Source organism: Malania oleifera, chromosome 12, assembly GCF_029873635.1.
Source record: "Malania oleifera isolate guangnan ecotype guangnan chromosome 12, ASM2987363v1, whole genome shotgun sequence".
In the NCBI taxonomy this organism is placed as follows: domain Eukaryota; kingdom Viridiplantae; phylum Streptophyta; class Magnoliopsida; order Santalales; family Ximeniaceae; genus Malania; species Malania oleifera.
This window is the reverse complement of record NC_080428.1, coordinates 54,480,955-54,553,043: the sequence shown is the minus strand read 5'-3', so window position 1 is coordinate 54,553,043 and position 72,089 is coordinate 54,480,955. Positions and strand designations below refer to the sequence as shown.

The window sequence follows — 72,089 nt, the reverse complement described above, 5'->3', positions numbered from 1 at the left end:
GGTTTTAAAATACCCCTATGGTTTCAAATCCCAAATTTCCAATGGTAAAAACGTTCAGAAATTCAAGTACTATAATCTAAAAATATCATGTTTAAAGTCGGTTAACCAAACCCTAGGCCCGAAACCCCAGAAAAGTCGTAACTGTTTATCCAAAAATTGTTTTAACATTTCATTCTGTTAGAACTCATAAACATAACTGATATAATATAATCCCCTTACCTATTTCCTGAAAAACGACCTGAGATGCTAAAAAATCGAACCCTAACATTTTCCCAAGATCAAGAATCCACTCCACTAGACTTGTAGATATTCGCTCCCTAATCCTCGTGGTAACTCCGATTGTCGAAACGGGCAACGATCGGCGAAATATCGAAGAGAGAGAGAGAGTGTGGGCCCAAGTTAGAGTGAGAGTGAAAGAGAGAGAGAGAGAGAGGATAGAGAGAGAGAGAGAGAGAGAGAGAGAGAGAGAGAGAGAGAGAGAGATTTCCATTTCTTAATGAAGAAGCAATTGAAAAATCTATTTATAGATCCTTGACCCCGGTCAGCTTCGTTGACGAAATGGCGCCCGTCGACGAACTACAGAAGGCCATTTGTCGACGAAAGAAGGGCTTTGTCTATGTAGACACCCCATTTTTACCCAGACTCAATATATTTATTATCATTATTATTATTATTTTATTAGTATTTTTATTATTTTATTTATTCTTATTATTATTATTATTATTATTAGTATTATTATTATTACTTTTATCTTTATTTTTACTTCTATTTATATTATTTATTATTATTATTATTATTATTTATTATTTTCATTATTATTAATATTATTTTTAACTTTTATTATTATTAGTATTTTGATCTTTATTATTACTATTATTATTATTATTTATTTCTGTTATTATTATTATTATTATTATTATTATTATTTGTTTTTGTTATTATTATTATTCTTATTATTTTATTATCATTATTATTATTATTATTTTATTATTATTAGTATTTTTATTTATTCTTATTAATTTTCATTAGTCTTATTATTATTATTATTATTATTTTATTTATTATTATTATTATTATTATTATTATTAATTTTCATTAGTATTATTATTATTATTATTATTTATTATTTTTATCATTAATATTATTTATTTATTATTATTATTAGTATTTTTATCTTTATTATTATTATTATTAGTATTATTACTATTTTGTTATTATCATTATTATTTTACTCCTTATTATTATTACTTATTTATTATTATTTTTATTATTTATGGGTAGCTAGGGTTTTGGGGAGCCTATTTATAGGCTCTTCTCACAGCACACAAAGGGGGCGCTGCACACAGCACAGCCGGAGAAGCCAAAAAGAAAAAAAAACAACCAGCCGCTGCTCTTTTCCTTCATCCTCACCATAGCAGACCACCTTTTACAGCCAGCCGAGGCCCGAGCAAATCTTTGCAACATAACTCCCCTGCTCACAGCCCATCAATCCTCACCTTGCTGCAACTCCGCAGATCACACCGGCCTCTCAGGTGCTGCCGCGACCACCGCCGCCCACAAAGGACTCAGCGGCGGCCGTAGGAGCAACTACCCAGCAGCTCCGTCGCTCACTCCCGTCATCTCCGGCTGCAGGAGCAACCACCTAGTAGCCCCGTCACTCACTCCCGTCACCGTCACCGTCGCTCGCTCCCGTCGCCGTCGGCATCTCCCGGCTGTACCCCCCCCCCTCTGTAAGTCCCTGCACTCAAACACGATGCACACACACACACACACGCTGGAACACACAGTGAGTTTCCTACCTTCAAACACACATACACACACACACGGAACCCCTACCCAGATTCTTGCACACAGCAGGCACTGCACACATAAGATATATATATATATATATATATATATATATATATATATATATATATATTTACTATTTATTTCATGCATTTTTTTTTATTTATATGTTATCATTATTATTATGTGTATTTATTTTGCATATTATTTATTATTATGTTGCATATTTGTTTTATATATATTTTTACTTTTTTTTGTGTTGTAATGTTATTTATGTGTTTTAATGTTGTAATACTTTTAGTAATAGGTCTGTATTTTATTATGTTTTATTGTTAATATTTGAAATGCAATTATTGTCTTGAATATTTATTTATAGTTTTTGTTGTGTTAATATTATAATATTTTAAGTGCAATGTATTTAGTTGGTTTGTACATTTATTCATGATTTCTTTGTTGATTTTGTAACATTTAATATGTAATAGTCATTCTATTTGCTTGTATTATATTTAGGGTTTTTATCATTATTGTTAATTTCAATATGTAATATGTTAGTGTTGCAATGTATTTAGTTGGTTTGTACATTTATTCATGATTTCTTTGTTGATTTTGTAACATTTAATATGTAATAGTCATTCTATTTACTTGTATTATATTTAGGGTTTTTATCATTATTGTTAATTTCAATATGTAATATGTTAGTGTTTTAGGGTTTATTTTGTTGTCATTATAATATTCAATGTGTAATATATTCATCTTATTCGCTTATATGCTTATTTTCGGTTCTTTGTTTTTATTGTAATATTTAATGGGTAATATGTTCACCTTATTTGCTTGTATAATTATTTTGGGTTTTTATTTATTTATTGATATTGTGACATTTAATGGGTAATATATTTATCTTATTTGATTGTGTAATTATTTAGGGTATTCTTGATCATTATTTTATTATTGCTCCCATCTTTATCATTTTATATTATTGCTTACTAATGTTAAAGCTTATTTGTTCCCATATTTATCCTTGCATATCTACATATTGATTTTAGAATTGATTGTTTCCATAATTTCATTATTTTGTTGTCATACTCATAATTGTGTAATTACATACTAATTTTAGAATTGATTTGTTTCCATATTGTATAGTTTACATTTTAATTGTAGGATTGATTTTTTTCTTTAATTATTTCCATGTTGTATATGTTATTATTAATTGTATGTTACTATTAAGACAAGTATTGTATTATTAAGATATACCTTTTTATTATTAATATTATTATTGCTACAACTATTATCTTTATCATTATATACATATACATACATATATTTTTAGAATTGTGTCATTATTGTATATCCCACTGCGTGTTATTATTATTATTATCTTTTTTGTGTAGGTATATATATGTTAAAGTAGGCGTTATTATTATTGTTAGTGTATGTATATATATATTATTTGAGATACGTGTTATTATTACCATAAATCAGGGTACAAGTTATTTATTATTATTATAATAATTATTATTATCATACATATATATATACATATGCTAAGGTACGTGTTATTATTACTATTACGTTATGTACATATATTTAAGTTAGGTATTATTATCATTATCATGATGTGCGTTCTTCATAATTGCCGTATTTATTTTCTTTAAGTAATTTATATTATATTTTTTATTTCTATATCATTATACTTATTTTTTTATAAGATATTTTCTCGATATTCCAATCCCTATGATTTTAATGCTGGGGGGGGGGGGGTATGAGCCTTCGGGCTTCACGTACCTTAAAGCTCTGAGGGAATATATATATATATATATATATATATATATATATATTTATTTATTTATTTATTTTTCATAGGTATTTATAAATTCATTAAAAGGAGTAATTTATAGACTTATTAGATTAACTTAGGGATAATTTCAAATTAATTAGGTACCGTTCGTAAGAACGGGCGCGTAGGGGGTGCTCGTACCTTCCCCTCGTGTAACCGAACTCCCGACCCCAACTCTGGTAATGTAGACCAATTCTTCCCCTAACGGGGTAGTAATCATGTGTTCTAACCGCACTAAAGGTTAGTGGCGACTCCGACATTCCATGTTTTTCCATGAAAATATAAAAATGATTTTAATTCCGCCGCTCCCGGGACGTCGCGACAGTCTACGAACCGTAAAACTAATATTTTTGGATGTTTGGGATCTCTTCATCGATGATGCTCTGAATTTCGGCGATGAACCACATAAGGGCCTTCGTTAACGAGAACATGGACTTCGTCGACAAAGCTTGTTGTTCCCCTTTTTCCTTTTCTTATTTAATTTCGTTATTTTCCTAGTTTGGGTCTCTACAATATGGATTTTCTCAAAAATAATCCTTGCATAAAAATATATAAGATAAGTGCTCAAGTATTTTAAACTCAAATAAAATTTCTCTCCAAAAATTTTTTTCCAAACAGTGCTGGAGAATCTAGGGTTTATGGCTCAAAAATATTTTTATAAATACACACAAAGGAGCCCTTGGATCTTGCAATGGAAGTGCAAGATTCACAAGAATTGAAACTATTTCTCTACCAAAAAAAATTTGTCAAAGAATAATGTGAGAGGAACTTGAAGAATACTCTTAAAATATGATATGAAAATAAATAAGATATGAGAGTAAAAGATATTTGATTTATAAAACAAATTGTTAGCTTTGGTGCAGTCCTAAGAGTGGGGGGTGAATTGGTATTTAAAAATTTTATCCCCTAGGTCAATTCACTAATCAACAGTATTACACAAGCCTAAGGTCAATCTAGTGTATGTAAAATAAATCAATGCAAATATACAATGGAATTTAAACTGTAATAGAAATTTAATCAAGCATGCGTAATAAAGCAATAAAGGAGACGACACTCAAAAATGTTATCGAGGTTCGGCCAAATTGCCTACGTCCCTACCTTCGCTAACAAGCACAAGGATTATCACTATAGGCTTACTTAATGGGTGGAAGGGCACCAAAACAATTCAGGTTAATTAGCACAGGGCTGACCTCAACCTTTACAACTAGGTCAATTAACACAGGGTTGACCTCAACCTACACAATCCTTACCGGGCTGGATTACCGCCCCCTTAGGCCACGCCTAGAAATACAACAATATTCTCCCAAATAAAGTACAAAAATTGTGCTTTCACGTAAAGCAAATATGTATCCAAATACACACATTCACATACACATCAATAACGTGGATATAGTGTAAGCTTTGTGATGCTAGTTTTGTGCAATCAACACCCAATCACAATATAATCAGTATGATGCTCAACGGTGTTCAACACAAGCAATATCTTGGAATCTAACCAAGGTATTTCAATAGCACATCAATATTCTAAGTATACGAATAAGACAATCAAACTAGTTTAAGAAAGTTTCCTTTAAATTAATATGCACAAAACTAGTTTGAAAATGTTTGCTTATTTAAAAGAATTTTGCACACTAAAAATCAAGCTATTGGACACTTGCAACAAAGATGCAAATATCCTAAGCTTACTTGGTTTATCCCCACAAAAGATTTATAATGAGCAAATCTGTAGGATAAACCTAAGCTAAAACTCCCCAAAAGAAATACAACAATCAATCACTCAAATGGGAGTTTCTAGCAAGCTATAGCAATCTTAAGCACTCTAGAAATGTTCACACAATCTCAGTATATCAAAGGAATAAAGATTTGAGAGTATTTGGCCAAAAGATGTATTTTCAAAAGAGAGGATATTTTGGCTAATCTATGTGCTAATCTATTGCTAATCTTGCAAATGAAGTCATATTTATAGCTAGGGGTAAAAATATAATCTTTTGGGATATGATGAGAATAATTAAAAAAGTCTCAAATGATTAAAATGCAATTAGCTCAAAATAACTATGTTTACCCATGGTTAAACTAATTTTAATTGGGCAAGGTTCGGGTGGCTAAACCTTGGTTCGGTCGCCCGACCAGACACATGCTAAAAAGGTCTTCAATGTAGTTTGGTCACTCGTATTATCCTTCAACAGCCCGAATCAGAGTCAGTAGCAAAACTTCGTAACTTCGGGTGCCCGGTCAAATGTTCGGTGGCCCGAATCCATGTGTTCGGTCGCCCAGGGTTCTTTTTAAACTAAAATGTTCGGTCGCCCGAGTTGCTGAACTCTCCCTTTCGAGGCGTTCGGGCGCCTGAGAAAGATAAGCACATTTTAATTCGATCGCTTGAGAGCCTGGTCAACATGTTGACTTGCCAACAGTTCGGGTGCTCGAGGTGATTTGTTCACCTAGGGTTCAGTCGCCCGAGCTATCTCATACTTTCCCTATTTTGTCCAATTTTATTTTAATTATTTCACCTAATAATGTAAGTGATTATGGGGACTTTGCGCACAATATGTAGGAACCTAGGATCTTTTCAAGTACGCCCAAAAATCTGACATCGGTCGACCGAAGGGTGCCCTAAAGTCATTCGGTCCCTACGGTCAAACTACGGTCTTTTTGAGCTTACCATATATCCAATATGCATGATGTGTAGGTAAGATAAATACAAACCACAGCCTAGGTTACTATTACAGACCCATATTACAAGACATATTGAATTTACAATTACAAATTAAAAGGTCTTTAGGGTCTTCTGGTTGCTTCAAGTGTCATTCCTTGAGATGCTCATCTAAGCTTGCACAAATACTTGAAAACCATTAAATACCTAAGTATTTGTCATTATCAAAATTGAGTGTGACCTATAAGGTCAATACAAATGCCCAAAAGACTATTTAAAATAAAACTCTCTCGAAAGATTTAACAAAAGAAATAATAAAGAGAGTAAAAATTAAGTATAAAATTTGAGAGAGTTTTTGGGCTAATCAATCTGACTAATTATAATAATGAGGGGTTATACATAGACTTTGGCCCAAAATATGACCATTGGGGACATGTTGGTCATTTTTAAAATTGTTTAATTAAGTTTTAAGCATGTTTAAGTAATAAAAAAATGGCTTGACCCGAGAGGTTTGGTCAATCAAGGCACGGACCGATTGACCAAACATGGAAGTTCAGTTGACTAAGGGGAACCGACGGTCGACTAAGCACTCGTAAGGAATTCAAATTTTAAATGGTTTAGTTGACTGAGGAAATGGACGGTCAACCAACGCAAGGAGAACCGGAACCCTTCATGGGTTTAGTCAACCAAGGCACACAGCCGGTTGGCCATTTGGATGGTTGGGTCGACCAAGGACATTTTGAACTGAAGGTGTTGGTTGGCCAAGGGATGAAATCGGGCAGAAGTGCAAGGACAATCAACTGTGGGCTTTTAGAACAAGATCGGCCGGTCAGCCGAGCGTCGGTCGACCAAGGTCAAATTACCTTGCGATGGTTGGTCGACCGAGGCAAGTGAAATTTCTATTTTGCCCCTGATTTTGACATTAACAAAATTTTCCTTTAAATGTATGAGTATGATTTTTAAGTGTGGCGATTTTTAAGAAAAATTTTAGGTCCTAAGGTGTTGAGTTTTTGAGTCCGATCCCTGTTTTGATGCTGACAAATAGCATGTTTCTTATGTGTGTATTTAGCATGTGAACATGTCCATTAATTTAACACACACATAAGGAAATGACGATGGAAGCTTGCAGGACTTAAAGACTATATGATCAACCGCATTCCATGAAGTCAGAAGAGCAAAAAGAGGAAGACATTTGTTTTTAATTTGTAATTGCATTTAATTTTATATCTTTGGCTTGTAATAATACATGCATATGTATGATGTGTTTGAATGCTCAGAATGACCGTAGATAGACCCTAGGGACTAGCACATCTAGCCAAAAACCTTTTTCTAAAAAGACTAAAATCATACAAAGTTTTTGGAATAGCGTTAGGGTCAAAATCAGGGCTAAAACAATGTTTATGAAAACTTCGGTCGACTGACACCAGATTTTTTTGGTGTCTTCAAAAGGACCTAAAAATGACCCTAGGACACTCACCTATACACTTATATATGTTAGCCATTTGAATAGGGTGTTTATTGTCTGAAACAGTACCAAAATCCATAAAGTGTGCACACTCGATCGACCGACTATTCACGTTTAAAAGTCCCCAGTTGATCAAACTCGGACCAGGTCAACAGTTTAACCACAATCCGGTCGATCGAGCTTATGTAGTTCATTTGACCCCGGTCGACTGAACCTCCTAGGGAGTCAACTTTTTGACTACCTGGTCAACTGAGCCCACAATGTACTCCAACGCTTTAGTTGATCGAGGGTCCTCAGGAGATGCCCTAATTACCTGGTCGACCAAACTTCTCAGTTCAAAATGTCTCGATCGACCGAACCGTGCTAAATTGGAAAATCGCCTTCTGACTTAGATGTTTGGTCGACCGAATCTTTAATTCATTTCTTGCCCGGTCGACCGAACCTCAAGAACTTTGGTCGATCGAACTTGTCCTGGTCTACCGGTGCTCTCGGGTTGTAATATTTTTAAGTATTTAAAAAGTCATTAAAACTTAATTAAACTTTTCCAAAATACCGAGTGTGTCCCTAACGGTCATATTTTTCACAAACTCTATAAATACCCCATCATTACTCCAAATTAGTAACTTTGATTAACTCTAAGTTTCTCTCTAATCCTCTGTTAATCAAAGTTCCCCAACTCATTTTTATAGCAAAAATTTCTTTTTGGGGAAAAATATTTTATACAAAACTCTCCAACTCTCTTCCACTCTTTCATTTCAAAATTACTCTTGAAGAGAGTATATTTATTTTTGGGCTTTTATTTTTACATGCTATACTCTCACATGCTATTTATTTTCGGAAATCATTTTTGAGAATATAGCTTTGGCTTCTCCTGATTATTCCTTTGATAAATATTTTTAGGGGAAAATTGTTTGTTGCACAAATATTTTTCTTGGGCTTAACTCCTAGATTTTCCAAGTAGTTTTCATTTGAATAAATCTTCGTTGGAGAACATAGTACACATTTTTTCATATAAATTCTATTTGTGCAAAAATCATTGAAAGAGCAAAACCCTAGGTTCTCCTATGTTATAGTTGAAATATCTTTTTGGAGAAAACTTTTTATTAGGGTTTAAATATGATTAAGTACCTTTACTCCCCTGAGCATTATTTCATATCATTGGAGTGCATATTTTTATTGAGCTTATTGTGTATATTTCTGCTTGTATTTTTCATAAGCACTTTCATGTACAAAAATGGTTTTAATGTAACGGTTGGGTTCAGCCCATTAATTGAACTGGGGAGTCTCAGCCCCGTAAGTGAGATCGGTTCGGTTCAACCCAGAATTGAACTGGAGAGTCTCAGCCCCGTAAGTGAGACTAGTTCGGCTCAGCCTAGTAATTGAGTTGGGGTTTTCCTCGCCCCATAAGGAGAGGATGTAAAAGGTTTTTGCTCCATCCGGTTAAAAGAACAGCTATAGTGGAATCCTTGGGAGGTATGCTCAAGGCGGGGATGTAGGCTGGTTTGGCCAAACCTCGATAACAAATCTGGTGTCTTTCTCTCTATCTTATTTAAATTCCTACACTTTATTTTCAGCATGTGTATAAATGTTTATTTTATGTCAAAATTATTCTCATGCATACATTTAATTTAAATAAGATACTGCACATGTGTATGTTTGTTTTTATTGTTAAAATCGCTTTACATACACGTATATATGTTGAATAAGATATGAATTGTGATGAATCGGTGAAACATTTAAATTAGCCAAAAAAATTTTTAAAACCCAATTCACCCCCCCTCTTGGGATCACACCAATTCCAACATAAGGTCAATCTATGGTTGTACCGAGCTTATCATCCACATTAGATATGCAGTGCATTATTACAGACCAAAATATAAACTAAATGCAATACAATAAAATTAAATGTCTTCTTCTTGATCTTTTGCTCATCTGGAATGCCCCAGGATGAATGCACTTTGAGTTTCTTCTGACTTCCATTTTCCTTTGATCTTATGTGTGACCTGAGTTATATACCTGTTCACGCACTTAAAACACATGAAGATACTGGTGGTTTGTTAGCATCAAAATACAGATCGGACTCAAAGAGTCAACAATATATATAGCTAGCATGGGGGAAACAAAACATTATCAAGCTTAGCTACGATGGGGGACATGGATATTAAACATTATCAAGCTTAGCTACGATGGGGGACATGGATATTAAATAACTAGAAATTCCTAGGCAAGTCTGGGAGACATGAATAATAAATACACCAACATACTAAACACATTAATGACTCTCACAACTTACTAAAAACTCATGCAAGCTAAGTTGTCTTACAATATTACAAATTAAATGTAAAGATATAAGCCAAAAGAAAGTCAAATCCATGTGGGGGCCACATGGGTCTTGAGTTGAATTTTACTTTAGTACTTCACTTGGGGTCTTCTCGTACCTAAAGTCTTTAATTAAGTAGTCTTCAAATAACTTCACGTGTACCTGAAAAAGAGTTATGAATAGTAGTGGATATCTGGAGGTCGTCCATGTGTCACCATGTCTGCAAAGAAAATGGGTAAGGCCTACTAATCCCCATCAGCCTACATGTATAAAATTATCCTCTTGGAAGTCTTGGTCAATGCTTAAGTGGAATCAATGTCCAAGTAGAAGTAAAGACCTTTGTGCTCAATGGTATCCCACTTGTTGTCTTGGAATGCAGTGGTTCATTAATTTGTTGGTTGTGGCTTTCTTTGGAAAATGGTGGGTCATCTTTGGAGAAGTAAAAACACATGGGTCATATTTGGAGAAGTAAAAACACTTACTTTTTGGGAAGCTATTGTTGCAAGATAGGAAACTTCGTGTATCCTTGGGACAACCAAGAAAAGAGTGAGGGAAAGAAGAAAATAGTTTGTTGAAATTTCAAGATTGAAGGTGCTTGAGCAGTTAGCTTGATCTTGACAATCAGATGGAAATTTCTTGTTCGATTAAGAGGATATTTTGACAAGTTGTTCGTGACTCATTCTTCTTAATTCTGGTTTGTTTGATTATTGCTTGGAGCTTTGTAGCTTTGGTTTTGTGGCTTGGATGACAACACCTATTTTGGGTGCGACCTCTCCATTTCTCATTCAAGTTTGATTCCACCTTGATGGTGATAGATCAATTTTATTTTTTTGTGCCAAGAATTTATGATTCTTGATGATTGTTTTTGAAGTATGCTCCTATTTTTAACTAGGGAAGACCTATTGTAACCTACTATTTTGAAATAGCGGAAGATTGGAAATGAACTTCGTTTCTGTGGTTTTTCCATTCACACTGAAGGATTTTCCATATAAATCTTGATGTTCTCTTTGTGATTGTGTTACTGGTTTTGTGTGTTTGGTTGCTATGCATTTCTATTTTTGGATAATTAATTATTATACTTAGTGTTGATTAGACTAGAGGAAGGTTTATTTTTTTGAGCCATTATGCTTTGGACATCACCTCCATAACTCCCTCTTCCCCAACAATTCGATCAAACCAAACGAGTCGTAAATGTTGTGCCAATGAGTTGTTTGGGGGTTAGTCCTAACTAATAATTTCTCAAATTGATGGCTGCATGTCCCAATTGTTTCCTTTGGACAAGAAGCAAAATTGACATAGGTTATGATCAGGGCCGCTTCTTCACAATATGGGGCCCTACGAGAAGTGATTTAATCAGGGGCCCTTAATATTTTGTTTAATTTTTATTTTTATTTAAAATTAATTTTTCTAACTTTTTGAGATGCAAAATCACTAATTAAAGTTTTATATTCAAGATTTTCAAGTATTTCTTTTTCTATTGATAACATAACCAATTCATTTAATATTTCTTGTGCAATAGTTGATCGTAAATAATGTTCTGTAAGTTTAAGTTTTGAAAAACTTCTTTCTGCAGAAGCTACTGTCAGAGGTATCGTTAATAAAATTCTATAAGCAATAAATGCATTTGAAAAACAATCTATCTGTTTTTTATAAAATTCAATATTTCAATTGGTTTACTCGTTTCTTCCAAATTTTCTTTTAAAATTCTCAATTCTGAAAATAAATCAAAACCATTAATATCTGAATGTGTTCCATATTTTAAAATATTCTCAAGTGTCAAACATTTTTATTTCAAATTATTCTCATCTAATGATTTTAATATGTTTAAATTATATAAAAAACCACAAATATGCTCATATGTTTGAAATTGTTCAAGTCTACTCTCAAGTGAAATGATAGCTTGATCTATTATGTTTAAGAAAAAATTAATCCTAAAAGATTTTTCAACTGAGTGTGTTGTATCATCATTAGCATTCCCATCAAATTGTTTTTTCCTACTAAATACACATTTTTTATGAAATACAGGTTTAATATTCATTTCAAGTGCAATCTTTTTTGTTAAAATCATCGAAGATACAAATTCATTCTCCCCATAATTTTTCAGAAAAACAATAAGACCTTTTAATTGATTATTGGTGACATCAATACACATCTTTTGATTATAAATTTTTACTAACACAATTAATAGCAAATAGTATGTCATACCAAATAATCGTTCCTAATAAGAATTCAAAATTTTCCATTTCATAAGTTGCTATACAATAAGATTCACTACTTGTTTTTGGATCATGGCTAGTTTTTTTCTAATTGAAGTAAAACATCTCTAATTTGAGAAACTTGAAACCTTATTGCTTTAACACTTTCTATTCGAATTTCCCAACGTGTTTGTGATAATGATTTACAGTAAAATTTGGTACATATTCGGTTAAAATTTTCCATCATTTTGTAGAAAAAGAAAATAATGTATGTATTTGTTATACTACTCCAAAAAAAGTTGTAGCTTTAGAACAACAATTAGCCATAATACAAAGTACTAGATTAAAACTATGACAACCACACGGAGTGTAAAATGCTTTAGGATTTATATGTAAGTCTCTTTTGTACACCTTGTTGTTTTCCTTTCATATTAGATCCATTATCATATCCTTGCCCTCTTATATTCTCAATACCAAGTTCAAATTTTTGTATGACATTTATAAATTCATTAAAAAGTCATTCTCTTGACGTATCATCTACTTTTAGAAATTTTATAAAAGGCTCTTTTATTTTAATTGGACTTGTAGAAAGATTCAAATATCATATTTTTAAAGATATTTGTTCTTGATGACTTACATCCGGAGTGCAATCGAGTATGATTGAATAATATTTTGTTTCATTGATTTGCTTCATAATTTTCTTTTTAATATTAAGAGTTAATAAATTTATCAATTCATTTTGCATATTATGACCAAGATAATGATTATGAATTTCACCATCTTGAAAACGTCGAAAATGTTCTTTCATTATTGGATCAAATTCTGCTATCATTTCAATCAAACTTAAAAAAATCTCATTATTCTCTTGATAAATTCGTTCATTTTTCCCACAAAATGCCAAATTATTTTTAGCAAGAGTTTTCACAACAGAAATAATATTCAATAATACTTTTTTTTAATGTTCTTTTTCTTTGTTAATTTGTTCTTCCATATTTTTATCAATTATTGTATTTTTTAACAATCTTAACTCTAAATCAGCCCATTTACTCATATTTAAAATATATTCTTCACTAATTTCATGACTTTTAAGCTTAGTTTCAAGATTTTTCTAATCTTTACACCCTTCATTAGTTAGTTGTTGGTTATTTAATTTTTGGCGCCAAATAACTTACAACAAAAACAAAATACTCTATCTAAATCTTTAGAATATATAAGCCATTTTCTATTATGTTTCTCTCCATTTGATAATTTTCGAATATAATATATATCTGAAAAATATCTTGAATTTTCATTTTTTGAAAAATTAAATCATTATCCCTAATAAGACCTTTTGTAAGAACCCGAACCGCGAGAAATGGAATTCTGCGAACTTCGTCGACGAAGCCATCATTCGTCGACGAAGGTAGAAGATTTTTTGTCGATGAAATTCAGAGTTTCGTCGATGAGAAAAAGCCGAGAGGTCTGGGAATTTGGAAATATCAGACTTCGTCGACGAGGCCACCGATTCGTCGACGAAGGTTCCATTTCGTCGACGAAAGTGGGCCAGGTCAAAGGGCTATAAAAGGAAATTTCTATTACTTTTTCATTAAGCAAACTTAATATCTCTCTCTCTCTCTCTCTAAACTCTCCCTACTCTCTCCTTCTTTCTAGAATTCTTCACCGATCGTTGACGAAATCGAAAAACGGAAGTTACCACAAGGATCGTGGAAGAATTCTCTACAACTTCTATGGATCAGAATCTCGTTTCAGAGGTTTTCGAGTTTTGGCGAAAAATTGAGGTAAGACTCGATTTTTAATTCTGATCCTGTAGTTTTGTAGGTATCAGTCTTGTGAGTATTTTCTGTACTGTGATTTGTAGGTTTTGGAACTCAGTTCGCTGTTTAGGAGCCTTGGAGTTCGGGAATTACTTTTAGGGTTAAGGTAAGGGGAAATTGTGTTACATTGGTTATTTTTGAAATCAAACTCGGTGGAACTGTGGTCTACGGTCCTGTGTGTGTTTTGGCTACTTATTTGGAGGGATCTAACGGGGAAAACTATGGGTTGTTCATTATTGCAGTTTTGGGAAAAAGGGGGCGACGGGCTGAATCCCGGGTTTTGTTGAAAACCGAGTATATGTGTGCTTTATACTGTGATATTGGGATGGCCGTGCCTTGACTTTGTTTAAATTGTATTTGTTTGGAAAACCATGATTTAGATTACCAAATGAGTGTGGTTTGTTTGGTTATATGAGCATGCATGTGTGTGTGATTGCGGAATGGTTGATGGGATCGTAGTTCCAAAATGAGTCCAGGTACTGAGAGTGACTGGCTCTATATCCGAGGGTGTGTGTTTATCGTCTGCCACGTAGGCAAGAGTGACCGGCTTTATATCCGAGGGCGTGAGCCTGTTCCGGCAGATCAGGCCGAAGTGTGTGGATCCACCAATTAGCGCCGGTACGATGTCATGGGACTCGAGGACTAGCCATGTGCTAGTGGCGCCGTGCTTCGCGGGTTGGCTATGGGCTAACGCCGGAATGCCAAACTGGCTTCGGGCCGATGGGTGTGAGACATCGTGTTACTGATCATGTGTGTGTATTGTGATGGGGCTGCGTATAAATGGCCGTCATATATGTGCGTCAACGCACTGTGTAAATTAGTACTCTATTTGCATTTAACTGCGTGTATATTACATCATGATAACACTCAAATGCCACACACCGATATAACCTGTGTTCTTCCTTACTGAGAGGTGTCTCACCCCTGCTATACGTATATTTTTACAGGTCCTTCGAGTAATCGGAACTAGCGTCCTAGTGTAGGGAGCGTAGTGGCCGGTGTACTGTGTTAGCGCTTGGATAAGTGTTAGGACTGTAGTTTTGTTGGGTTGTTATTTTGTATTGTATTTGGGCACCTAGTTCGTACGTTTGGATAGAGCTGTGTTTGGCTCGTGTATAGATTTTGGTATGGTACTGCATATGTTTATATAGAATGACTTTTTTTGCTACATATATGTTTGTGATTGGATGTGTTTAGGGTGCCTGGGAACCCCACGGGGTTAGACCCTCATCCAGTGAACTGTATCTGTGATGATTTGCATGATACAGGGACAGGTTAGGTTACATTCTCACCTCTAGGTCCCATTTTGGGGTTCGGGGCGTGACGCCTTTTTCAACTAATAAATTTCGTAATTTGGTATCTATATTTGCCCAATATTTTGGATCATAAATATCATCATCAATATTATCATCATTATTTATTTTTCCTTCTTCTATATTTTTAAAATGTCTTTCAAAAGAAATATCATTAGTTAGTATTTCTTGTGTATCAATGTTATCTTTATTATTATTATTATTATTATTATTATTATTATTATTATTATTATTTTCTATCATCATATTAGATTCTAATTCCATCTCTGGAATTGATTTTTCGTTTCTTGGAGGATTTTCATCTTACTCATTTATATTTTGTTTAGAATTAGAAATAAATTTATCAAGAGCTCCCTTTTGAGATGACACTAATTCTTCTATTTTCTTTTTCTTTCTTCGTTTTTCATATTCGGATTCATATTTTCTTGTTGACATAATTAAATTTCAAAATTAACACTAACTAAAAATTGACAAATTATGTAAACAAATACAAATAATTTTAATAACTCTATAAAAATAATAGATTGAAACAATATAACCTGATTATTATTATTATTGCAAATCGATGGGCGAGCGAGACTTTAGAGATATCGGATTCTTGCTGGATACAACGCTCTAACCTCAAAGCTTCCAAAATCTTAAAAAAAAAAAAATAAAAAAAAAAATCAGAGTGAAAATAATAGAAAAATAATGCACAAACACTGAAATAAAAAATTAGGGTTGATGAAAATTAGAGAGAGTCGGAGGCCCGAAGATGATGAACACAAGAGTCGGAGCAAAAATCATAGAGAGATCAAGAGATGAGAGTGAGAGAGAGTGTGAGAGATGGAGAGATTTTTTGAGAGTGGCAGAGAGAAAGAGATGAGAGTAATAGAGAGTTAGAGACATAATAGATGTAGTCAATTTCAACTTTCAAGAGTTGTGTTAAAAAGTCACAAGACATTGAGATTTGAAAAAAAAAAAGAATTAAATTGCATTTACTTTACATTTTAAAAATACAATTTCATTTACTTGTTAATTGAGAAATCAATGTATAGGAAGAGAACATCATAAATAATGTCGACATTATTACATTAAAAAAAAAAAAATTTGGGGGCCCCAAATATGCAAACATCTCAACAACCTTATGGTTAGGCCGGCCCTCGTTTTTATTTGAGAATTTATGAGCCAGGAAATCAATCTCTTATTTCTATTCCTATAAATGCAACAGTCATAGTATAGATTTGATAACTTAATTATAAAATAATTAAAAATGTTCTCTTCATAAATCAAATGACAATAAATTACTACACAATATAGATCACGAAATCTTGATTTTAATTCCCCCGACAGTATGGGAGCCCGCTCGCATTTAGTTTTTCCTTTATTTATATAATTGCTTTATTTTTATTTATTTGTTGGGTGGAGGAGAGGATTCGCGACCCAATTTGCAGTGAAAGATAACCGACCCAATAGGAAGATCTATAAATGAGAGAATTAATCCCAATGTACCCACGCTACTTCGCTTATAAATATACTTATTCTCGCTCTGGCTAGCTTCCACATTACAGCTAGCCCCTGTTCTCATTTCCTCGTTTCAATTTTCAACCTCTCTAGCTCCTTCTCCATCTACCCGTCGTCCTAGCTTAGTTGACGGCGTGCGGCTGAAATGAAATCCTCCACTCATTATGCGCAGTACTCTTCTCTTCCTCCTCCTCTGCTTCTTCTGCTTCTTCCTTTCTTTCTTCCTGCTGCATTAATGCCAATGCTAGCAGTCTCCATTTCCAGCGCTGAAGCTCATCCTGCAGCTGCGGCTAATAATTATACCAACAATACGAAGAAGGCCAGCTTAGTTATGAACACAACTGCTGCTGCTGCTGCTGCTGCCGCCTCGTCAGTTTCTGCAATTCTGGTGTTTGGAGACTCCACGGTAGACCCAGGAAACAATAACTACGTGGAAACTCTTTTCAAGAGCAACTTCCCTCCTTATGGCAGAGATTTCGACTCCCACATTCCCACCGGCCGGTTCACCAATGGTCGCCTTGCCACCGACTTTGTCGGTACGAGCACTTCCTTTCGTTTTCGTTTTTATATACATACACATACCCACATACATGCGCATGCATATATTGGAGTAGGGTAGCATGATTAGATTTGAATTTGGATAAGAGATATTTATCAAATTAATCCAAATTTAAATCCAAGATCTAAAAACTATACTTCCAAATGCAGTATAAGTATATTCAAATGAAATACATCATCATTTTAGAGGAACTATTCTTTACAGTAGATTTGAAACTCGCTGATGACAAAATTTATTGAGATGCATGACTTGTTTGTTATGGTGATTAATTTGATCCAGAAGTTCAAGCCATTGGATTTTCATTTTAATCTTTTATCACCGATACATTTTTTTAGAATTTGTGAGGTAAAAAATCATAAAACAACTCCATTTCATTATTTTATTTTATCTTTTAAATTTTTAAACAGCATAATGTTTTTCCTTTTATGATTCAAAACTTCAGTATGCTAAGTAGTTCAAACCAACTCATGCAGCAACAAATCAAAAAGTTGAAAATGTTATTGTCTATCGACACATCCCTAATAATTCATTAGGTAAATCACAAGTAAAGAATTGAAGTTGAAATCTTGGGATAGACCTGTCAAAGTGAATAGGATCAAATAATTTGTGGTGGATTAGGCGTGTTATTAGATAAGAAAATTGTAATTCCTATATAACTTAAAATAGTGTCAGATTTACGACAGGTCAGATAGGATAATTCATGTCGGATGACGAATAATCTATCATCATCCCAAATATAATTCTTTTTATTATCCGATCAACAATTCATTTCATAACATAATAACTAAAGTTAATTATTTTTTTTAAAAAGTAACACAAATTTCAATAATAAATGAGTAATGTATAAGTAAAAATCCTAGAATTCCCCTTCATTCTTGTAAAGAGAACAATGGCTAGGCAATTGAAATCCTCAAACTAGGTAGTAAAATTATGTCATTCAAAAGCATCGAACTAATGCTCTCCCTCTACCTTCTCAGCTAATAAAGTTGGCCCATTTAAATTATTTGAACCCTATTAATAGTTCTGTGTATTGTGTGGACTAATTTTAAAGAAGGTGAAGTTTTCTTGTACGATAGGAAATACTTAGGACCTATTTGTTACCAATTTCCTAAGCAACCCATGTTGACTTATATAAGGAAAATGTTGTAGGGCATTTAGTTAGCTAATTTTTTTTTTCATTTTTATAATATTTGTATTAAATAAATATACAACGATAAATAGTTTTGATGCTATTTGCTCATTGATATAGTTTTACTTTCCATTTATAAATTTTCAAATAATTAAAAAATGTCATATTATTTTTAAAATTTTCAAATTTATACAAAAAAATTTTGAAAAATACTATTTAACTAGTTTTTAGATTTCTAACCTGTACTTTATATATAGGAGAATGAAATTCATATTTAGGACTTTAATTTGTGTGGATAATGTGTAATTTTTTTTAAAAAAATCCACACAAATCCAACTTCAAGCCTCAAACTCTATGATCCCAAATATCTTTGTATTTAATTATTGAAAAATTAACAAATAAGTTACCTTTATTGTAATTATTTTGAAATCTAGAAAAATAAAAATAAAAAAAGTTGCATGTAAACAAACTCTATTTTTCTACTTCTTTTTTTTTTTTTTATACCAGCCTTAAAAAAAATAATAAGCTACAAATTTTTATAATTTTTTGAAAAACTAAAAATAATTATTTGTAAAACTAAAAAGTTGAAGAATAGAAATATTTTCCACAACTAAATTAATTTCTTAGCCTTTCTCCTAATGTAAGGTGTCTAAATTGCACACCTTGTGACTCACCGATATGCTTCCCGGCGCCACCCTAAAAATCTAGTACTTATATATATATCCATGCATGGCTGTATACGTACGTACTTGTGGTGAACTGATTTGATGTAGTGTGTGTAACACAGCTTCGTACATGGGGTTGAAGGACTACCTGCCGCCGTACTTGGATCCGACGCTGAGCACGGCGGAGATGATGACCGGAGTCAGCTTCGCCTCCGCTGGCTGCGGATTCGATCCGCTCACACCTGCCCTCTATGTGCATTCCCACGCCCTTAATTAACTCCTCCAATTCTCTCCATCTCCCATTAATTATATATTACATAATATTTCTTTGCCATATATATGATCGATCTTATTGAAATAGAATCCATGGAATTTAATTCTATGGAAATTTCTGAATCCGTGGAATTTGCGGTGTCGTTGTTTCATTTTCCAGAGTGTAATAGAGATATCAAGGCAACTGGAGTTGTTCAGGGAGTACAAGTGGAGGCTGGAAATGGGAATCGGAAAGGAAAACATGGAAAGGAAAATCAAGGAAGCTCTGTTCATTGTTAGCGCCGGCACCAACGACTTCGTCGTGAATTACTTCACCGTCCCAATTCGACGGAAGAGCTTCACCGTCTCCAGTTACCAGCAGTTCCTGTTGCAACAAGTACAACAGTTCATTCAGGTTAGTTCATTTCCTTTCATTTAATTTATTATTTCCTCACCTTTTTCTAATTAATGAATTCCACTAGCTTGTGTTTTGCTTTGTGGATTACATTTAAATGCCTTAGACATGGGTTTTAGAACTTAGATTTGAATTTGTGAACTTAGTTATAAGTTTAATATTAAATTATTAGGGGGTTTTTTTTTTTTGAAAATCATACAAATAATAAATTTAATACATACCTAAAGTTTAAGCTCTCAAACATATACTATCCAATTAAATTATAGTATAGCACAACTCTAAGATGGGATAGGACAAGGAAGAGACTTGTGTGACATGAAAACCAAAGAGTGAAGAAGAAAGTTCTACCTTGTCTCAAAGCATATGCTTTTCAAATAAAATGATTAAAGATAGGACAAGATAATTATAACTTATTAAGTTCGATTCAACAATGCTCCTATTTTACCTAATTTGTTCCTACAAAACCGCACGTAGCATATATGAATGCATTCTTAAAAGGTCATTCTGTATAGGAAATATGTATACGATGCATATGTGATATGAATAATGTGCATCCTCAATATATGGGTCATTTTCTATTTAAAGGGTCTATGTAGAGGTCGATTCCAAGATCGGCCCTCCATCTCTACCCTCTCAATGTGCGATTACAGGTATGCAATGAACTAAACTTTAAGTAGTAGAAGGCATGACGATTAGATCATGTGCTACATTGGCAGCAAGAATTGATCAAAGAAGAATAATGAGCTGCCAGCTAGCTCTCATTGCATAAGCTACACTAATCAATAAAATTCTCCTTAGTTAAGAAGTGCCGACACAAACATAAAAGGCAGACATAATACCGTAGCAATATGATACTGCAACATAATGGGATTACGCCACTTTCTAATTGTATTCAGTAGTCATTTTTCTCATTATGTAGAAAATTAAGGTCTTAGAGCCTAATTTTAATAATTAGTTGCATCCATTAATATTTTCCTAGCTTGCATAACACTTCGTACTTCATACTACACATCCATAAAATGACTTTGATTGTGGCGTTGTCCCAATAATACAATCAATGATGAAAAGAAAACATGCATAAAATATACTCATCCCAAAAAAATATTACTAATTTTGTCAACTAACAACAATATATTTAAATAAAAATTAAATATGTGTGGGGGGCAATATTTAAAAGTGACAACTAAGAATTTTGTCCAACATATATATATATATATATATATATATAGAGAGAGAGAGAGAGAGAGAGAGAGAGAGAGAGAGAGAGAGAGAGAGAGAGAGAGAGAGAGAAATTAGTTAATTAACTTAAATTTTGAGATCCAATGGAGGGCATGTCATAATCTAGCACACACTCAAAATAAGGTAATTGGATATAATTAATTAATGGGTGCTTGCTAAATTTGGGTGAGAGGGACTTGGCAATGGACCGAAGGAAAATCTAGCTAGCAGGTAGAGACAGCTAATTAATACATATAAATGTTTCTTGAATTTTGAATTTTAACCATATGTTTGTGAGGTACTCTTTTTATTCAATTAATGAGTATGACCAACCAAAGTGGTTGATGTAATTAGTGCATTTAAGTCGCACTAAAGAGTCAAGAACACCAGACCCAAAAAAAATAAATAATAATAATAATATCTCTGCAATATATATATATATATACTTGATCTATTATTGAAGAATTTAAGCTAGTTAAAAGCTAGTTCTACAGTGAGATATATAGTTTTCAACATTAATAAATTATGTGGTTCATTTGATGAAAATATTTAGGCTATGTTCAAAATTTTTATTTTTTAAGAATATAATGAAAATGTTTTTACGCTAAATTTAATTAATTTTTTTGAAGTATATAAAATGAAATAGATGGGAAATAATTATTTTCAAAATTTAGAATTTCTATTCTTAGTTTTATTATTTTAATACTTTTTCAAATGTTAATGATGTGTAAAATTATTATTTTTTGTCTATTAATTTGTTATATATGCTATTTTATTTTTCATTTTCCTTGATAATCAACTATGAAGAAAAGATATTTCTTTTCTATTTTATTGTAATGTTTTTCAAATTGCAAATTAAATGGGTCCTGAGCATTGTGAGAGCATATGCCCCCTTCTAATATAATGACATCTTATAACCTTGCGTAAGTCATACCTCCTTCTTAGTTCCATTTTAAAAGAATTTGAAAATGTAAAATTACGGGTAAACTCTTTGGCAATAGGTGTAACGGACCATTTTTTAGATACATATCTGCATAACACATGATTATCATGAGTAATTATCGATAGTCATTTATTAACTCAAGTATAAATTAAGTTGAAATCGAAGAGGAAGGAATGTAGCACAAGAGGTGGTCAATTGGCCACTTAATGATAGTTGATCGACCCTATTCTCCTTCTCTGGTTTGGTACTACTCGATAGCAGACGACTAGCCCATTGAAAATTTTAATTTTTGAGTTATTTGCATTTGATTGGTTGATGACTCTTGACATATATACCGAGTGTCCTAGTAGATGTCATGTGTCAAGGATCAAGATAGTTGGTAGTTGGTAGTTTTAGTTTAAATTTAAATTTTGAGAGGTGTTTTCCTTCATATTTGAGGGGTCTATAAATAGATTAAAGGGGGGGGGAAATTTTGTGATACGTCCAAGTCGGAGTAAGAGACAAAGATAAAGGAGACTTCATGCATCTTTGGGATTAAAAAGAAAGGATTGTATTTTGGTTAGGGTTAGAAAGAAAGGATTGTATTTTGGAGAATTCTGAAGAGAATTACATTTTCTTTTATCTTCTTACTTGAAGATTCTTTGGGTGTGTGTGGTTTGAAAGAGCAAATTAATCTCGCTTGCATACCTTTGCACCATTATTATAAGGTCATTTCTATTGCCTACTTTTGTTATTTTCAAGTGTCATTTGATTTTTACATGAAAACATGCATGTTGCCATATAATGATGTTTGTTGTTATTTTTGCAAGCAATCATGTAATTTTTAATGAAGATGTCATCTAGGACATGTTTTGCATGAGTTTATAATCTAGATTTGCAAAGAAATTGCATAAAAGTGCATAAAATCACATATTCTAAGAAAGAAGTATGTAGACAGTCCTGTAAGTACGGTTGACCACCCTTGGGCTTTAAGAAAAGTAGTCATTCGCTATCATAAGTGGTTGATAAGCCTTTGCAGGAGATTGATTGGTCTATTTAGAGCATAGTTTAAGTATTTTCTCTAAACTTTTTCTAACTTTCATGAAGTTAATGAGTCTAAACACTCACTTAAGTGTATGGTCGAATCTGTTTCTTGAATTCATAATATGTAGGGGTGACAAAACGGGTTCATGTGCTAGGTTCGGGCAGGTCGTAAACGGATTGGGATTAAATGAGTTTGCATTCGGGTTGACCCATTTATAAATGGGTCACTACCATGTAAACTGTTGTGAATGAACTCGGATTTGCACAGCGAAAATTAGATGCAACAATTAATGAAGAACAAATATGGAACACAGACACAAGTAGTATATCTGAGAGCAAGAACAACAATGTAAAGATTTACGTGGTTTGACAATGCTTACATCCAAGGGAGCAATCGAAAACGTTTCATTATGTAAGTGTCAAAGAATATACAATACAATCACTCTTACAATGATCTTCCTCACTCTGAATATACCCAAAATGGTATATTTATAAACACTTAAGAGGTTTTCCTCCAAACACCTAACTAACTTAACGTTCACATTCAAATTTTGAAAATCTATGTAAGGTTCCCGATTCAAACCGTCAATTGATTGGGTCAAATAATCGACTGTTTTAGACAAAATGTAAATTATCTGAATTTTAGAGCCAAATCGTCAACTGTTTCAGCTAAATAGTTGACGGTTTTCCTGCTGCTCCTTAACACATGTGATTTTCCACTATATCTTCTTCCTTGTTTATACAATCCATCAAGTATATGAGCCACAAAAAAAAAAAAAAAAAAAAAAAAAAAAAAAAAAAAAAAACAACAACAACCTCCATCTTGGCGAGTATATGCCCCTTAGGAGAACTTGAAAAACATAACTCGTTGCTCCACCTTGACCTTGGAACGTTAGGTTGGGTTCGTCTCCCTTCTAGCATTTGGAGACATGAAGTAAGTCCAAGCAATGCTTGAACTTTTTAGTAGTAACCGATTTTGTCAAAATGTCTGCTGCGTTTTCAGATGTGTGAACCTTCTTTAATACAAGTTCACCTGAAGTAATCAATTCCTAGACCTTATGGAACCTTACATTAATATGCTTGGTTCTAGCCTGGTATGTACACTTTATTCTTCACTAAGTAGATAGTGCTTTGACTGCCACAACGTAGGATAACCCTACTTTGCTGTATACCCAGCTCTTTGATCAAACTGGTAAGTCATAAGGCTTCCTTTGCAGGTTTGGCAACTGTTATGTATTCATTTTCATTTGTAGACAATGCCACCAAGTATTGTACCATGGACCTCCAACATATAGGTCCTCCCACAATGTTAAAGACATAACTCGTTGTAGACCTTATGTCATTCATATCCCCTGCATAATCAGCATTAACAAACCCCACAACTGATGGACTATCCTGTTGTTTGCGGAACATGATGCCATAACTAGAAGTACCTAGTAAGTATCTGAAAATCCATTTGACGGCTTCCCAGTGTTGTTTACCAGGATTAGAGAGAAACTTACTCACCACATTCACTGCATGTGCCAAGTCTAGCCTTGTATATACCATGACATATATTAAACTCCCCACGGAGCTAGCATAGGGGACCTTTGACATGTCCCTGATATTATCATCCGTACTTAGGCATTCAGCAGTAGCCAATTTAAAATGACTCGCTAGAGGTGTACTTACCGATTTAGCATTAGCCATGCTGATTCTTTCCAACAAATTATCCACATAACCTGCTCTAAGATAATCACAACCTCCCTGCAGTTCTGTCACAACGAATCTCTATCCCAAGTATCTTCTTGGTTGGACCAAGATCCTTCATGTTAAACTATTTATGCAATAGATCCTTTAACTGATTTACCTGAGTTAAATCCTTCGCAGCTATTAACATGTCATTAACATACAATAATAAGAAAATAAGAGAACCATCATCAAGCTTCTTCACATACACACAATAGTCATACTCACATCTTCTGCAGCCAATGTTAATCATATAGGAATCCAATCTTTTGTACCATTGCCTTAAAGACTATTTCAACCCATAAAAGACTTCTTTAACTTGCAAACTAAGTGTTCTTGTCCTAGTTCACTGAATCCCTCCTGCTGTACCATATAAATACGTTCCTCCAAGTCACCATGGAGAAATGTTGTCTTCACAACCATTTGTTCCAAATGCAGATCATAATGAGCTACTAACCCCAACACTACCCTAATGGAAGTGTATAGGACCGCAGGTGAAAAGATTTCATCATAATCAATTCCCTTTTTATGTGAGTAATCCTTTGCCATTAACCGTGCCTTGAATTTCTCTCCTTTCTTTTCTGAAATTTGATTCTTGCTTCATATATACCCATTTACAACCTATCGCCCTCTTCCCATTTGGAAGCTCCACCAACTCCCAAGTTTGATTCCTATACAGGGATTCCATTTCCTCAACCATAACAACCATCCACCTACTTTTCTCCGGGCCATGCATTACCTCTTGAAAAGTAGTTGGATCATTGCAACTGGTAATGAAAGCATAAGATACAAACTCTTCAAACCCATACCTTGACAGCGGTCTAATAGTGCGTCTGGATCTCTGTATAGGAATATTATTGACTTGGTGGTTTCTCGAGTTAGAAACCACTGTCCGAGCATCGATGGAGATGGTGAGCTTCAACTAGAACGACCACCATCTGAGCATCGAGGGAGATAGCAAGCTTTAGTTGGAACGAGCACCATTTGAGCATCGAGGGAGATGGAGAGCTTCACCTAGGTAGAAAGGCAATTAGGCAAGGGCGTTGGAAGATGGCGTTGGCGACTTGGTGTGCGGTGTGCTGGGCACACAGGCAAGGGTGCACGAGAGTGGAGTGGAGGACTGGAAAGGTGGAATAGGAATAGTGGATAGGCAGCCGCATACAGCTCACAGCCGGCAGGATAGGATTAAAGAATTAGGGTTTTATGTGTAAAATGTGTTTATATAGCACTCAGGCAATGTGTGACCTGACCCAAACCCGGGTTGACCCGTTTATAAACGAGTCAACTTGTATAGAACCCTAATATGTTTTAAACGGGCGGGTCATGGATTGCCACCCCTAATAACGTGATTTCATGGTTTTTTCATAAAAAATTAAAAATTGATCTCCTTAAGCATTTTTAAAGGGATTTTAAGTATATTTTTTTCAAATTTTCAATCCAAATTTTGAAATAAATGCCTATGATATGACTTTTGGGAATTTTTTTTTTTTTAGAGATTTCAAGCTTTTAAAAATAAGTGACCAAGGCGCATTCGTGGTTCTCCTGCCAAGAAACAAATTTTTTTTTTTCAAATTCTATGGAAAATGATATTTTTTAAAAGTAATTACCTATGAAGCGGCTAGAAAGTGGAAGAGTATTTTTTTTTCTTTAATTTAAACTTGGTTTCAAGGAGCCTTTGCAGAGAGTTTATTGAAAAGTTCAAGTTTTAAAGCAAAAATCGATATTTTTCAATCAAGGGTTCAAGTGTCATAAAAGATTTCTGGTGTTTTCAAGATTTTCAAAAGTTATAGATGAATTGACTCCTCTTTTGAGGATATATAGGCAATCTACTTGTGTGTACTCAGCCACACCAATAAAAGAAATATCGAAAGTTTTCATTTTCTTTATTTTTTCTTCTCATCTCTTTCTTAGTGCACGAATATGTGTACGTTTTGAACTAGTATAAAATAATAGGGTCTTCATAAGATTAAATCCTCTATATGGACCCCACAATTTTTTTTCAAAAGGGGTTTCAAGTCTAAAGAGTTTTTGACAAAGATAAAGAAAGGTAGACTAGTCATTGTTGCAACCAATATTCTTTGTTTAAAATGATCATTTTTTTTTTTTCAGAAAAAAAAATTGCTTTCTGAAAGGGAGATATATGCAGACATAAGATAACTATGATAACCATTAATAAAGTGGGTGTTACAGGGTGTTAATTTTTTGAATTTCCGCAAAAGAAGTTGAAAGAATTACCTTACTTATTCACAATGGTATTTCCAAACATAAATCTCTTTTCAAAAAAAAAGATTTCCTTTATTTTGCCTCTCCAAAATAAAAATAAAGTGATAACTCCATTTTCTAAAATAAAATGATAAGTTAGATAATCAATGAGTGATTATTGTTAATAGCCATTTTTTTACCCAATAAAATGAAGAGATCAAACTAAATATATGAAAAATTAGGTCAAAGACGCAAATGAATAGATTGCATCATAAGGAGACCGACCTACCACTTTTAGGTGGTCAATTGGCTCCTTTTCTTCTTCTACCATTTGACGTCAAATGCAAGTGGTCAACCAACTTCTACAGGTGGTCAACAGATCCAGAGAATATTTGAAAATTTGAGTTATTTTCTTATGATTGGTTGAGATAATTTGGCATGTCACGTGTCCTAGAGTTGCCACATTTTTGGCAATAACTATGATAATAGATAGTTGGTGGTTGGCAGTTGGTAATTTAAATTTGATTTTTCAAAATTCAAATCCAAATGACTTCTTTTCCCAATCCCATTGGAGGTCTATAAATAGACCCCTTGAAAGGGAGATTGGGGGCACATTGAAGTGAGGGTAAGGAGAAAAAAAAAAAAACCCAAGAGTTTCCGTGCTTCTCTTTGGGTAGAATAATGGAACTTGATTGGAGGATTGAAGAGAGAGACCTTAGTTTTTTCATTCATTGTCATTTACTTCTTGGGGTGTGCACAATTGAGAGAGTACCCACCACTTAATCTACAAAAGTTCTTGCAACATAAGGTCAGTATTCTAACCTTCTATCTCATTCATTTTCGAGTGTTAATTTGAGTTTTGCATGAAGAAACATGTTTGCATGTTTGTAGATTTAAAGTTTAATTCATCACGCTTTATGCATTTCCATATGTAGATTGTACATGCTAGGGATGTTATAGTATATTAGAGTTTTCATTTCATGAATAATATATATATATATATATATATATATATATATATATAGAAAATTGAAAGTTTAAAATAAATTGCATGTTTTCTCAAAAATTGCATGTTTTAGGTTGATTGATTGCTCCTTTACATTTGAAAAAGTGGTCGCTAAGTTACTAGACGGTTACACCAGGCCTCTAGAAATGGTCGATCATCAGATGCCGGGAGTGCATATTTTTACTTTTTTTTTTTTCCTTTTTTTTTAGAGATTTCATGACTTTCGAGTGTGATTGGTAGAATCTAAGTGTTGATTTACAAACAACATTTCATGGTTTTTTCATAAAAAACCAAATGTTAATTTCAAAATTGAGTTCAAGTGGATTTCACACGAGTTTTCAAGTTTTTGCAAAGTTTCACATCAAATTTTGGAGTTTTACATGCATGATGTAGCTTTTGGATGTTTTCTAAAACTTTTCAAATCAGATTTCAAGGTGAGTTTGTTGTTCTCCTATCAAAATCCCACATTTTTTATGTTTAACAAGAAAACATTTTTCAAAACAATGACCCATGAAGTGCCTTGAGATTGGAAAATGAGTTTTCTTAAGATTTAACGTGATATTAACTTCTATTTTTTATTGAAAAATCAAAGTTTTTAACCAGAAACAAAGGTTTTTCAATACAAAAATCAAATGATTTCAAGAGATTTCAAGTGAATTTCAAGTGATTTTTAAACCTCGTCAAAATATTTTCTAAAACTTTTGTTTGAAAATGTTTTGATAAACTAGAAATGACTTGATTCCTCCATGAAAAATATGTCAGACAATCCACTTTGGTAGACGCAGCCATAACTTTTAAAAACCAAGTTTCTCCTTTCTTTTTTTATTCTCTTTTTATGTTACTTCTATGTGAATGTTTGAGGGTTTTTGAAAGGGTGTGAAAGTAATAAAGTTTCTATAGGACAAAGACCTCTATATAAACTTGATGAAAATCTTTTCAAAAGAGATTAAGGGCTAAAAGTTTGTTTTGTAAAAAAATTTAAAAAGAAAAATTGCAGCTAGCGGTCCCTCAATAGATGTTGCAAGTGGATTTTTCTTTAATTTCCAACATTTTTCTCAAAATTTGAACTTCAAGAGAGAGAGACACACACACACTCACATAACATTAGAGCAATTACAATTTAGAATGGGAACTTTAGGGTGTTAGGTCTTTTAAACCTTATTCAAAGAAAGTTTAAAAGTCTACTTTCCCTATTCATAACGGTACTCCTCGATCAAATCTCTTTAAAGAAAAAAAGTTTTATTTTATTTTACCTTCAAAAATTAAAATGAGGTGACGACTCTGTTTTATAAACAAAACTAATATTTTGGTTTATCCTACTTATTAGTTTTTATTAGTCACCAAAATGTTGAACCAAAACAAGCATCCAAACCAAATGTCAACAACTATTTATAGTACTTGATTGATTTTCAAGTGGTCACCAAACTTATTGGCTACCAAATGGGCCACCCAAGCCCAGTATCGATAGTGATCAAGAAATCAATAATAAATATTAAATTAATATGTAAATTACACAAAAATTCTCTAAAATTTAGCCATATTGAACATTACACCCTAAATTTCAACCCATGGCATTTACCTGCATAAGATTTCAAAAGAAATTCTATTGCTATCACTAGCCCATAAAAGGGTGTTTAGTTCAATGGCTAAGGCTTGTAGGTAGTGGTGAATTTAGGACCCTGTAGTCTCGGTCTACATTTACCATAGTTGAGATCGGAAGTTCAGTTATGTAAGGGGAAGGTACTAGCATCCCCTACACACTCATTCTATGACCGGTACCTAATTAATTATAAACTATCCCAAAATTGAATCTAATGGTCTTTAATTAACTCATTTAAAATAAATAAATAAAAATCTAAAGAGAAAATGAAAAATAATTGTAATTTAGGAATGTCTAATAAGACATCCAAAGGAGGGGATCTTATTAGATAAACCCCCCTTAAAACTAATATAGATAAGGCTTGAAATACCTCTTTACCCTTGGTTTAATCATTGGGACATACACACAAAAATAAAATATATACATATAATAATAATAAAAATTATCAAATTTGAGCAAAAAGAGTCTTTAAAATATTCCCAAATTTTTGCAAGATTTTGTAGAATTTTTCTTAAAAAATTTCCAACATTTTTCCAAAATTTTCTAGGATTTTTAAAGATTTTTCTTCCTTTTTTGGTAGTTTTATTTTTCCATTTTTTTAATCCAAGTCAAACTAAGTTAGATATTTTATTTATTTATTTTTTCTAATTTTTAGAATATTTTCTCTAATTTTTTTCCTATTTTTACTATTTTTTAAAAAATTAAAATCAATTAAAAATTTTATTTAAAAAAAAATTAAAATGAACCGACATTTCAAATATCATACCGGTTCAACTGGTTTGAATTAGGTCTAACCCAGCTGGGGTCGGCCACGTGTCCGCTAGCCAAGGAGACGCATCACTATTTTATTTATTGATTTTTTCACCAAAAAAATTATTTTTTTTTTGAATTTTCTGTAGCAAGGTGATGTGAACATGACGTCACTTGTCACGTGGTGATTTTTGGTTGGCTATAGAAGTTTGACCTAGATTTTTGATGTGGCAACAATCCAACCGTCTGTATAAAATACAAACTGGGCGATTAGGATTATGTTGCGTCGCTTTCGGAAGGTGCAATCCTGGTTGGGTTAGCTTGGCTTTGGTTGAATTGGGTTAGAAGCATGGGAATGGGCTTGGATTTAAGATTGGGCTGCAGGATGAGTGGGCATTGGGCTTAGATTTAATTATATGGGGTGCAGGACAATTGGGTTAGGCTTGGATTAAGTTCAATGGGCTACAAGATTATTGTGCTAGGCTTGGATTTAATTAAATGGGGCGCAACCAATTGGGTTGATTTCAATAGGCTCAAACTAGGAAACAAACTAGCTTATTGGTTTTAGTTCAATTTGGCTTGGGATTGGGTTAAAGGTCAATGGTCAATGGACTTAGGTCCAAGTTGGAACTGGGTCTTGGGTCTTTGGATCAATTATTTAAGATCTGGGGTCAAGTTTACCTGAATTTGGGTTGAATCTTGAGTAATTGGGTATGACTATTTGGATCTGGGTTATTGAATCTGGATGTGGGTAAACAATTCGAATTAAAATTCCTACTTACATTCAAATCACAAAATTTTGAATTTAAAATTTTTCAATTTTAATTATCTAAATAAAATTAAAGGAACCAACCTTTGTCTTCTAACTCCTCCACTCTTTAAGTCTGCTGATTTGAATCTCCACTGCAGATTTTTCCACTACTTCTACAATTCAAGCTTCTTGATCTTTTATCTTCCTTCACCTTCTCAACTTCGAGCACTCAAAATCTTAGCAATTCTTCTCTATGTTCGTTTGTGTCTCTCACCCTCAAAAGCCTACTATTTATAGGCTTGAGGGATCAATTCAATCCATTCTGATTTGATCAATTAGCACCTAATTTGATCAATCAAAATTGAATTGAATTGATTAATTTGTACTTGCATTAAACCATAATTTCATCACATGTTTCTTATGTAAATTCCCACATGTCTAATTTATTTTTTCCTTTTGTGCTTCCAAGTTTAAAGATGAAGATGTTGACCCACTTTATTTCACTTTCTATTTTTTTTAAAATTTTTTAATGTATTCAATTTTTTCCCTTGTATTAAGTCTTTTTTTTCTTCTATTTTTCCATTTTATTGCATTAATAAATTTTTCCCATTTGTGTTATATAAGTCTCAAATAAAATAGGGTGCTTATAGCTACCTCTCTTTATAAGTTTGTTACTTAGGATGACAAGAAGACACGAATCTTAGCTTCCTAAAGTAACAAATCTATAAAGACAAAAGGCATGAATTTTGGAATAGGCCTTATATAACAAAACCCTAACAAAAGAAAATGTATAGATTTACATAAATGCATGAAATCTAAGTCAACTCAAAAAACTTAAAGAGTAAGGTGTAAATTGTTCTAGTTTATAAAAAAAATCACTACCACGGGTTTGGAAACTATACCACATATCACTAAGGTAGATTAAAATTTTGAAAATAATTGCTCATATTTGGGAACTAATACCACATTCCTCTGAAATAGTCAAAACAATTTAGATGCAACTACTCGGATTTGGGTACTATTGCCACATACCTCCAAGATAACCAAAACAACTTGGATGTGACTACTCATATTTGGGAACTGATGCCATATGCCTCCAAGAGCCAAAATTACTTGGATCCAACTACTTGGACTTGAAAACTAATGCCACGTGCCTCCGAAATAGCCAAAACAACTTGGACGCGACTGCTCATATATTCTAAGATAGTCAAAATAATTTAGACGCAACTACTCAAATATTTTAAGGTAGTCAAAAACAACTTGGATGCGACTACTTGGATTGTCGAGATAGTCAAAATAGTTTAGATGCAATTACTCATATTTTCTGAGGTAGTCAAAACAACTTGGATGTGACTACTCAGATTATCAATGTAGTCAAAACAACTTGCATGCGACTACTCAGGTTTTATGAGGTAGTCAAGACAACTTGGATGCGATTACTCGAATTGTCAAGATAGTCAAAACAACTTGGATGTGATTACTCAGATTTTCTGAGATAGTCAAAACAACTTGGATGCGACTACAAGGATTTTCGAGATAGTCAAAATAACTTGGATATGACTACATAGATTACCGAGGTAGTAAAAAAAAACTTGGATGCGACTACTCAGTTTTTATGAGGTAGTCAAAACAACTTAGATATGACTACTTTAATTGTCGAGATAGACAAAATAGCTTGGATGTGACTACTCGGATTGTTGAGGTAGTCAAAACAACTTGGATGCAACTACTCAAGTTTTATGAGGTAGTCAAAACAACTTGGATATGACTACTTAGATTACTGAGGTAGTCAAAACAACTTGGAAGTGAAAACTTAGATTTGGGAACTAATGCTTCAAATATCCGAAGTAGATAAAACAATTTGGAAATGATTACCCGGATTTGGGAACTAATTCCCGCAAATATCCGAAGTAGGCAACATAACTTGGAAATGATTACTTGAATTTGGGAACTAATGCCTCAGACCCTAAGTAGAATGAAACTGTTCCAATTTATGGAAGACAATGCATTGAGGGGGTGAGAATTGGAATGAACACTATGATGATACATTACATTAGGAAACATCCCAACTTTACTCATGCGACGATAACACTTTACAAAATGCATGTGGATTGCTTTCTATCACTATTGATGCTATACATGCAATGCATGAAAATGCACAATTTTTTTCAGGTATGCGTGTGAACCAACGCCTATCCAATCAATAGACTAGGTTCTTCAGACAATCTTTGCCATATCTCAATTCTGCTCGTCATTTTTCAAATTCCAATTCATGCTTTTCTAATGATGCCCTTATTCAAGAAACGGTCATCTTAAGTAGAAAATACCACTTGCATTGTCTGATGTGTGCACCTTGGATTATCTCCCAAAACTTGGCTTGTCATTTGCTCCAGTCTACTTATGACCCAGTTATTCAACTTGACCTATTTATTTTAAGCATATTGATTAACCAATGTTTTGCTTGATTTTCTTGACATGGCACCCTCCTTAAGGACAACATTCTTAATGTTTATATCATATTGAAATTAAATGAATAAATATGCAATCAGATAACATAATCTCATTAAGGATGCAAATGAAATGCTCAAACCTATCTATTTACTTGGTTTCTGTGCTTGTTCAATAGGAAGTGGCTTTACCAGTATTCGAACGTCAAGCAGCTTTGATGCTAACTTTGAGAACAAAATCAACAAGCAATCATCTTTTTTTCCATTCACCCCAAACTTGTCCTTTTTTTATTTTTTATTTATTATCCCAAACTCCTTTTTATTTATGAGAAAACTGATATTGGCCATCTATTACACCCACTTCTGCACTACTCCACTATAAATTAGATGCCAACTTCCAATGGTACTTCTTGATTTGTGTTCCATAGCCCATTTCAACCTTTCCATCCTAAATTGCAATCAATGTCTTATTGGGTATTTTGATTAGTATTCCAATCTCAGGGTGGACTTTAAGACACAGGATTAAACATAGGCTATGATACAGGGTTCCGAAAAAAAAAAAAAAAAAAAAGGCGAATTAAGGCTCAAAAATCCCTCCCTAAAATGACATGTATGCCCCTAATGGTGAAAAAAGTTGACCAAACTTGTTCCTTGAACAAGCTACCTACGTACCTTATTAGGATCAGGTGATAATGTAGTTCAAACTCTATCAAGTTTGACAATTCATTTGAGGTAATGGCACATACCAATCAAGTCAGGATGTTCCTTTTGGACCATAATGTAGGCTAAGGGTATAGGCTAAAGAAGAAAAAGATTTAATACTTAAAGTCATGAATTTTCTCTAGGTAACATTTGCTAAGGATCACCAATGAAGTATGCCCCTTATCATTTTTTTTTTTCATATTTCCTTTCTTTTACTACATCTTTTGTTTTTCCTTTTATTATGTGATCTGGTTTCCCTTTTTATTTGAGATTCTCTTGGGGCTTCTATATTATTCTCCTTAAAATTGCCCTAGTGTGGGGAATGATCCTTTGACAGTGTATTCAAGAAATAATTTTTTAGGCTCTACAGTGCTAGCAAGGAATTTTTTATTTGATTTTAGGTCGTAGAAAGATGGTCTGCCATACTTTTGGCAATAGTCATTGCCTCGAATAAATTGTCAAATACTAGGGAACCCAAAACTAGGTTAATTTTTTTGTAAAATGATTTTAAGAAAAAGTTTATTTAAAAATAAGGTTCAAATAGGTTACCAAGTGGTAAGTCAATGCATTGCTTGGTTTAGATGGGAATACAAACCGGCCAAATATGGTCACCCATCATTTTATTAGAACACAATCATTTCACCCATAAGACACTAGCCACAATTAGGAATAAAAAGTCAAGGAACCTTACTCATTGATCCCATTGAAAAGGCACACATGTCACCAAGAAAAAAATATATTTTTTTACAGCATCTGAGCTGATAGAGTATAGTACATCATTTTTCTTTTACAGAGTTTGAGTTGATAGAGTATGGTACATCATCTCCATCTATATAAGCTAACAGTAATGCCTCTCCTGATAAGACCCTTTATAATTTAAAATTCATTTCCTGCAATGATCCTTATGCATGGTCAACATCTATTTTTCATACTAGTTCATCTCCTTAAAACTATCGAGGACGCATTGTTGGAGTGGGATTCCTACTAAGCCCCAATCATGAGGGTTTTTTTTTTTTTTTTTTTTTTTTTTTTTTCATTTTTTGCCCATTTTCCATTTTTTTCATTTTTTAAATTTTTTAGTTTTTTTAATTTTTTATGTTTTTTGCTTTTTTGCTTTTTTTCCCCTATCCCATTGAATGGATTCTCAAAATCAATTATTGCTGGTCAAACCATTTCCACATATCATTTATCTAATCTAATTTTCTACTGTCACTTTTGTGTTAGATTGATCCACTGCTAAAGTTGGCAACCAATCATCTCAAAATAGAATTCTACTAAATGAGCATCCTTTCCTATCTAGCATTACCTCTTCCATAAGGATGATCTTGTACTGCTTGCACCTCCCCATCTTTGTTTATGTCCATTCCTTCCTTTACATCTTCCTACCTAATACTTGAGTTGCCCATCCTTCCCATCTTAAATGCCCCTTCAATTCTTTGTTTTGTGATTACCAAATCTATAAAATTATGGAGAGTGTTGATGATAAGATGACTGAAAAATCTCCTTATGATTTTGCTTAAGTCCCCTTATGTGGTTTTCCGTTTAGTGTTATAAGGTTGCAGGGATATTGCTTTGTTCTGCTAAATGTTTGAACCCCCAAATTTAATTATGCCACTTTGACACACGCATTCTACAGGCAATTGGAATATGAGCAAGGATCCATTCGCAATAACCATGCATGCATGACTATGCATGAAATGCATGAATGCAATGCAACCCCAAACAACCAATTTGCCAAAATTATTAGACAAACCTCATCACCTAATGAAAACTCCCAAATTAACCTTTTGATATACAGTCTTCACAATTTAAGAATCGAGTTGTCTTCCTTGAGTTGCAGACACATTTATTTTCCTTTACTGACTCCTAAGAATTGTCCCATCTGCTAAGAATTTAGCTCCTGACAGATCTTTCCTCGACTAAGAATTCTTTCATGCAGTCCTACCTTTTCCTATAGCCTATTTCTTTGAATTTCCATTCCTTTTGAGGCAAGACTTGGCAACTAAAAGTCCCTTCTGAAGAGTGGGAACTACCTGAGGACACAATGGTTGGAGATTTAAGCGGATTAATTTAATTAATGCACCAACTTGACTAGATTGCTCCTCAATTCCTTCCTTAGTCACCTTAATTCCTTCAATTCAACTACTTTTCTGATGACTTTGACAAACTCCAAGATACTACTGAGCCTCTATTTCCTCTTCATTGTATACCACTATTGAGTTGTCCATAGGGTGATTTGGGGCTTTCTAGAATTTTTACTAACTGGTGTGTATGCCTAAAATGGATGCAAAATATGAGAAACTACACAAAGGAATTCAAACAGACAAAAAGAAGAAGAAGATTGGACTAAGTCATATGAAGAATGATGAAACTCCTGTCATGTCCTAACCCCTAGTGGATTTATCTTTTATATGTTTTCTCCAAGCCTATATCCTAAGAGAGGAAGCTAAAGTCAAATATGTGTGATTCAAGGTCTATTCTCTATCAACAATAGGTTCCTAAAATGACTCCTATCCTTACCTAATAGGCTTGGACAAAGTACAAACTAATTGGAGTGGTTCGCAACCCCCCAAAGAACTTGTCTCATGGGAGCTAACGGTACTACACCATTATCTATTCCTAAAGAGTAATGCTCAAGTAGAAGGCTCGTGAAAATGTGTGTGCTCACATAAATTTTTAAAATCTATCCCCTAATCCCAGTACATCATTAGACCTTGCACATGCTTATTCATTTATTCACAACATGCATATAAGAATTATATATACAGGTAAAATATACACAAGTATACAACAATTATTTATATTTATAGGTAAAATATCATGGAGTAATTAACAACGACCATTAAATTCATATTTGGTATAATTCATGACTAATTAATGGCTCTACTCTCTAGGTCCCCAGTGGAGTCGCCAAGCTATTGCAACATTCTGAAGAAGGGTCTGAAATTGTAAGAAATAATAATATTGAAAATTTAATGGAGTCGCCACTAACATATTATTTACCTAGGTGCGGTTAGTTCACCTAATTACTACTCGTTAATTGGTTTTTAGACAAATTCTAACTTAAGAAACTAGCACTTTCGGCTTGCATTTACCAGATTTGGGATCTAGAGTTCAGTTATGCAAGGAGAAGGTACTAGTACCCCCTATACACTGTTCTACAAACAGTACTAAATTAATTATGAATTATTCTAAATTAAATTTAATGGTCTTTAATTAACTCCTTTAAAATAAATAAATAAATAAAAATTTAAAATAAAAATAAAAAATAAAGTGTGATTTAGGAATGCCTAATAAGACCTTCAAAAGAGGAGATCTTGTTAGATAAACCCCCCTCAGAACTACTATAGGTGAGGTCTGAAAATTCTCCTTACCCTTTGTCTAATCATTGGATGTGCACAAATAATAATAATAATAATAATAATAAAATCAAATTTGAGCCAAAAAAAGAAATGTCTTTAAACTATCACCAGATTTTTCCAAAAATTGTTAGAATTTTTTTTAAAAAATATTCCAACATTTTTCCAAAATTTTATGCAATTTTTAAAGAGTTTTCTTTATTCTTTTGATATATTTATTTTTCCATTTAAACAACTTAATATTTTGTTTTATTTTTTTATTTTTAAAATATTTTTCTAATTTTTCTTTATTTTTTACTATTTTTAAAAAAATATTTTAAAAATCAATTAAATATAATTTTTTTTAAAAAAATAAAACTAAACTAAATTGAACTAGTGATTCAACCGGTCTGAACTGGGTCTGACCCCATTAGGGTGGGCCACGTGTCCACCAGTCGCGGAGACAATTGTAGGACAATTGAGTTAGGCTTGGATTTAATTAAATGGGGTTCAACCAATTGGGGTGAGTCCAATAGGCTCAAACTAGGAAACAAGCTTATTGGTTTTTGTTCAATTGGGCTTGGGATTGGGTTAAAGGTCAGTGGTCAATGGACTTAAGTCTAAGTTAGACCTTGGACTTGGGTCTTCGGATCAACTAACTAAGATCTAGGTCAAGTTGACCCAGATGATTTGGGTAGAATCTCACGTAATTGAGTATGGCTATTTCGATCTGCGTTACTGAATCCATATGTGGGTAATCAATCTAGATTAAAATTCCTACTTACATTCAAATAAAAAAATTTTGAATTTAAAATTTTGCACTTTTAACTATCTAAGAAACGAAACAAAAAAAAATAAAAAATAAAAATTAAATGAACCAACTTTTGTCTTATAACTCCTTCAATCTTTAAGTCTGCTACTTTGAATCCCCACGGCCGATTTTCCCACTACTTCTGCAATTCAAGCGTCTTGATCTTTTATCCTCCTTCACCTTCTTAACTTCAAGCACTCAAACTCTTAGCAATTCTTCTCTATGTTCGTTTGTGTCTCTCACCCTCAAAAGCCCACTATTTATAAGTTTGAAGGATCAATTCCAATTTGATCAACTAACGCCTAATTTGATCAATCAAAATTGAATTGAATTGATTAATTTGTGCTTGCATTAAAGCATAATTTCACCACATGTTTCTTATAGAAATTCTCACATTTGTTTTTTCCAAGTGTTAAGATGAAGATGCTAGCTCACGTTATTTCATTTTCTTTTTTTTAAAATGTATTTAATTTTTTTTCCATGTGTTCTATGTTTTTTCTTGTATTTTTTCATTTTATTACATTAATAAATTCTACCCATTTGTGTTATATAAGCCCCAAACAAAATGGGGTGTCTACACATATCAATTGAGTATTACTAAAAATGATAAATATATATATATAACAATGCAAGGCTTGTTGGCACTAGAATGTGTCCAGGTTAACATTGAACACTACATCAAAAATCAAGATAGGACAAACCTTGTCTTTTCTCTCCTGTTTATCTTTTTTGTCATTTCAAGGTATTTTTACTCATTTTTAACCATTTTTTTTTTATCATTTTCAAGTGATCCAAATTGTTGTGAAAAACCCAAATTGCACAGCGAAATATATTTGTGTATGTACAGGATCAAACACACAATGCAGTAAATGATGAATATACAAAACAATCCACAACCACAACAAGTAAATGTAAGAAAGAACAACAAATAACACAAAAAATTATGTGGTTTGGCAATGCTTACATCCACAGAAGCAAATGACAAGGATTCACTATCTTCTTATGTAAATTACAAGAACAATACATCAATCCTCTCAACTTTTACAACCATTATACTCTAAATACATAAAAAAAAAAACATATATATATATATATATATAGAGAGAGAGAGAGAGAGAGAGAGAGAGAGAGTTCCCAAAGGGTTTCCCTCCAAACCCCAACCATATTAGTGTCCCTTTATTCAAAATTTGAAATTTTTGCGGGGTTCCCGAGCATATCCGTCGATGGTTTCAGTCAAACCATCGACGGAAAGAGCCAAATTGTCGACAATTTCAGGCATATTGGTCGATGGAAAGATACCAAGAGCAAACCTTCTCTGAAAGTTCAGACAAACTGTCAACGGCAACAAAACAAACCATCGACTGTTTCCTTAGCACACTAATTTCACTATGTTTTCTCCTTGTGCATGCCATCCACTCAATTATATGAGCCACATATCACAACATTCTCCACCATGGCAAATATATGCCTCTTAGGAGAAACCGAAAACATAGTCCGTTGCTCCATTTTGACCTTGGGACATTAGGTTGGAACTGCCTCCCATCTAGAATTTGGAGACAAACACCAAGTCCAAGCAATGCCACTTGAACTTACTTATGGTAGCTTCAACTTCTACCATCAATCTTGATTTAGTTGTAGATGTTACACCCAAAGAATTCACCCTAGGCTTCCAACAAGGCCTTGCCACAATAGTAAACACAAAAGTTACTGCAATCTTTCTATCACCAAAGCCCCATATATAGTCTTCAACAAATCTCACAAATGATGGTCCACTCTATTGCCTCTTAAAACATCCCATTGCATCATTATGAGGGACCTTTGACATATCTTGAATGTCACAGTCCATGCTTGGGTACCAAGTGGTAGAGATTTGATATTGATTTTGTCACGCCCTGAACCCCGAAATGGGACCCAAGGGTGAAAATGTAATCTAACTTGTCCCTGTATCCGATAAAACTTCCAAAGATACAGTACAATGGATGAGGGTCCGACCCCATGGGGTTCCCAGACACCCTAAACACATCCAATTACAAACATATATGCAGCGAAAAAAGGTCATCTATATACACATATGCAGTACCATACCAGAGTTTATATAAGAGCAAACATGGCTCTACCAAAACATACAAACTGGGTGCCCAACACATCCCAAAATGGCAACCCATCAAAATACAGTCGTAGCACTTACCTAAGCGCTAAACGCAGTACACCAGCCACTACGTTCCCTACACTAGGACGCTAGTTCCGGTTACTCAAAGGACCTGTAAAAATGTACGTATAGCAAAGGTGAGACACCTCTCAGTAAGGAAGAACATAAGTTATATCAGTGTGTGACATTTGAGTGTTATCATGATACACTGACATGCATGGATCAATAGTCAAAACAATCAAAACAGTTCTAGTATTTTCACAAACCAAGTAATACAATCTAGTGTCGTCACACCCTTCGGCTCGAAGCCGAACTGTCTGGTGGTAAATCACACCCTTTGATAAAAACCAGTGATTTGGTGGTATTTCACACCCTTCGGCAAATGCTGATGCCCTCGGTAACCTGGCATAGCATCAATGTTGAACCATTGTAGATCTGGTGTTTGCACACCCTTCGGCTCGAAAGTCGGCCAATCTAGTGGTATTGCGCACTCTTCAGCAAAAGCTGAATTTTTAAACTTGGAACAATTCAGAACCCCATTCCTATTTCACAAAAAATACAACATATGCATGCTCATATAACCAAACAAACCACACCCATTTGGTAATCTAAATCATGGTTTTCCAAACAAATATAGTTTAAACAAGTCAAGGCACGACCATCCCAAAAACACAATATAAATCAACATATACCCACGGTTTTCAACAAAACTAGGGATGCAGCCCATCACCCCTTTTTTCCCAAAACTGTAATAATGAAAAACTCATAGTTTTCCCTGTTAGATCCCCCCAAATAAGCAGCCAAAACACACACAAGACTGTGGACAATAGTTCCATCGAGTCCGATTTCAAAAATAACCAATATAAACATAGTTCCCTTTACCTTTTCCCCAAATCACAAATCCCAAACTCCAAGGCCCCTAAACAGCAAACCGAGTTCCAAAACTTACAAACCGCAGTACAGAATATGCTCACAAGACAGTTACCTACAAAGTTGTCGGATCAGAATTGAAAACCGAGCCTTACCTCAATTTTTTGTCAAAACCCAAAAATCTCTGCAATGAGATTCCGATTTGTAGAAGTTGTAGAGAATCCTTCCACGATCCTCATGGTAACTTCAGATTCTCAATTCCATCAACGATCGGTGAAGAAATCTAGAGAGAGAGAGGGAGAGTTCTAGAGAGAGAGAGATATATATATATATATATATATATAAAATCTAAGTTTCTTAATGAATAAGTAATGAAAATTATATTTATAGCACCTTTGACCCAGGGGAATTCGTCGACGAAATGGTGCCTTTGTTGACGAATCTTTCACTGACTTCATCAATGAATTAGTGGCCTCATTGACGAATCTGGCATCTCCAATTTTTCCAAGACTCCTCGGCTTCTCCTCGTCGACGAGTCTCTGAATTTCGTCGACGAGAAGAATAAAGGTTTCTTCGATGAAATATGACTTTGTCAACAAAATTTTCCACATTCCCAATTTTGCCCCTCTCTTATTTATTTAACCCATTTATCACAGTTCGGGTTCTTATAGATTCTCCACCGAACCCCCCCTGAGAGGACAAACAAAGTCTCCCTATGGTTTTGTCCACAAAGCCACCATGAGATAACACCAATATCCCTACAGTTTTATCCACAAAGCCACCCTAAGATAACATTAATCTCTCTGCAGCTCTGTCCATGCGAATCTTCAAACCAAGACTTTTCTTGGTCGTTCCCAATACATTCATGTCAAAACCTTTCAATAGAGTTTCTAATTGATTAGCCTCAGTCAAAACTTTCCTAGCCAATAAGATGTCATTCACAAACAACATATACATCACTCCCTTGCATCTTATCACCTTCTTCCAAATTGAAAGCCTCACCAACTCACACATCTGATTCTTATGCAATACTTCCATTTCCTTCACCATAACACTTTTCCATCTATTTTTTCCTTTGTTGTGCACTAGAACTTGAAAAATAGTAGGAACCTTGTTGCTGGTAGTAATGAATGCATAAACTCCAGAATGCCAAATTTATACCTCAATGATGGTCTGATAGTGCATCTAGGTCCACTATGATCCTATTGGTCTCTCGAGCTAAAATTCCCTGCAATATAAACAATGTCATCTCTACCCTGAGTCTATTGCTCCACCTACATCACATACCCATTTATATTGTGATATTGTTGACCCGAGATAGAACTCCCCGTATTTCTATCTTGAGTACCTAACTCCACCTGAATTACATGTTTGTTGTTGTTGCTGGTTTTTGGCATTTGCTTCTCTACCTTCACCTGAGTATGCTGCCCCATGACTTTATCACCAAAATTCATGTCCTTGATCACCCCTTTATTTGTCACAAGATCACCCAGCTTGCACCCACCGTTCTTACACCCCAGAAAGATGTACTATCCAAACATAACATCGAGCCTAGATCCTCCATCACTAGAATAGTGTACTAGTGGACATCCACTCACACTTGAGTAGTTTATCGCAAAAACTGCCTATAATTCACATGTGACTCTCCTCTCTAGTGAGGCCTTTGACGATTGGTCAAACGAGAAATGCGCCATACTCACTGACTTCACCAAGAAGTTCCCTGCAAGCCCTGCATATAACATGTCCTGATCACAAAACTCCTTGAATGAAACTAGCATACTAAGTTCCAATGTTTGACATGAGGATCTCTCTCTCGGCCTGGTACTTCACCTCAAGCACAATTTAAACCTAGTAAACACTTCAGTCTTGTACCACATAAGATACACCAAGACCTTTCATGATACACCCACAAAAACATATGTCTGCCCCATGATCCTATCCTAACCTATACCTAAACATCTAAATACATGTAGTCACCTATATGCTCTAACTGCATATGGCAGAGAACATTTGACTCAGATTCTATAGTTGCAGCTCCGCATACAACTGTGATACCTTATAGTGCATGGATATCTCCCGCTACCTTTTCTCCTTTTATCACCATCAAGTTGCTTTCACATACTTTCATTTCCCTATTTTCAAACTTGTAGCTATATCCGTTACAATCTAAAATGCCTAATGAAATAACGTTCTTCCTTAGACCTGGTATATGCCTTACATCACATTCGGTTCTTACAACATTGTCATACATTTTATTTTGACATTTCCAATACCAATTATTTTGAATGAAATATCATTTACCATCAAAACATAACTAGTATTAATTAACCTGCAGGTGTTGAACCATTTTTTATTTGCTGTCATGTGATAAGAGCATCTGGAATCTAGTATCCAAGAATAATCCGTGAGGCACTCCCAACTCGATGAAACACATAGCATATCACCATCACTACTTCCTAAATCTTTTTCCACTACATTTGCAGATTTTGACACACCCTATTGATTTTTAGCATTCCCTTTCTTCCACTCCGGACATTCCGGTCTTATGTGCCAAATTTTACTACACCTAAAACACTTTATGTCCTTCTTCTTCCTGGACTGTAATTGAAATCCGCTTTGGGACTTACGTCTTCCACGTTTCTCATTACTCTTCACCACAAGTCCTTCACCATGTCAAACATTATCCCTGGCCATTTTTCTTTGATGAAAACCGAGCAAAGCACTTGTCACCTCTTTTAAATTTAGGATTTCTTTGTCCCATGTGAGAGTTTTAATCAAGTTATCATACGTGTTAGACGCTAGCTTGGAATTTAGTAGCATTAATGCCTTGTCTTCCTTCTCGAACTTTACATCAACACGCATCAAATCACCCACAATATGATTGAATGCGCTGATATGTTGGTTCAAATTCGAACCCTTTACCATCTTAAGCCAATATAGAATTTGGTTAAAAAATAGTTTGTTCGATAAAGACTTAGACATATACTGACTTTCCAGTTTACTCTAAACTGCTGCTAGAGAATCCTCATCCATGACCTAATACAACACGTCATCAGCCAAACAAAGTCGGATGGTTGATACTGCCTTTGCCTCAAATTCCTTCCGACTTACTTTATCCATACTTTCCGATTGAATTCCGTATAAGACCTTCACCATGCCTTACTGCACTTAAAGATCCTTCATCCTTCTCTGTCATAAATCGAAATTCCCAGTTCCATTAAACTTGACAATGTCAAATTTCGCAGATGAAGATCCAAAGACCATTATAACAATGCTCTGATACTAATTTGTTGTTAAAAATCCAAGTAGCACAGCGAAATATACATGTGTAGTTAAAGGATCAAACGCATAATGCAGTAAATGATGAATATACAGAACAATCCACAACCACAGTAAGTAAATGTAAGCAAGAACAAAAAATAACAGAAGGAATTACGTTGTTTGGCAATGCCTACATCCATAGAGCAAACGATAAGGATTCACTATCTTCTTGGGCAAATTACAAGAACAGTACATCAATTGTCTCAACTCTTACAACCATCATACTCTAAATACATCAGAAATAACATATATATAGAGTTCAGACAAATCGTCGATGACAACTAAAAAAACCATCGACTGTTTCCTCAGCACACTAATTTCACCATGTGTTCTCCTTGTGCACGCCAACCACTCATTTATATGAGCCACATATCACAACACAGATCAATCCAAAAAGGCTAGGAATAGCGAGAAGGTTTTTTGTTTTTTGGACAAAATTGAAAAAACACTATCTTTGAGGGGTTTTTTTTTTCCAAATATTTTTTGCCTTTCTGAATTTTTCTAAAATTTTTGAATATTTTCCCTATGCTCCATCTTTTTTATTTACTTTGCTAAATTCAAAAAAAATTAAATAATAATACATAAAATAAAATAAAATAAAAATAAAAATGATAAAATGTCTACATGTAGTCGCACGCGCCTGTGCATGATCTAATGTGTGTCGCAAGGGTCTTTTAGAATACATCATTTTGGTTCTTAGTTTTAAAAACAAAGGGACCCTAAATGATGTCATTTTAGTGCACACCTTGTGCCCAAAATAGCGTCATTCCACTAACTGATTTTTAAAATAAAAAAAAATACATAATAAGGACCAAAAAATCATCATCTTGGCCCCAATGCCCTCCTTGTCTTCTTCTTTGCAACTAATTGGTTTTTTCTCGATGGGTCTCTCGGTAGCATGTTATCCTTACCTCCTAGGTCGTCCTACCACCTTCGCGATCTTGCATCTCAACCCCCTCCATGTCCTCTCTTTCCTCCTTTTCTTGTTTTCTCCCTAAATTTATTTTTCCATGTAATGCCCATTGCCCAAAGCCTCCTTACCACATTTGACAACCACCTAGTCAGTGTCATCTTATCTCTATGATGTCAACGCTCATTTTTAATCAAGTTTTATTTGCTTCACTTAATATGCATAAAATAGATTTTAGGACCTTTTTTTGTAGCTATTGCAACTTTAATTGCATTGTAAAGCCCTTTAAGGGTGTCAATTTAATGTTTTAATCCTTTTATCATAATTAAGCTAGTTTAGCCTAGTGTAGATTAGCCTCTTTGGTGTTTTCAAACATTATGAGGGGCAAGGAAGTAGTTTTCCTTGCTCATAGGGCACTCTTGGAATTGTTTTATCTTTTAAACCTAACCCCTTGTCTATAAAATAAGAGGTTAGGGTGAGGTCAAAAAAATTTCTTTGAGGAGAAGAGAGGGGAATGTTCATACTTGGGGGAGCTTGAAAGGAGGGGAAAACTTGCACATTTGTTAAGGAGGAGAAAAGAAGATTAAGGAACACAAAGAAAGACTACTACATTTGAGGGTTGGTCTTTTTTTTTTCATTAGATTCGTAATCCCAATGAAAGGTGTGGCCTCTCATTTCCTCTCACGTCTTATTTCCTATGTTTGAGTTCATAACAATCTAAAGTTTTCTTATTGTATGTTTGCAACTTTGGTGGATTATCTTAAATCATTGTAAGCATGTGTGAATCTACTTTGATAGTGTGCTATTATTTTTGAATCATGAATGAGTAATCTCTCATTTTTTTCTTTTTTTTTTTTAGTATTTCAAAAATAATTTTAAAAACTAATAAAAAAATGTTAAAGATGTTTGGAAAGAAAAAAAAAATTTTCCTTCTTTTTTTTTTAAAAAAAAAAATTTAGGTAATCTGTATCTTTCTATTTTTCTATTTTCTATTTGCATTAATATTAGGTAATATTATTATTATTATTATTATATTCTATTACCATTTACTATATTATATTCCAACTTACTATTATTATTATAACATATTATTATGATTACTTACTACTATTATTCTTACTATTATTTTTTATTACTATTATTATTACTATTATGTTATATTAGGTACTTTCCTTTCTTAGATAGCCACCAATTTGTTATTTAAAAAAAGTAGATAAATCTTTTAAAATTCTTTTAAAAAGTCAGGAAAGGTATTTGGTATCCCAAAATAATGTCAAAGTTAGGACTAAAAAAAATAAAAAGTTTGTCTCCCTTGCAATTAATCTAAAGAGCATGTATGTTTAATGATTATACTTGAATATTAATCTATTATCGTGCTTGTTCATTCTATTTAAGTGAAAATAGACTTTCCAACTATATTGATTTTGGTTCATTTTAGAAAATAGACTTCTCATTGTTAATTTTCGTGATGTCACCTCTTTTTATGATGGGACAAGTGAGAGAATCTCTCCATATGGTGATTTTCTTTCTTCCCTGCTTTGGCACAATGTGAATACTCTTCCTTAAGCCTGCTATGGGTGAATAGAAGTGAGTACTCTATTTGTTTTCAAAATGTCACCTTTTTTTCCTTTTTTTTAATAAAAGAAAAAGCTCTTCAATTTTATTTCAAATTATTTACTTCCAAGATCAATGATGAAACCCTAATTACTTTCCAAACACTTTTCCTTTTTAAAAGATTTCCATTTTCAAAAAATCTCTCCCCTTTTGATGGATCTTAAATACAATCAAATATCACTTTCCAAACACTTTTCCTTTTTAAAAGATTTCCATTCTCAAAAAAATCTTTCCCCTTTTGATAGATCTTAAATACAATCAAATATCATCTTTCAATTCACTCCCTCTCTAATTGACTGCAAATCAAATCTCTCATTACCTTCATCTTTTCAAAGGCAAGTTGGATTTTAATCATCATTAATCCCTAATTTCAATCAAATCAAATATCCTTAATTTGATTGCCAATCAAATATCCTTAATTTGATTGCCAATCAAATTACCCCATTACTTCCAAATTTCCAAAAGAATATCTGATTTCAATTTCAATCATCATTAATAATTGAGTTCAATCAAATCAAAGCCCCCAATATTTCCATTTTTCCAAAAGCATATTAGATTTCAATTTCAATCATCTTTAATCCTTGACTTCAAACAAATTAAACCCTTTAATTTGGTTGCCAATCAAGTTTTTATTACTCTCATCTTTCCAAAAGTTTCAGTCTTTAAATTCATTCATCTTCAAATTCCTTGATTTCAGTCAAACCAAATCTCATATCTAATTTGATTGAAATCCAATTTTTTTTCATTTTTCTTTTTTTTTTTTTTTTTTTACAAAATAATTTGGCTTTAAAATTTGATCATATTTAAATTGATCGATTCCAATCAAATCAAATCTTGTTTTCTCATTTTATTATTTTCTCCATCTTTTTAAAAATTTCAAATTCTAGGGTTTTCCTAAGACCATAACTTTTTTCAAACAAGGGTATGTTAGGTTTCTAACCTTATTGTGTGGACACTTAGACAATGATCTTTCATAGAATGATCGAAAGAGGAATTCATTCTTCCTTTTTTTTTTCCTTTTTGTAATCCCCACTACACCAAATTTTTTGTTTACCCATTCCATAAAAGCATAGATCACAACATGTAGTAGGGATCCCTCGAACGGCCTCTCTGAACCCTCTCCATATATCTCTCTTCGGTGATCCAAATTCTACCTGGTCTCATGCTCTCCCTTTAAAACAACCTCCATCTATTCTCTGCACTTGCACCTCCAAAACCAAAGCTCCACACTCTCACCTCTAGATCCAAAGCTTGAAGCCCCCCTGATGAACTTCTATCTCTATCCATCTATCCCTCCTCCTCTCTTTTCCCTACTATTTACTATCTTTTTAAAGTTTTTTTAATTGTGTAGTGTGTTGTATGTGTTTGTTGTGTGCATAAGTTATGGTCGTGAATGTATAGGCATGTGGATATAAATATGCCTTATGTGTGTTGTGCTTGCAAGTATAGATCATGAATGAGAATTGTGTTCATGTGGATGTGATGTTGGTGTCTACCGACGATAGTTTACTATGACTTTCCCAAAATCATCATCCCAAGAAAAAGACAGAAGCCACCACATAATTTCCTACCTCTAGGCTGCGAGACAGAATCTTAAATACCAATCTTAACCTCCAACAAGGACTTACTATGATCACAGTCTACCTATCTCTTATCCTCATCAAAATTCATTCCTATACTCTGTTATTTCTTTCTACTGTTTGCTAAAGTCTACAGAGCCTAACAACTTAGGGTTTGATACCAAACTGTAGTGACCCAAAAATTTTCATTCAATTTCTCTGATAGCACCTGTAATATCCTGAATATTTCATATTGTAATAATAATTGATAAAGATAGTGGAACTCCTCAAATGTTAATTACCAGAGGACTAAACTATCCCGATATTATAACATGTATCTAAACTCTTCAAATGATGGATATCATAATAAAACTCTGTACTTATTCAAACATAATTAAAATAATTCAATTCCCCACAAGACCTTCTATCCTGACATAAACACAAACCTGGTAAACTAGTATCTCGCTTACACTTGCAATAACTATGAAATCTAAACCGAGTCCCACCCATGCTTCACTGCGCTACTCTGATTCTTGCTATTCTCCACATAGTATATGAAAAATGTTAAGTAATCAAGGGATGAGACACCTCTCAGTAAGACGGGATAGATTATTATCAATGTGTGGCATATGAGTCATCTAATAAGTAAGATATAACCATTAATTAATAAACTTTCACTAAAATATCATTGATGTTGTTCTCACATTTACTGAAATATCGTTAATCTTGTACTCATATTTTATATATATATATATATATATATATATATATATATATATCTGAAATACATATATCCTTTTCAAAGCATATTTTAGCTCAATAAAGACTATTCTCGTAACTCTACATACATGTCTTTATAACTGTAATCCATGCCTATACATATACTTGGAAAATACATACTCATACTTTTTCGCAATGGATTCCTCTGTGTACGTAAATCATCTGTTATATTTACCCACTAGAAACTTCCCAGAATAGTCACTCATATCATCATATACTACTCATCCTCATGCTGACCTATATATGAGGAGGATAACTTCACTAGCTCGTATACAGGGAGGGACTCTGCAATGCTCATCCTCATGTTAACCTGTATACGAGGAGGATAACCTCATGCTGACTCGTATACAGGGAGGGACTACTATACTCATCCTCATGTTGACCTGTACGTATACAAAGAGGATAACCTCATGCTGAACCATATATAGGGAGGGACTCTGCTATATTCATCCTCATGCTAACCTATATACGAGTAGGATAACCTCATGCTGGCTCGTATATAGGGAGAGACTCTACTATACTCATCCTCATGTTGACTAGTATACGAGAAGGTAACCTCATGCTGACCCATATACAGGGAGGGAATTATACTCATCCACATATTTTCGTATATAATCGTCATTCATAACTGATCATGACATAAAACTGGCTGAACTGTCATGACACTTAGCTGACTGAATTGTCATATCATAATTTCTAAATTAAACCATATTTCATGATTTCACAATACCCACAACTCTCTCTCTCTCTCTCTCTCTCTCTCTCTATATATATATATATATATATATATTCTTAACCCCGTATAAAACATAATTTTATATACATTCATAACTCTATATAAAATCATATCTCTAGGTAAAACTGTCATGTCATGATATTGTATAAAACTATACTTTACTGTATAAATCCATAAAATATGCTAACAGACTTATTTATGTTGTGTCATATTTATTTACTCATGCCACACAACTTGAGTGATAATTCATTTATAATAATCTTCCTGGAATAACTATATTATTCTGCTTAAAATAATCATATACTCAACTCTGAAGTCTTACTTAAATTCAACAATTGATTTTTCCCAAAACATACATATAATAATTAATTCAAACTTTCTATTTCCATAAGCCAGATAATTCAGAAAATCATATTTAATATTTCTATAATCACATGCTCTATTTTTAATTAATTAAACTTCTAAAATACTTGACATAATCTATTCCCCTTACTTGTTTCCTGAGGACGTGCTTGCAAGTTCCCTAAACTGACGCCCGCGGCATTCGCACAAACCCTTGTATTCACATGCCCTAGTTTAATCAGCTCAACCTTGGGATAATTACTATTCTAACATCCCTAAGCTCACACGCTTGCGTTAATTAATTAAATTCTAAAGAAATGCGGGTATGGTCCACTTCCCTTATTTAAATTTAATTTATAACATATTTAAAAATACCTATATGATCAAATCCCCACAGTTTAATCTAATTCTAAAATATTCCCCAAAAATTATATTTAATCAAATTCCTGCAGTTTAACTTAATCCCAAGAATATTTCCAAAAATCTAATATAATCCAATCTTGCAGTTTAATTTAATCTTAGGAATATTTTCAAAAATCTAATATAATCAAATACTACATTTTAATAATTAAATACTACAATTTAATTGGTTAAAATTTTAAAACAACAGATTTAATTTGTACTCCTCACCTTATCCCAGGAGTGGTACCTAAGAAACCCAAATCACAAATCCATTCCGATTAAAATGGCGAGGGTGGAAGCTGGGACCCTGATATCGCATTTGATCATCAATTTAACTGAAGATCTGAAGAGAAATTGAGGAAAGAGAGGGAGTTATCTTATCCCTGGAGTGGTGGCTACGATAACCCTACAACAAATCCACTCCGGTTAAAATGTTGGTGGTCGAATTTGGAACCCAGGGATACTTCCCGTTCTTCAGTGAGCGCACAATCCACCGAGAAATCTTAGAGAGAGAGAGAGTTGGACGAAGGAGAGAGATGGGAGCGTGCAGAGAAAAAGTGCAAGTGAATTTGGTTCTAGGAGGCCAAATTCACAATCTTGAATCTTCATGAAGTTTAAACTTCCTTACATATATTATACTATTATACTTTATTATATTATTATTATATACATATATATATATATATCCATCATATTATTTATTTAATTAATTAAATTTAATAATATTCAATTAATTAATTAACATTATTTATTTATTTATTTATTTATTTATTTATTATTATTATTATTATTATTATTATTTACACTTCCATGCTTATTATTTTTGGGGTTGTTACAATAAGGGTTCACATGGTGAAGGGCTCATGGTCAAGGGTAATCAGGATCGTGAGAGAGGCAAGTCCTGGAGTGGATAGAGTGGCAATAAAACTTAGTCCAAGAGGAGGAAGGACATTCCCTATTTTAAGTGTGGGAACCAGGGGCACATAAAATCGAAATATCTGGAGTGGGAGAAAGGAAAGGCAAAAGCTCAAAAGGTTCGTAAAATATAGCTAGTGTAGTGCAAGAAGGGGACTCAGGAAACAGTGATTGTGAGATGCTTTCTATTTCATCAGGTTCAAAATGCTTTACAGGTTCATGGATCCTAGAATCGGGCTGTTCTTTTCACATGATGCCCAACAAAGCCTAACTCACCACTTACAGATTGGTGAGTCTTGGTTCCGTTATGATGGGAAACATTGCGATCTGCAAAGTTGTCGGAATGGGGGATATTAGGGCCAGGATGTATGATGGTGTCGTAAGAACGTTGTGTGGAGTAAGGAATGTACCCAATCTACGAAAGAATGTGACATCAATGGGTGCTTTGGATTGTTACAGGTTTAGTTATAAGTCTGAAAGTGGGACAATGATGGTGTGTGATGGCATATTGACGGTGATGAAGGGACGAAGGATAGCAAGGAATCTCTATGTACTACAAGGTAACACAATTGTAGATGGACCTACAACTAAGAGTTCTGAGTTAGGTAAAACCATTTTGTGTAACATAACCACACATAAAAAGGTGGGTTTTCGTAACTACAGTATTGTGGATGTTTGGGGATCACTGAGGGCAGCATCATGGGTTGGACATGGGTACTTTGTGAGGTTATCATGAAAGGTCTGAGGGTATCTCATGCGACATAAGTTGGAGTTGTTTTCCAAGTGTAACTTGTGGCTGAGGTGGAGCACCAAACCGGGAGAGAGTTCCTCTGGTCAAATATTGGAGCTGAGCACGTTGGTGCTCAAGGAGTTTTGTGAGTAGGGCACAATGTATGCAGGGCTTGCAAGGGACTTCTCAGTGAAGTCAGCGAGTATGTCGTATTTCTTGATTAATCGATCGCCAAAGTTATCACTAGATGGGATAACTGCAGGAGAGGCTTGGATGGGATATGCGGTAGACTTCTCAGGTTTGAGAGAGTTTGGAGGTCCAGCCATACATGTTTCTAGTGAGGTGGGATCTAGGCTTGGTGTGATGTCTAGACAATGCATTTTTTTGGTATATAATAAAGATGAGTTCAAGTTGGCAAATAGGGTGGCGATTGGTGGATACATAGCTTTAGGTGCTAAAGCCATGAGACATCGTATTCAGGTAGATGAAGAGAAATGGAAGCCAAAAAGCTACAGTAATAGCAATGAGCATGTTGTGCAGGTGGAGTTGGAGACTCAAGGTAGAAGTTCAGGGAGTTCTAACTCAAGATACTTGCGGTATCACATAATAAACTGGAGTAGAAAGGAGATTGTGATGCAAGTGGAGTTTTAGACCTAGGGCAGATATGAAATTGGTTATAATGTTGGGAATTCAAGATCTGGAGACCAGCAAGATCACAATGGGCTCAAAGGCACTATCAAGCCACCACCCAGTTATGATATGATGTCTTATACAACCATTACTACCAAGAAGGATCCTACTACCTTTAAGGAGGCAGTGTATGACCTGAAGAAGGGTATGTGGATAGGTGCCATGGTGGAGGAGATGTAGTTACAGTATAAGAATCAAATGTGGGGTTCAGTGGAACTCCCAAAGGTGGGAGAGAAAGACAAGGTGCAAGTGGGCAAATATTCTGTTATTTTATATGAGTGACATGTCAATTCCTGGGAAGGTTTCAACTGAGGTGAATTAGTCGGGGACTCTATTGAGGAAGGAAGTTGATATGAAGGTGTTGGGTGCTACCAAGAGTATTTTTGGGCTGGAGATTTTCAAAAGTAAAGTTACAGGAAGATTAGGATTATCTCAAGGTGACTTTGTAGTCATAGCTGCGGGAAGATTGGTATTATCTTAGGGCAGCTGTATGGACAAAACTACTTGGAGTTTGTAGTTATCTCAGGGTAGTTTTATGGTTCAGGTGTTGGAGAGGTTTAACATGGTCAATGTTAAATCGGTCACTAGTAGACTATTGGCGAATCTAAGTAAACAGTTTATTGCTTAGTACTCAAGGACAGATAGTGAGGATCAAGACATCTCAAAGGTTTCATATGCCAGTGCAGTTGGGTACTTCGGAGGCAACAAAGTGATATGTTAGTTGTGAGGTTCGTGGATGGAGGCTATGCAGGACACTTGTGTGACTAGAGGCCTACAACATGGTATGTTGTGGGAAGGCCTAGTTGTTGGAAGTCCAGAGTACGATCTTAGGTTGCACTGGTTACAATTAGATCAGAGTTCTTGGCAGTGACTAAGGCTGCCAAGCTAGCTTTGTGGTTTAAAGGATTGTTCAAGGAGCTGGGTGTTAAGTTAGGTGGAGTTCCTATTACTATGGTTAAGTTCAAGCATGGCTTGGACTTGGTTTACGTCTCCAAGTGTTAAACGGGAGGCGAGTCCCAATCTATAGTCTCGGGTGGAGCAGCGGGTATGCTTTTAGTTGCTTTTTCTCCTAAATGGTGAATATTCGCCAAAGGTGGACATAGGAGTGCTTTAGATGGTAAATACGCCTCATGTGTGCATAGAGTTTGTGTAAATACATTGTATTGTAACCCTAATGTAAACTTAAACTATCTAAATAGTGAAAAATCCATCGTTGCTCCCATGGACGTAGGCACATTGCCAAACCACGTAAATCTTGTGTCTTTCGTCTACTATTTTTTATTTAATTTGTGTGTGATTGTGGTATTTTTCTTGCTTGATCCTTATATTCATCATTGATTGTGTTTGCATCAATTGTTCCGGTTTGATTAGAGTTGTGCGTGCTTCCGCTGCGTCTTCAACTCCAGCAATTGGTATCTTTGTGTACCGATTGTCACCAACATTTTTAAATAGAAAATCTTAAAACATATACATGTTTTCATTTTTCTTATTGTTACTTTCCTATTTTATGCAATTTTAGAAAAAAAATGTGCTCAAATTTGCTTTTGCATAACATTATTTTAGCACTCTGTGTGTGTGTGTGTGTGTGTGTGAATCCTCCGATGATAGAGAGTCAAAGATGGGGCATTTTCGGCCTCACCTATTAATACTATAAGAGTACATTTTTTTCTAGTTCAATTGCTTTGATAAACCATCTCGGTGATTGTATTAGACAATTGGTTGTGCTTTTGCACAATTTGCACAATTTCAATCTAGCTTGTTCACATTATTTGAATTATTTTCTTTGTGTTTGCATAATTATTTATATTATATTTCCTTAAACAAGTAATTTTTAATTAGTTTGATGACAACACTCGAAATGACGTCCTTTCAAGACTCCTAAGGAGAGAGCAATCTCCGCTATGGTAAGTATTTTCAATATTTAAAGGCCAATAGTTACATAAACATAATGGTCAGTAGTTTTGATTAGTTAAGCTTAAAATAGGTAAATATTAGTCATTCATTAGGGCATGTGTGTAGGAGACGTTGATACCTTCCTTTAGCTGGAATAATCGTACTCTTGAACTTTACTCTAATTAGGTAGACCAAGACAATCGATTCTTGGACATGAGTTTTTTTTAGACATCAAAAACTAGTATAAATTAAGTGAACTAGCCAAACCCGGAGAAAATAAAATGCTAGTGGTGACACCATATAATCCATTATACCCAACTTTATACAATAGTACACCTTTTTTGTGTCATTTGCTTAGTTACTCGTCAGGTCAATTCACTCCCCTTCTAGGACACATTGAGAGGGCTCACACCAAATTTGGGCTTTAAAAAAAATTTAGAACACAATTTCAAACCAAAATTTATCTAACTAATATAACAAGGAGTAACAAACAATGTAGACATGTAGTGTTCATTGTTAAAATCCTGAGTATCTTTGTGTATAATGGGTAAATTAGGAAAGTGGGTAAATATAGGAGATTATATATTATTCTATAGGGGGATTATTTCCTTATTAGAATAGGCAATTGTATTATAAGATTGGGATGTACATAATTTACAGAAAGTTGAATAGAATTGAATTTAGCTCACATGGTATCAGAGCTAGGGTTTCTCAACCTTAGCTAACTATGGCCAGCATCACCACCAGTGGCATCGTCAACAGCAGAGGGTCGACCCCTGCTGAAAATATCAACGGCAACTCAGAGACCACATCCATTGGGGGTTCGAATGGGCTCGACAACACAACCTTTCCACTCGCAGTGGAAAAATTAAATGGAAAAAATTTCCATGAGTGGGCTCCATCCATAAAATTGGTAATTGAAGGAAAGGGGAGGCTAGGTTATCTTACCGGCGAACGGAGGAGACTAGACTCCACCGAAGTTATACCCTTGCAAAAATGGGTGTTCGAGAACTGCATGGTTTCTGCTTGGCCTGTGAACTCGATGCAGCCTTCAATCGGGAAAATCTAGTTGTTCTTACCAATGGTGGAGGACGTCTGGGACGCCATTCCTGAGACATATTTCAACGTCAAAAGTTACTCACAGATTTTTGAGCTCAAGACCCGGTTGTGGAAAATGAGGCAAGGCGAGTGAGGCGTTATTGAGTATTTCGTGGTGATGACTCATCTCTAGCAAGAGCTCGACCTGAGCATCAAAGAAGAATGGGAATGCTCCGGCAACAGCACACGATACAAAAAACAACTCGAAAACGAACAGGTCTTTGAGTTCTTAGTCGGCCTCAATCGAGATCTGGATGATGTACGGGGATGAATTCTTGGCTGATGACCACTGCCATCAACCCGAGAGGTGTTCACTGAAGTAAGGAGGGAGGAGAGCCGAAGACGCGTGATGCAGAAGCCACAGCCGGATCGTGTTGGGCCTGAAATACCAGCCATAAATCCTAGTGGGTCGGATGTCTCAGCTCTAATATCAAAAGGCTCGGGAGGGTACGGAGAAAAACTACAAAAAGGCAAATTATGGTGTGAGCACTGTCGAAAGTCAGGTCATTCAAAAGAAACCTGCTGGGGGATTCATGGAAAGCCTATAGATTGGAAACCGAGACAATATCAAAAAAATCGTGGGTATCAGGCTACCACTGACAGTTCAATTGGAAAATTACAAGGCGTAAAAACCAATAATATCAATCCAAGTAGTGCATTCAGCCCTGAGCAGTTAGATCAGCTATATAAAATGATTACCTCCATTCAAACATCGGGTCAGTCTTACAATGGTTCTCTAGCTCACTGAGGTAATTATTTATGAGCCTTAAATGCTATATCCTGTCACAACTCACCATGGATAATTGACTCGGGTGCATTTGATCATATGATTGGTTCTTATCAATTGTTTTCATCCTATTCATCATATGTTGGAAACCTGAGAGTCAAAATTGCAGATGGTTCACTCTCACCAATCGCCGGTAAAGGAAGTATTCACATATTTGATTCCGTAACCTTAAAATCTATCCTACATGTTCCCAAGTTATCTTGCAACTTGTTATCCATTAGCCAGTTAACAAAAGACTCCAATTGCTCTGCTAAATTTGTTTCCTCTAATTGTGCTTTTTAGGACCTATCATCGAGGAAGACGATTGGTACTGCTAAAGCGTATGAGGGACTCTACTACTTTGAGGAGGCAACCTTGAGTGAACAATGTTATACTGTAATTTGTGATTCTGCATATATTTCTAGAGATAGTGAACTTTTGTTATGGCATTCTAGGATGGGTTACCCAAATTTTCAATATTTAAAACGTTTGTTTCCGTCTATCTGTTCAAATAAAATATCTTCTGAGTTTCAATGTGAAGTGTGTGAGCTTGCAAAACATCGTCGTGCTTCTTTCCCAACATTCATATACAAACCAACTCGTCCATTTACTCTGATTCATAGTGATTTGTGGGGACCCTCAAGATCCCTCAATCGCACCCATACAAAAAGGTTTGTTACTTTTATTGATGACCATACTCTTCTTTGTTGGGTTTACTTGTTGAAAAATAAAACTGAAGTCCGTTCCATTTTTGTTAGTTTTCATTCAATGATTCAAACACAATTCCAGACTCACATTCAAATTTTACGTATTGATAATGGTACGGAATATTTTATGATGTTCTGGGAACTTATCTTCAAGAAAATGGGATTGTTCATCAGAGTTCTTGTGTGGATACCCCTAAACAAAATATGATTGCCGAACAGAAAAACAAACATATACTTGAAGTAGCTCGGGCATTGATGTTCACTACAAACATGAGAAACTATCTTTGGGGAGATGTCATCTTAACATCTACACATCTCATTAATCGAATGCTGAGTTGAGTACTTTTCTTTGCCACTCCTCTCCAGAAATTCAAAGAACATTTTCCTACCTCTCGACTCCCCTCCAGTATTCCGCTGAAAATCTTTGGCTGTATGGCTTTTGTTCATGTTCATGCTCACCATCGCGATAAATTGGATCCTCGTGCTGTTAAATGTGTCTTCATTGATTACTCCCCTACCTAGAAAGGCTACAAATGCTATGACCCTGTTTCAAAAACAATGTTTGTTAGCCTTGATGTCACATTCTTTGAAACCACTCCTTATTTCCCAAAGCCCTCTCTTCAAGGGGAGCAATAGAGTGAAGATTGGTTCTTTGACTTCTTTACCACTGACTCTGTGCCATCCATTGAGTCTCCTATTACTTCATTCCCTGACCCATCCATTAAGTCTCCCGTTGCATCACTTCCTAACCTGTCAAACACAAAAGAACACTTAACCTTAGGGGGAGATGCAGAAAAGCAATACAACACAAACATACTGGTTTACTCAAGAAAGCCAAACACAAAGAACAGAGAGAATCTCATACCTGAGGCACCAAGAGTGTTAGAACCGGTGATGGCTCCGAACAACCATGAGTCTCATGAGCTCTCTTCTGATATTTCTGTACCTAATGACATCAATTTACCTATTGCAGTCAAAAAACAAACCAGGTCGTGTACTCAATATCCTTGGTCTAAATATATGTCTTATAAAAGCTTGTCTACAGGATATCGTGTTTTTGCCTCTAAGCTTGATAGGATGAGAATTCCAAACAATATTCAAGAAGCTCTGGAAATACCTAAATGGAGGGAGACTGTCATGGAGGAAATGTGGGCTCTGGAGAAAAATGGGACTTGGGATGTAATGAATTTGCCAAGAGGGAAGAAGACAGTTGGTTGTAAATGGGTCTTCACAGTGAAATATAAATCTGATGGGACAGTTGAAAGATATAAAGCCCGACTCGTTGCAAAAGGATTCACACAGACTTATGGAATTGACTATATAGATACATTTGCACCGGTGGCAAACTTGAATACAGTTCGGGTTCTCTTATCATTGGCAGCCAACTTAGATTGGCCACTACAACAACTTGACATTAAGAATGCATTTTTAAATGGTGAGTTAGAAGAAGAAGTCTACACAACAATACCACTAGGCTTTAGCAAGAAAGGTGAAGAAAACAAAGTGTGTAAACTCAAGAAGTCCTTGTATGGACTCAAGCAATCTCCCAAGGCATGGTTTGACAGATTTGCAAAAGTAATAAAGAACCAAAAATATCGACAAGTGCAATATGATCACACTCTTTTCTTCCAACAGTCTAAAAGAGGTAAGAGAACAATTCTAATAGTGTATGTTGAAAATATAATTTTAACTGGGGATGATACAGTAGAGATGGAAAGATTGAAGAAAGTTATAGCTACTGAATTTGAAGTTGAAGACTTGGGACAAATGCGGTGCTTCTTGGGCATGGAAGTTGCTAGAACGAAAAAGGGCATTAGTGTCTCTCAGCGAAAGTATATCATTGATCTCCTGATTGAAACTGGCATGCTAGGATGCAAACCTAGTGAAACCCCAATTGAAGCAGTAAAGAGGGTCGAAGACTGTGGAATATCTGTTGAAAAGGAAAGGTATCAGAGATTGGTTGGTAAGCTAATCTACTTATCACATACCGGACCAGATATTGCATTTGCAGTTAGTTTGGTAAGTCAACATATGCATTCACCAAAAGAAGCTCATTTAGATGTTGTATACAAGATCCTTCAATATCTCAAGGGTTCCCTGGGCAAAGCACTCTTTTTCAAGAAATGTGAAAGCAAGGAAGTAGGGATCTTTACAGATGCAGATTGGGCAGGATCAGTGGAAGATAGAAGGTCCACCACCGGTTATTACACATTTGTCTGGGGAAATTTGGTAACTTGTAGAAGCAAAAAATAGAATGTAGTGGCTTGGCTCATAGTAGTGCCAAAGATGAGTTCAGAGTAGTTGCTCAAGGATTATGTGAAGGACTATGGTTATGAAAACTCTTGGATGAACTATAGGTCCTGGTGAAATTTCTTATCAAACTCTATTGTGACAACAAAGCAACCATCAGTATCTCTCTCAATCCAGTTCAATATGATAGGACTAAACATGTAGAAGTGAACCGACATTTTATCAAAGAGAAAGTTGAAGAAGGAACTATTTGTATGACATATGTTCCTACCAAGGAACAAACTGTAGATATCTTTATGAAAGGGATGGCACGACATAACTTTGATGATCTCATTAGCAAGTTGGAGATGATTAATATCTATGATGCAACTTGAGGGTGAGTGTTAAAATCCCGTGTATCTTTGTGTATAATGGGTAAATTAGGAAAGTGGGTAAATATAGGAGATTATATATTATTCTGTAGGGGGATTATTTCCTTATTAGAATAGGCAATTGTATTATAAGATTGGGATGTACATAATTTACAGAATGTTGAATAGAATTGAATTTAGCTCACACCTCAAATTTGTATTATCAACAAATAAGTCACTGTTCAAGGCTCAAAACTTCATAAAAAAAAATATTACCAAAAATTTTCATAATTAACATTACCTAAGGCTAAATCAAGAGGCCAAAAGATGTTGATATTGGGAATTTGGGTGAGTCTCTCCAAAGACCAGGTGGGTGTCACCACATGGGGGAGTTAGAATGGGCTTGAGGGTGTGCTTGTCAACTGTTGAGTGTAAGGTATTGAAGCTGAGTTAAGGAGGACTGACATGCCACTATTTGTTGTAGGTGATAGGCTTGTGATGGCTGCACTTAGGCAAATGCATAGAGATTACTTGACAATGGATAGCTTGGATACACTCAAAATTCATGGACATGAAGAAAAAGGAAAATCAGGATGAAGCAAGATGAAGTTTTTTATCACAATGAATCAACACCTCTCAATACCTTCAACGTACGCCTAGATTCTCTTTGAGCCATCCCACCACCACCTCTACCCTCATCATCATGGAATCTAGTTGACATTAAGCCTAACAAAAATAGCAATCTAGATACACCCAAGATCACTAGAACAATTGAAGATGAAGTATGGCATCATAATATCTTTGACATTTACAAAAGATGGGTTAAGCCCCAAGGGTCTTAGCCTAGCCCATGTACCAAATGCACTCACGGTGCAATTGATACTCATATTCAATCTTAGGGATTCAACATCGATCTTATCCTACAAGTAAGTTGCACACTAATTAAATCAACAAGTAAATGTTTTTGCCTAAAGAAAAGATATAAAAAGAAAAAGACATCATTCGGTCTTAGGGATTCAACATCGATCCTATCCTACTAGTAAGTTGCACACTATATAAAACCAAAAGTTCATGAACTAAACCTAATCTAGGCATAAGTAAATGTTTTTGTCTAGAGAAAAGATATAAAAAGAAAAAGACACAAGTATTAGAAAGACTATTAGATGGTCAACTGCATTTCAAAAGTTGTGAACTACACCTTTTTATAAGCACAACAAAGGGTGTTAAAGGTGGATTAAATTCATCATCTTACGTACTAAAAAAATTGAAAATTAAACCTTGTAAATAACTTAGTCAAAAAATGGTTATTGATGCAAATTAAAATCAGTAACAACGAAATTAGAAACCATTGATCATTTACAGTAATTGAAAACCAAAAAATAAACTAGCCAATGCTGTCAAAACTAAGAGATATATCTCAAAATATAAGTTTGAAAACACAACTAAGGCTAGAACTTTAAGACCATTAAACTGAAGAATTATTACTAGGAAAACTTAAACAATAACCTCATAATTTACACTCCAAAATCTATCTTTTCACTCAAAAAGTAAATAATACTATTTAGCATACAAACACTTCCATATTAACTCAATGATATAGACCTTACAGAAAATAGGTTGCATAGTAAAATAAGAGTCATGACCCATAAAGGAGAGAATTCCATTTGACAATAAGTGAAGTACTAGAGCCTATTTTTAATTTGAAACACACTTGCATCTCCAATAGAAAACTATCACAACATTCCTTTTACTTGTAACATGACATTTTCTAAGATTAGTTGAAGAGTTTTTTCACCTAATAAATTCCAACAAATCAAGGTAAATAATGTGACTTGAAAGTATCTTCATGATATAGTTTCCTAATATATTCCAACGTTTAAAACTTGTGACTTCTATGTTTGAGTTCTCAAGTTCAAAAATCTTATAACAAAGTGAGAAGGGATATAGAATGTGATATGGAATACATAACATTATTTGACTCATGCTTAGTGTTCTACTCCAATTGGGAAGAATTGGTTTTTGAAAGTTTTTGAAAGTAACAATTGGTTTCAATGGCATGATTAATCAAATGAAGTTCTTGTTGTTATTTTTAGGGTTTATGGGATGAAGGGGCTCGAAAAATCCTATTTGCTGGGCTTCCCCCAATGGGTTGCTTGCCATTGCTTGTTACTCTTAGGTCGAATAATGTCATTCTATCTCGCAACTGCCTCGACACTTACTCCACTGTTGCCAGAGATTACAATCAAATGCTTAAAACGTACCTAAGCCAAATGCAAAATAGGTTAGCAAATTATGGTGCTCGCATTGCTTACATCGACTTGTACAATCCTGTGATTGACATGATCCAAATGCCAAGAAAATTCGGTAAGAGTATAATCATCATTTTTTGACCTAGTAAATCAATGATAATCATCTAATGATATTTATTATGTTATTTTGAATAATTATGATTTTATTGTAGGGTTTGATGAGGTTAGCAAAGGCTGTTGTGGAACTGGTTTTCTTGAAGCATCATTGTTGTGCAACCCTAAATCATATGTTTGTCCTGATGCATCTACGTATGTGTTCTGGGATTCTATACACCCAACTGAAAAGGCATATTACATTATATTCTTGGGTCTTCAATCCACGCTTGATTCCTTCATCAAATATTAATTAATAAGCATTGGATGATTAAACATTGATTCAAGTGTTGTATATGATTAAACCCTATACAAAATTGTTGGGTTTCTAAAGAAAAGAAAACTCATGTTTGGACAAAATAATAAAATTGAAATCCCAAAAGATTGTTTATTCTAATGCAAACATATGATTGCATGTGAGTACTTATATGTACATGAGGATTTTACATCATTGTTTAAATGTACTGGATGATATATTTTTTAAAAAAAATATTGATTATTCACGTGTGTTTTTGCATTATGAAACTATGATAAAATTTTGTTTGCAGGGTACTTAGATTTATATTTCCTTTTTTCTTTGTTGATATATGTCGCAAGATCTCAGAGAAGGGTCAGGAATGGTAAAGAATAATTATAATATAGGTTTGATTGAGTCGTCATTAACCTATTATTTTCCTACATGCAGTTAGCTTACCTAATTACTACTCGTTGATTAGTTTCTAGACTAATCCTACGGTTAAGGAACTAGTAGTGTCAGTCTTCATTTACTATAGTTGGAATCAAGAGTTCAGTTATGTGAAGGAAAGGTATTTGTTAAAAATTGGCGTTCGATACCAATTGTTGATGCGAGTGCATAGCGAAAGACTTCGAAAACTCGAATCAAACTGGAACAAGTAATGCAAGCACTCAATGATAAACAAGATGAAAATGAACAATCAACCACATTGAATAAAGGAAATCAATAAATCAAACACGAGCAAATATTTATGTGGTTTGGCAATTTGCCCATGTCCACGGGAGCAAGCGGTTGTTTTTCACTATCCCATGTGAAGCTTATATTAAGCTTATTAAACAAAGGTTACAAATATAGATTATATACTAACCTTATGTGTACATAAGACTTAGACTACATCGAAAATACTTCTATAGTGATCCCCCAGAAGAAAATCCTCCAAAATCTCCCAATCTACTAATCTCCTATTCAAATTCCATGACTTGCACCAAACGAAACCGTCAAACGATTGCAACAAATTGTTAATGGCTTGATGCTACGAGCTATTCCTCCAAATAGAAACTATCGACAGTTTGATACCGAGAGCACATCGGCTCTCATACCATCAATGGTTTGATCTTGTAACTAGTCTCCTTGTTCTTTCCATCACTATGCTTTCCCCGATGCATACGTTCCACTCAAATAAGAGCCACATCTCCAACAATCTCCACCTTGGTGAATATTCACCACTTAAGAGAAATCCGATAGCATAATCTCGCTACTCTATTCGGGCCAATAGATTAGGAACGTCTCTTGTCTAGCACCTAGATACATAAACCCAGTTCAAGCAACGCTTGAACTTATCCGTGGTAATAGAAACTCCACCTAGCTGAACACCCAACTCCTTCAACGATCCTTTAAACCACACTGCAACCTTGATGGCCTTGGCCACTGCCAAGTACTCCGATCCAGTTATAACTAGTGCAACTTGAGACTGTACCCTGGACTTCTAAACAAATAGGCCCTCCCATGACATACCCTATTGCAGACCTCCTGTCATCCAAGTCCCATGCATAGTCTGCATCTACGAATCACACAACTAATAGTTCACTATCTTGCTTGCTAAAGCACCCCATTGCACTAACATAAGAAACCTTTGACATGTCCCAAACATCACTGTCCATCCTTGGGTACTGAGTGGTATACAATTTACATTGATTCTCTAACAGTGTATAGATGACCAGTTTAACATTAACTATGCTAAACGTCTCCAACACCTGCTCCACAAAACCACCCTAAGATAACCATAATCTCCCTATAGTTTTGTCCACACAGCCACCCTGAGATTACCCCAATCTCCCTGCAGTTTTACCTTTGCGAATATCCAACCCAATAATTTTCTTGGTAGCACCCAAAACCTTTATGTCAAATTCCTTTCTCAACAGAGTTACTGATTGATTAACCTTAGTAGAAATCTTCTTAACAATTGACATGTCATTCCATAAAACAACATAACAATTACCTCCATGCATCCTCTCAACCTCTTTCCCTCTCGAAGCTCCACCAACTCCCACACCTAATTCTTATGTAGTAACCCCATCTCCTCCACCAAGAATTCATCCATCTATTTTTTACTTTGACGTGCACCACATCTTGAAAAATAGTAGGAACTTGCTAGTAGTGATGAATACATAAGACATCCGGTCATCAAATTTATACTTGGGAGGTGGCATGATATTGCACTTAGGCCCATTATGATCTCACTGGTCTCCCAAGCTAGAACTCCCTACAATATGAATGATATCATATTTGCCCTGAGTTTATAACTCCACTTGCATCACAATCTCTTTTCTGCTCTAGCTTATACTATGATACTGCTGGTCTCCTAAGCTAGAGCTCCTTGTACTTCTGTCTTGAGTCTCCAACTCCACCTGAACAACATGCTCTTTGGTGCTGCAGCTTTCTGGTACCCATTTCTCTTCATCTACCTAAGCACGCTACACCATGGCTTTAATCTCAAAATCATGTCTCCACCAATCGCCACCTTGTTCATTATTGGATCACCCAACTTGAACCCATCTTTCTTATGCCCCAGAAATATGTAGCGTCCAGAAATTACACAAAAATTAGATCCCACCTCACAAAAAATATGCATGGTTGGACCTCCAAACTCTCTCAAACCCGAGAAGTCTACTGCATAACATTTCCAAACCTTTTTTGCAACTCTCCCATCTAGTGATACCTTTGGTGATTGATTAATCAAGAAGCATGCCATACTCGCTAACTTTACTAAGAAGTTCCTTGCAAGAAATGCATACAAAATGTCATGCTCACAAAACTCCTTGAACACTAGCGTACTCAGCTCCAATATCTGATCTAAGGAACTCTCTCTTGATTTGGTATTCCACCTCAGCCACAAGTTAATCCTAACAAACATCTCCAACTTGTGCTGCATGAGGTACCCCTGGACCTTTCATGATAAACTCACAAAGTACCCATGTCCAACCCTAATGCTACCCTCACCGATCCCAAAACATCCAAAATAATGCAATTAAGAATACCCTCTTTTTTGTATGTGGTTTTTTTATACAAAATGGTATTTTTTGACTCAGAACTTTCAACTGAAATTCCACCTACAACTGTGTTACCCAATAGTGCATAGAGATTCTTTGTTAACCTTTGTCCCTTCATCACAATCAGTACACCTATATACACCTTCATTGTCTTACTTTCATACTTGTAACTATACCCGTTTCAATCCAAAGTGCCTAATGAAATCACATTCTTCTGTAGTTCAGGTATATGTCTTACACCACATAACGTCCTTACCACACAATCATACATCTTGATTCTATTATCCCCTATTCCGAAAACTTTGCAAACTGCATTGTTTCCCATCAAAGTGGAACCAGAACTCACCAATCTGTAAGTGGTGAACCAAGCTTTATTGGACATCATGTGAAAAGAACATCCCAAGTCTAGGATCCAAGAATCCATGAGGCATTTTGAACCCGATGAAATAGATAGCATATCATAATCACTATTCCCTGAGTCTCCTTATTTCACTACATTTGAAGATTTTGATGAACCCTTTTGAGTTTCTATATTCCCTTTCCTCCACTCCAAACACTCCGATTTTATGTGCCCTATTTTACCACATTTAAAATAGTGAATGTCCTTCCTCCTCTTGGACTACAACTGAATTTTATTACCATTCGATCCGCTCTAGAACTTGCCTCTCCCACGATCCTGATTACCCTTTTCCATGAGCCCTTCACCTTGTGAACTCTCATCGCTGACCTTCTTCCTCTAGTGGAACCCCAGCAATGCACTCGTGATATCCTCCAACTCCAAGACTTCTTTCTCCCATGTCAGAAACGTAACCAAATTCTCATACGTAGGATATGTAGGTAAGGAATTTAGCAGCATCAACACTTTGTCTTCTTCCTCGAACTTCACATCAACTTGCTTTAGATCACTAATGATCTAATTGAATACGTTGATGTGCTGAGTTAGGTTTGAACCCTCAACTATCTTAAGCAAATATTTTTCTTGAGATACAACTTGTTCTTCAATCAATTGGACATGTTTTGGCTCTTCAATTTTAGCCAAACCGCTGCCGATGATTCCTCATCCATGACATAATACATCACATCACCGGTCAAACAATGCCTGATAGTGGAAACAACTTTCGCATCAAACCCATGTCACCCATGTCTTCCAGCCTTTTTCCGTGTAGTGCCATCGCCATACCTTGCTGCACCAAAAAGTTCATAGCCCTCCTTTACTAAAGTTCGAAATTTTCCATTCCATTGAACTTCATCGAAGAGATCCCAGTCATTACAACCAATATCTCTGATACCAATTGTTGATGTGAGTGTACACTGAAAGATCTCGCAAACTCGAATCAAATTGGAACAATTAATGCAAGCACTCAATGATGAAAAATACAGAAATTAACAATCAATCACAATGAATAAAAGAGAGCAATAAATCAAACACAACACAAGAACTTATGCAGTTTGGCCATTTTCCTACATTTACGGAACCAAGTAGCTATTGGTAGGCTCACCAAGGCTTGGGTCCTTAACTACCAAAGACAATATTTATAACCTAACTAATCCCAAGTTCAGTGCATCAAGGAGTGAGTCATCTGTCGATCTCAGGGACTCTAGTGTAGTGGTGCACTAATTTTAGTGTAGTTAACTATGCTTTGAACAAGAATTAAAAGATGGAATTTTGATTTGTGGACTAATCTAAAAAGGCAATTAAAATGAATGAAAGTATTTTATGGAAAGGCAATTCCTCGGTTATGAATCCACCCTAGTCTTTACTAAGCTATAACTAGGTCCGGTTAATTATTCCATAATAGGGTGTCAAATATAAGTCATTCACTCAAGTGGCATAGGGTAGCAAGGTTCCTACCAATTGCCCAGGGCATGATCGGGAGAACGAAGTTTACCCTATCCAAAAAAAACATGAATTCTTTTTTTAGCGTAATCCACTTGAGTGGCATAGGTAAGGTTGCACCAATCATCTAGAGCACGATCGAGAGACGAAGTATACCCTATCTAGTGAACATGGATTATGATTTAGCACCAACCCTATTATACATAATTGCCTGAATCCTAGCTATGCAATTCTTAGCCTAGGGCTTCATCACAACAAGAGAATCAAACTGAATTAGCTACTCTTGGAGCATGAAAATAAAACAAGGTATTGAAAGATGGAATTGAAAACATGACTTTTATTGAAATTGCACTTGAATGTAAACAAAGCAGTAAATCTATTCTAATGGCCTCCAATGGCACTTCAGGCTTGTCACGAACCAAAAAGGAACCAAAGAAGAACCAAACTACACCATCACTACTCTATTAGTAACCCAACAACACTCTCAACTTTGTCACACAAAAGAAAAACTATAGGCAACCACTATTGTAAATTACAACTTGAGAATTGAAGAAAGTAATTAAACTAATCTAAATGGCTCCAATCGGCACTCAAGTTTTGTCACTAAACAATAAGGAGCCAAAAAGGAACCCTAATAACCTATTCAAAGTTGAATTTTATATCCAAGAGGGTTTAGAAGCAATTGAATTCAAATAAGGAAAGTTTCGCCAAAAATCTCACACAATAGTTTCTAAACTCGATCCTAGTCAATCTAGTCGCACCCTGGACTTCTCTTGGTTGTGCCCTTGTCGAGCCAATCTGGAAAATCTTCAATTAATTCTTTTTCAGCTCAAGTCTTCTTCAACTTGGTTGCGCCTTAAAGGTCTTTTGGTTGCACCTTAGTCGAAGTGTTCTGGAAAATCTTCACTTAACTTTTTGTGTAGGCATTGGCTTCCTCGACCTAGTTGCACCCTAGACTTCTCCTGGTTGCGCGTTGGTCAAGGTATTCCATGATTCTTCATTTATTCAGCACTTTAGAGTCATCATTCTATGACCTGGTCACCCCTTGTGATTGCTGGTCGCACCACATGGTCGAGCAGGTACATGTTGCTTTGGAATGGACAAGGCCTAGGAGACTTGGCCGAGCACTTGGTTGAGCCTTGTACTCCCAATTGGTTCCTTGGATTCTTGCATTGCTTAACTCATCATTTTAAGCTCCAATTTCTTGAAACATGAAGCAAACCACGTGTAACTCTGAACTAGTATAAAAAGGGATAATTACAATGAAAAGGAGAATAAAGCATAGGTAAATGGAGGCTTAAAATAGTATATTTTGGGAACACATCACAACCCCCAACTTACACTTTGCTAGTCCCCGAGCAAAGATAGCTAAGAAAAACCTATAAAAGATAAACAAATTCCTAACTACGTCCTCTTTTGTGGGAAACATGATTGTATTTACCGTATGCAATAAGGCTTTAAACCTCTAGGTGGCCCTAATGGACGAGTTATAGTCTCGTGAGGGTTTGCAATACCCACAAACACCTATCCTAGTGAATTTCAATTAAATCTCAAATAAATCACACAACTATAATACTTCGCATAAAGATATATAACATCAATACAATCATGCTCCTCTACAAATAGCTCCATTATAAAGACAACTTCGAAGAAAATCACTCACACATGTCTCAATAGGGTATTGCCATCAAGAAAACCATAACCCTTATAGAATCAATAAGTAATTCAAATTCAAAGTTAATATCACCATATAAATATGAGTATAAATAAGCATAGTCACAAGGCATGTGTAAAGTGAATGATTCATTTCACTTGAATAGTCCTAGCACACCTATAGAACGGTTGTCCTAACTCAGCCTCGCCGGCATACTCTCAAAAACACTCAGAGAAAAGGGTTCATTCTCATATATGAGGAAAACCATCATGAACAAACACCTCACATACAACAAAGAACCGACGGAGAAAATGAAGTGAACTAGTCTCAAAAGAATGGTATCCAGCCTAAAAATGAGGTGTTGGGTCCTTCACCCTATAGCCTTCTCACCTACTTGCCACATCCTACCAAGACCACCCAAGATTGATAATTCATAAACCAATACGTGACTTCATACATATGCATCAGAATACCCGAAGAAGCTTCATACGTGCACGATTATGCTGTGTTGTGACCCTAGCTTGGACATTCTCTTTCTTTTTCATTTTATATTTGGAGCAGTCATCTATGTATTTTTCTTATTTTCTTTCATTTTTGCTCATTTTTTTCTTTCATGGCTAGCTAGGACAATCATTACAACTTATATTGTCTTCATGCCACCGATAGGGAACTAAGCTCAAAAAGAAATTTCATGAATTATGCTATTCTCTAGGGGTGGCTGAATACTCACGTATTAAGTAGGCTATAAAACCTAGGTTTATATCTCCCCACTAGACATCACTTTTAGGCTAGAAAATCAAATAAGGAGACTAGCCTAAGAAGAAAAATTAAGTTTCGTGAAATCAAAGTTCATGTAAATGACACAAAAAAAAAAAAAAATGAGAGTAAAGGCTCAACAAAATCCTCACAAGGTGTCATAGTTGCCAGAGTTATTCTCTCAGTGCTCACAAGGATAGCTAAGTGAAACAAATCATGTGAAAGTGTGTCTAAGCCTTGTAATACACCATGTAAATACCAAAACTTATGTAACAACATTAAAACTGATGAACTAACAATTAATCCTCATTAGGTTGACAATAGGAGAAACTAGCTACACCTCATGAAACAATGCATAAACAACTTACTTCAATGTTAGTGATCATAATAAAATCATTTAAAGGATACAACATGAAGTTGTAACACAAATTCTATAAAAAAGTATGTAAAAGTCATAGGTTATGTTAACATGGCCTACATATATAATGTTTCACTGAAATTTGAAAAATATGTCACATTTGAGCTTTAGCTACAACATGTAGTGCCTTCCTAACCCCCTATAACCCCCAACTTAAAACTTCAGTGTCCCTGATGAAGTAAAGATAGAAAACACCGGAAAGCAAAGGAAGGAAGCACTACACGATGACAAAAGGAACACATGTGTATCTGCACAAGAATGCACCCGGCATAAAACCATAATAATGCAATGAAAGCAACAGTACACAATGCACAAATGACAATAAGAACATCACCATATATATACAGATAGGTAACTGGTTGTACATAATAAAAATAGATACAATATGAGCAACAATACCACCAAGTACAAGTCATGGTGTGTCAAAGTAAATAGAAATATAAATAAAAGAAGAAAAACAACAATGTGCTCAAGCACAGTACAAATACAAGGAAATTAACGGAACATCAGTCTCCAAGGAGCAATTAGTACTTCTCCTCAGTAGATCCACTAGCATCACCATCTGAGTTGTCGACCCTAAATCTCTAGAATCTTTAGATGGTGTGCTCACATCAAACCCATTAGCAGCATCAGAAGGTGCGCTCATAGCAGTGGCATCATCCTTAGAGTTGCTCTCAAATATAGCTAGAGACTCGGGAGATGCAAGAGCAGCAGGTGGCTCACGAGGAGCTGGAGCAAGTGGAGTAGAGCGGGTGCGTACGGAGGAGTAGTGGAGGATGTAGATGCTCGCTCACGCACCATACTCTCGATGATGCACCGTAGGGCAAGGGTAGGCGGTGTAATGATGGAAATAGGTTGCTCAGAAACGTCGATGAGTAGAATGAGTGCCATCGATAGAGAAGGACCTAGATGGACACTCTCCATCTTGAGAGGCTCTAAGGCTACTGTTGATGACATCGGGACGGAGGCTGGCTTTGTAGGTGGCTCAGCATGGGCTGCCGGAGTGGGCAAGGGCTTAGTAGATGCCTCATCACCATGAGCCAAAGAATTTATGGGCGACTGGGCTTCACCCGTAGAAGCAAAGGTGGGTACAACAGCCTCCTCAGGTGAAATCCCTATCTATCTCGCACTAGATGTGTATAAATCGATCATCACACCCGCAAAAGCAGAGGTTGGTACAATGCATCAAAAAGCACTCGAAACCCTTGCCTCACCTCCTTCCAAGTCCTCGCAA

At 34.9% G+C, this 72,089-nt stretch overlaps 1 protein-coding gene across 1 annotated transcript; it reads left to right on the top strand.

The window, feature by feature from the left end:
• Positions 1-16,917: 16,917 nt before the first annotated feature.
• Positions 16,918-63,408, top strand: LOC131144498 (GDSL esterase/lipase At5g45960). Its single transcript, XM_058093183.1, has 5 exons — positions 16,918-17,418; positions 19,358-19,488; positions 19,669-19,902; positions 62,597-62,867; positions 62,965-63,408. The coding sequence occupies exons 1-5, from the start codon at positions 17,028-17,030 to the stop codon at positions 63,156-63,158; spliced, it is 1,221 nt and encodes a 406-aa protein (XP_057949166.1). The 5' UTR covers positions 16,918-17,027; the 3' UTR covers positions 63,159-63,408.
• The last annotated feature ends 8,681 nt before the right edge of the window (positions 63,409-72,089 follow it).

Excerpts from the sequence above, each read along its gene's own strand:
- LOC131144498 (XM_058093183.1), top strand. The coding sequence starts at position 17,028 with ATGAAATCCTCCACTCATTATGCGCAGTACTCTTCTCTTCCTCCTCCT. Across the intron at positions 17,419-19,357 it reads CCTTGCCACCGACTTTGTCG|CTTCGTACATGGGGTTGAAG; the intron begins GTACGAGCACTT and ends TGTGTAACACAG. Across the intron at positions 19,489-19,668 it reads CGCTCACACCTGCCCTCTAT|AGTGTAATAGAGATATCAAG; the intron begins GTGCATTCCCAC and ends TTCATTTTCCAG.